Source organism: Vulpes lagopus, chromosome 8 (genome assembly GCF_018345385.1).
Source record: "Vulpes lagopus strain Blue_001 chromosome 8, ASM1834538v1, whole genome shotgun sequence".
Classification (NCBI taxonomy): Eukaryota; Metazoa; Chordata; class Mammalia; order Carnivora; family Canidae; genus Vulpes; species Vulpes lagopus.
Window position 1 is genome coordinate 64,768,035 of NC_054831.1, and position 72,089 is coordinate 64,840,123.

Here is a 72,089-nt window from a genome sequence, read left to right on the forward strand (position 1 = left end):
GAAAAATAGCATGGAGGGTGCATTTGGGCTGCTTGGAAACTAAGAAGGTAAAGATATTTGGGGGAGAGGATTGGAGGTGGAAAAAGCTGCTAGTCCAAAAGCCTTCAGCAGGAGCATGCATGGTGTATATGAGGACTGACAAGATTACAGAGGTGGGCACCTGGGTGGCTCAATCGGTTAAGTGTCTGCCTTCAGCTCAGGTCATGATCCTGGGGTCCTGGGATAGAGCCCCAAATCAGTCTCTCTGCTTGGCGGGAAGTCTGCTTTTCCCTCTTGCTTTGCCCCTCCCCCTGCTCATGCTCAATCTCTCAAATAAATAAATAAAATGTTAAAAAAAAAAAAAGAATGCCAAGTTGACTTAAGTTGAATGAATGAGGAGCCTAGTAGCAAAACTGATGTCACGAAGGCACCAGAGACCAATCACACAGGGCTCCTTGGATTTGACTTTTGTCTTCATGAGATGGGCATGTAGCAGAGATTTGACAACAGAAGTGTGACATGATTTTACCTTTTATTTTCTTTTTTATCAGGATTACTCTGGCTTCTGGATTGGACACTGACTGCAAAGGTCAGAAGACCAGCTGAGAGACTGCTACTGTGGCCCAGGTAGGAATGCTGGTGACTTGGGCCAGGTGGCAGTGGTGAAGTGCCAGGTCTAGTTCAATTTTTTGTATATTTTGAAGCAGAGCTAACATGGTTGGCTGAAGCTTTGAATGTCAGGTGAGAAGAGTGAAGAATTAAGGATAAGTTCAAGGCTATTTGCCTGAGAAGTGAAATGGAGTTGCCACCTCTGAGCAGAAGATACAGAGAGAAGATCAGATCTGGGAAGATAAGCGCTTCTTGTTTTATATGTAATAGGTTTGAGATGCCTCTTGAATATGTTAGTGGAGCTGACATGTAGGAAATTAGACACCCCAGTGTGAAGTTCAGGGGAGAGGTCAGTCTAGAGAAATGACTTGAGAGTTATCTGTGGATGACTTGTCTCTAAAACTCTGATTCTGGATGACTCCAAAGGGAGAACTGTAGATAAGTATGCTGGCATTTTCACCTGTTTAATTCACTTTTGAGTTTGCCTTTTTGATCTTTACTTCTTTCTGCCATTGTCCTAGAGGATTGGCTTTAGGACTTCTCCTGCATTTGTGAGCATGTTGGATTGCTTTGTTTCATTCATTTTGTGAACATAGAAGGTCCATCTGGGTCTGTGTGGGAGCAGATACAGAGTGGGAGGTTTGTGCTCACCTCATCTCTACTGAGTGCAAAATTTTTCTTCTAGACCTAAAGGTTGTGTGCAGGTTGATATAGAAAACCTTGGTCTTACCTGGGATAAAAGAGACATTTATTGCATCCTGTTTTGTTTTACTAGAGATGAGTTTCCCACTCCTTCAGTTCGGTTGCCTAGCACATTGTCCAGCCCAGCTCTGTTGCTCTTCAGCTAACAGACCATGGGGGTGAGCACTGCACTCAGACCTAGGTAGTACTTGTATTCCTGAACAAGGTATGTGGTGGACATATAGGCCCCTTGAGTCATTCCTGGGATTGATGCAAGGCTGTTGGAAGAAAGAAATCCTCTTTCCACTGGAATTACTTAATGAATACAGTCCTGGAATTGACAGCTATTACTCCCCTGCTGCATAAAGGGAACATATTTACAGCAGGAGAGAATACAGCTTTTGCAAAGAGGAAAAGCCAGGCAAAAGATGGGAGAGAAAATGTGCCCTAATAACATTGTTTAAAGATCCTTCCCTGAGCAATATCTGAAAACACTGTTGGATGACTGCTCACTTGCTTGCTTCTTTGCTTTCTCTTCCCTCTCCTTCCTTCCTTTCCTCTCTCCTTCCCTCTCTTCCTTCCTTTCTTCTTCCTGGAATATGCTTCTTGACTTTCTGTGTATTTGCAATTGGAATAGTTCTAATTTCATGCCTGCTCGATCCTTCAGGCAATCCTCAGGCACAGGTGTGGGAAATAAAGGTCCTTACAAATGGTTCATTGCATGAAAGAAAGCACGTTCAGATGCTTAGCTAAACTCTTTTTTCTGTGTCTCAGGGATGCCATCACTAAGTAGTTTCAGGATAGGTTTTTCTGTAGGCACACAGGCCGAGCACACAGAGCCAGCTCTGGGCAGCTTGAGCTGCCAGCCAAGACTGGAATGTGGGTCAGTGGTGAATGAGTTTGCCAAAGTCCTTTCTCCCTTGTTTTTATTTTAGTGGAGGAGGCAGATATCAAACAAATTAATGTAATTTAAATAATAAAACAGAAAAGGGATAGAGAGCTCAGGCTCAATTATGGATAGGATGGGCCACTCTCAGGCAATGTCTTCGAATATCATAGAAGCAAAGTAAATGTGTGATCATTTGGTTATCTGGAAGGATGGAATCCAGGTAAAGAAATAGTAAGGGCCTTAAGGGGGAATGAGCTTGTGTAAGCAATTGCCAAAGTCTGGTATGGGGAGAACAGAATGAAGGATGGTAGGAATGGCAGTCAGAGTTGTAAAGGGACCTAGTTCTGTCCAACATTGGGGTGTGATATAGTAAGAATTTGGGATATTTTGAAGAGATGAACTCCATGTGGGTGAAATTAGGATGTTGGGCTGCTGGGAGGAGGTGGTAGGGCAGAAATGCTAGCTTGAGCTCTTCCCTTCTCATCTAGGCTCCTTTCTCCGTCACTGCAATCTTGGGGTGGGGGGAGGAGGGGAGTGGATCAGGGTCTGCAGGCCACAGCAGGATCTTGGTATTTGTCCAAGAGCAACAGGGAGCCATGGAAGGATTTTAAGCTGCAACAGGATATGGTTGGATTTTCATGTCAATATAGTACTTGGAACCAGAGGAAGGGAGCATTATATAGTAGGAATCCCTGTTATTCGTTCCCCTGAAAATATGTTTAAGACTGTCAACAACAGAAATAAAATTCCCTCTAATCTACACCTTCCCCCACCCCCTCAAGAAAAAAAAAGAAAAAGAAACCAAACCACTTCTGAGTGTAATGAGGAGCTTTAGGTTGGCACCTTTTTATTTTAAAGATTTGTTTATTTATTTACTTACTTATTTGAGGGGAGGAGGGACAGAGGGAGAGTCCCAAGTGGACTCTGTGCTGAGCATGCAGCCCCAAGGCAGGGTTCAGTCTCACGACCCCGAGCCAAGCAAGAGTGGGCATCAGCCCACTGTGCTACCTAGGCACCCCTGAACTGGCTTTGGATAGAAAAGTGATGTGATACAGTTTAGCTATAAAACCATCACTAGCGTTAGGGGCTGACACCATGGTCCAGGGGAGAGGCACTGGTGACATGGATGGAGTGGTGGAGGCAGAGAGTCATCAGAAAGCCAAAACTAAAGCTAATGGGATTTGCTGATGGAGTAATCATGGGGTTTGAGCACATGACCTAAGTCTCATATTGCCTGAGTGAATAAGTCATGGTGCCCTTACTGATATGGGGAAGCCTAAGGGGCACATTTCCAGAGAGGATATAAAAGAGTTTTGAGTGCTGTTTGTGCTGACATTATAGGCTTGCACAGAGATGCTCTGTATGTCCAGCTTGTAGGAGATGTCTGCTGTGTGGATTTGTCTAGAGCTTTGGGAAGAGGCCACAGAAGGAGATACTTGGGGAAGTCAATGACATGCAGGTGGATAAGATGGTCAGACTGGATGAGAGGTCCTGGGCTGTGAGTGTGAGAAGTTGGAAGCCTGAGTTCCAAGAAGGTCTAAAAGAAGTAGCTCCTAGACTTGAGAAGGGCTGCCACAACAAGAGGACACCAGTTTAGTGTGACATCCTGGGGACCATGTGCACAGGTATTTTCGGGAGAAGACAGATCTGTATAAAATATTGCTGAGTGGCTGGGTGTAATTGGAGTGGGAAATGTTCATTGGATTTGCCTTTATCATCATGTAACACCAAGGCCAGGGTTTGAGAGAGGTGGAAGAGAGTCCAGCCAGGGTCGATTCTTGACCAAGCATGGAAGGGGCAGCCCCTCTTATGAGCCAACCACTAATGCAGAGCATGATGTGCAGAAGCTGCCTGAACCCAGTCCTGCCTCTGTATTAGATGTATTACAAGTAATTGTTGGCTTATGTGGTGTAAAAGCCAAAATGGCACCCCTAATGCTGTGGTGGAGAAAAACACAGATTGCTGGGAGTTTCAGTAAGATTAAGATTATTTTATCATCTTGATGTAATGTTGAGTGTGACATGCAGAGGAAACCTGAATGTTAAACCCAGGACAGAACTGAAGCTGCCTCCCAGGGGCTCTAGGCGACAAATGAACTTTGTAAAAATCAGTGAGTGTTTATGGCAGTTCTTAGCACAGTCTTTTGGTGATCCCATCCAATGTCTATTTCTACAATTAACTCAGATTTGTTGTTTCTCTTGCAAATCACATTTAAGTTGAACACATGATATGTGCTAAAATCAGTCCGAGGGAGAAAAACTCTGGCATTTACGTGGATTTGACATGTGTTAGTTTGGAAAATTGGGGGGACATTTTGTTAGGACTTTCCACTGGAATAGATTAATAGTTACTTGAACTATTTTGAAGACAGTACAATTCCATTCATTCTTAGGGATGAAGAATCTAAGAACAGAGGTAACGAGGGTGGTTATAATATAAATAATTGTAATTATGGCGCTTGCACTCAGCTAAGTGGAATGAAATGACCAAGGACCTACCTTATGAACACTGTACAATAAGTTTTGATATTATGGAGTTCTAATATTTGAGGGTTATGTATGATTTATGACCTACCTAATCTCTGGGAAGTAGCCTGTCACTGAGCTATCCAGTGCTGTGAGCCTGTGCTTACAAATTGCATTTTAAAGACTGTTACTGAGAGAACAAAATATAACTGGTAAAACTTGCACCTTCTCATACTTAGACCAATTTTCTCGAACAGATTTCTTTGGGCTGATGTTTGAATGTTTGGTTAATATGACCATGTTTTTAATGTGTCCTTTCTAATCTTCAGAAGAAATTTAAATGTCTCTGGGAATACAGTTAAAGGAGTAATTAACTTTTTCTGGTTAGGATAGACTTCAGAAAAAAATGTAACATTTGAGGCAAGGCTGGAAGAATGGATAGTTGTCTGGTAGAAAAATGAAGAAAATGTGCCAGGCAGAGGGAAAGCATGAACAAAGGCAAGACCATGTGGAAGTGCCTAAGGCCCTTGGACCCAGACCAATCCCAATGAGAAAATGACTACTTTGGGATTAAGAACTTTAAAGACAGGAGCAGACCTTTGTGATGTCCAAGGTTTCTAGTTAGCAAGTACATGAGCTCCTAGGTGGCCTACTGTCTCTGGGACAGGACTGATTGCCATTTCCTACTGTGGCACTTTCTTGCTGCTTTGACATTTGCATGAACCCAGTAGAGGATGAAAACTGGTGTGACTCAGAACTAAAGATTGATTTTCAGTACTGGGAAGGTTTGTAGGTGACATTTATAGCCAGCTGAACTGGGTGATTTCTCAGAGAACACACTAGAATGAGTGATGTTAAGGAGACACCAGTGGTAGGTGCCCAGGGGTCCGAATTCCAAAGGGCAGGCTTTCCTTGGTAGCTGTTAACCCAGGTGGGGTCATACCCAGAGTGTATCTTGAAGGCCTTCAGAGGAAAAGCAGGTAAAACCAGTTCCTCCAGCATCAGTGCTGGCAAGTATGTGAGGGATGCCGCCATGGAAATGAGTATGAGTATGGGTATGCTAATATTGGAGACTTGCCCATCAAAATCAGAATATCTCTATATTAGGGTTCTCCAGAGAGATAGAATTGGTAGAATGTGTGTGTGTGTGTGTGTGCATGTGTATACATATACATACATATAGATAGAGAGGGAGAGATTTTTAAGGATTTAGCTCATGTAATTTAAGGAATTAGCTCATGTGATTGCTGAGACTGACAAATCCAAAAATCTGTAGGTCAGGCTGGAGACTCAGGGCAGAATTTGTATTGCAGTTCAAGTTTGAAGGCCGGGACACCTGGGTGGCTCAGTGGTTGAGCGTCTGCCTTCAGCTCAGGGCCAGATCCTGGGATCTGGGATCGAGTCCCTCATCGGGCTCCTCACATTGGGCTTCTCCCTCTGACTGTGTCTCTGCCTCTCTCTCAGCATCTCTCATGAATAAATAAATAAAACCTTTTAAAAAAAAGTTTGAAGGCTGTCATCTACTGCAGTTTCATCTTGTTTGGGGGAGGTTGGTCTTTGATTTTTTAAGGCCTTAAGCTGGTTGGATGAGGCCCACCTACATTATGGAGGGTAATCTGCTTTACTCAATGTCCACTGATTTAAATATTACTATTTGAGTGCTTGGGTGGTGCAGTCAGTTGAGCATCTGACTCTTGATTTTGGCTCAGGTCATGATTTCAGGGTTGTGGGATTAAGCTCTAAGTCAGCAAGGAGGAGTCTGCTTGCCCTTCCCTCTCTGCCTATTTAAATAAATAAATAAATAAATAAATAAATAAATAAATAAAATCTTTAGAAGTAAAATTTTTAAAATGTTAATTTTATCCCAAAAACACCCTCCAAGGAACATTCGGAATAGTGTTTGGTGAAATATCTGGGCACCATTAACCATCCCAACCTCTAAAGACTGATGTAGAGTGAGCATTGTCTATAAACAGTATCTGTTTATCATCTTTTTGCCAACAAAACAGCAGGGATTTTTTATTATTCTTTGCCATGTTGCTGTATCCAGTACCAATAATGTTCCTTGGCACATGGTGAATGCATAAGAAGTGTTTTATAAATGAATGAATAATAGAATAAACATTTGATTTCAATTATTTGGAGACACAGTACCTGATAGTTTTTTCCATCCTGGCCAAAATGTTTGTGCTAAAGTAATATGATTGCACAGAGCTGCTCTGTATGTCTGACTTGAGTCTCTTTGTCTTCCCAGATGTAAATTAGGCATCTATGGAAATTGATTATAACTTTTTTCATGTTGCTGATTACCATGGTGACACTGGGAATAGACTTCCCTGCATCTTGGTTTGGCAGATCTCTTTGAGCAGTAGCTCTCCACCCAGTGAACAATCCCAATGATCAGTCTGAGGAATCTCAGTTAGTTTAGCTGTATGTATATTATAGCACTTTGAAAACACGAAGAGATGATCTCTTTTCCTTCACCAGCACAGCTTGTGAAGGCTATTTGTAACTGTACATGGCCCACAGATCATTGGTAGCCTTTGAACACAAGATGGACAAGATGGACGTGGGGAAGCTCTCACAGAACCCACAGTAAAGTGATAAGTGGCAGCCAGTGCGTGGATGGTGAAGCAGAGGGAGAATGCGAAGAGGAAGTCCATCAGGCAGTGGGTACAAATGCAAAGGGCAATGAATAAAAACATCTGCTTCTGATTTTGTCCACAAGTGAGTGAAGACTGATTCACGCTTCTGTTTCGCCTGTGGTTCAGATTTTCCTGTTATTTTGCACCCTTCATCAACACTGACATTATTCTAAGGACTGCACTGAATATTCACACGCCAAGTTCCCTGCCCAAACATCCCAGATAGGTGTTTGGGACAGAGGTGCATATTAATCTTTTCTATAAGTTTTTTATTAAGATTTTGTTTATTTATTCATAGACACACAGAGAGAGAGAGAGAGAGAGGCAGAGACACAGACAGAGGGAGAAGCAGGCTCCATGCAGGGAGCCCAGCGTGGGACTCGATCCCAGGTCTCCAGGATCACACCCGAGGCTGCAGGCGGCGCTAAACTGCTGCACCACGGGGGCTGCCCCATATTCACCTTTTCTACCTGGTGTGACAACATTTTTTTTTGTATGAGTTAGAATTTGAGTGAGAACTCCTTCTTTTTTAAGATTTTATTTATTTGAGACAGAGAAAGAGAGAGAGAGAGAAAGAGAGAGAGAGAGAGAGAGAGAGAGAAAGAGATTACAAGCAAGGAAAAGGGGCAGAGGGAGAAGGAGAAGCAGACTCCCCGCTGAGCAGGGAGCCGGATGCCAGGACTCCATCCCAGGACCATGAGATCCTGACTTGAGCTGAAGGCAGATGCTTAACTGACCAAGCCACCAGATGGTCCTGAGTGAGAACCTCTGTGGGAAAACATAGAGGCCAGGGTGATGGATTAGGGGGTCATTCTCTGCCAGCTGCAGTGAGGAAGGGGGTCTGGAGATGGGGTTGGAGGGATTAAACAAAGTACCAAACAGTATTTGCTTGGTTGAGGTGAAGGAAGGTAAAAGACAATAGAAGATGAAGAAGACAGCCAGAAAACTGGCATAATGCCTTTAAGCCACCTGAGGTAGCACTAGACTAAGACTACAGGGCCAGAGAACCATTCTGACTTATTAAAAATATTTCTTTTGAAAATCACTGTATAGAATGTAGCACTCGGCTCATAGGGATGTGATATCAAAATATTTGGCAAGAAACAAGACCTCTTTGTGTCTCCGCAAATGAAACTAGCAAGAAACAAGGGGGTAGCTGAGGAGATGGCAGTAGCTAGAGTTCTGTCTTGAGGAATAAAAGAGAAAAGAGGGCAATGAAGGTGTTGGAGAAAGTATTGACACTTTATTTCTTCTAGAATTTGGATGAGGATGGTGATGCATTCTTTTATTTTCTGGTCTTCTGACCCTGGGTGACTGGGGTGGCCCTCAGAAGTTTTATGAGGTGATGAACAATGTGGTGGGCTAAAGACTCTGGTCTTTAGGCAACAAAGAGTTCAAGAAAATATACTACCAACACAACTGCAGATCAACATCTTGGGTCAGACTAGAACATGTCAGGATGGGGTGACTATCAAGACCATGGCAGTGGAGATAATTATGGGAGCACATTTGTTATAGGAAAGAATCAGAACTGGATCTTGGAGGAAGAGTCACATATGGTGAGGAAAATGATGAAGATGAGCATCAAGAAGATACAAAGGTTCGAAAGATAACCAAGGTCAAAAACTGGATTCCTTCAGAACCACCATCTAGAACTGGCTGGCTTCTTTACAAAAGGTCCGGCTTCCTCCCGAGCACTAAGGCTGTTTCTGTCACAGACACTGGAGATAAAGATCCTCATGCCTCCCACTGTCCTGTACTCAGAAATCCTGGGCACCCAGTCTAAACAGGTCTAGGCTGGTTTTGTAATGAGAACCAAGTCCCGGAAACTACCGTCGTGTTCCACATTTGAATTCCTTGAGAAGCCCTATTAATCAGGATCTGCCCATTTGAGATGAATTACACTGGAAACCCCAAGGCCTATTAGCCAGTTCCTCTAGGCTTCTTCTGTGCAGTCCAGCCTGCTCTGCCCTTCCTCCCCCGACCCTACCTCCTCTGCTGCCTTTCTCCAAAACCTAAGCACTGGGCCTTATGAAGGACCAGTTTCCTAGTGAACAAAAGTCCCTTCTTTTGCCCTCCTTTTTGCTGGAAGCTATTATCTTTGGATTTTATTTTAAGATTTATTTATTTATTTGAGAGAGAGTGAGCTAGAGGGAGCATGAGCTGGGGGAGGGATCAGAGGGAGAGGGAGAGGAAGAAGCAGATTCCCTGCTAAGCAGAGAGCCCAACTCGGGGCTCAATCCCAGAATCTTGGGACCATGACCTGAGCCAAAGGCAGATTCTTAATTGACTGAGCCACCTAGGAGCCCCTACTTTTGGGTCTTAACTGACATTTTCCTCTATCATAAGACTTCTACGTTTACAGCAGCCTCCCTACTGTAGCTTCTGGGAAAGCAGGAAGCACATGTGATTTGTTTATTAAGAATCTTCACAGCATCTAGCACAGCCCCCAAAGTAGCAGCTATTCAAGAAATACGTCTTGAATGAATGAATGAATGAATGTAGAATTTGCTCATTTGCTACCACATATGTTCTGAAAGCCAGGAATGGGGGTTGTGACTCCTTTGTTTCCCCATTATTGTCAATAGCTATCCTCACTTCTATCCCCTGTGTTATAAAAGTCTTTGCTCTCTGGCTCCTGCCTTGCCGCTGCTACACCAAGCCTGGAGTAATCTCAGTGCCATGCCACCACTCAGAATTATGCCACATCTGACATGTTTGTTTTCTTTGGTGGAAATTTCTAGAAGTAGGCATTCACAGTTCATGAAAATGTTCTTTGCACTCTTACCTCCAATCCCTCACCTCTGAGTGAATCCTAATTCAGTCCACCGAACATTTGTACAACCAAGATTCCCAGCTCATCCATCATCCTTCTCCTTTCCTATTATATCCACTTCACTCTTCAAGTTCAATTGACAACTTGACAGCACTTGCCAGTTTTGACCACGACTGCCTTCTTGAGATCATTTGTCCTTGGCTTTCTCTATTACTCTTATAGTTTCCTTCTTCTTCCCCTTCTCTCTTGATTGTCCTCCCTCTGTGCCCATTTCTAAAATGTTGGTGCTTTCTTACTATTTAGTCTTCTGCTCTTTTATTTCTTAACCCTAAAGTTTCTACCTGTGCTGTCTCTGCCACCCCTTGAATAATTATTTACATTAGAGATGTCTTCCAAGTTTATGATCCCCCTCCCACTAGCTTGTGAGGTCCAGATAGGTATCTCACTGCTATGCGCTGACTAACTGTACATAAGGGACTAATATTGACCCCAGATGCAACCTGTTATAAATTTAACACATGATTTCCCTACCATCTTTCCAAATTTGCTTTGTTCCCATTTTTTTTTTTTTTGGTAACCCTCATTGTATGTCTTGATTCTGTTTCATTCTTTTGAACCTTGCTCCCACAGCCTTCTTCTAGCCATCAACATTTATTGCCTGGCCTAATACAGTCCTTCTTAAGCTGCTTTCTGGGTATCTACTCCTATCTGTATCTCATTTAATATCCCAACTGTCATCCTTCTAAAAGAAAAATCTGATCATGTCATTCTCTTGCTCAAAGCCCTTCACTTCCTCTGCATTGCCCTTAGTAAAAATCTACTTTTTGGCATTGCCTGCGACAATCCTTCAAAATCTAACACAGCATATACTTGTTGAATCAATGAATGACTAATATAAGAGTGTGAATGAGAAGCTGTGACAGAGTAATGGTGGCATAAATGCAGGAGAGCTCCAGGAGCAGCATCCTGGCAGAATGAACTTTGTCTTGTTTTATATTATCATTAATATATTCAAGTACTTCCTTAGCTGGGAAATATTTGAAGTTTAGTGCTTTATCAGCAAACATGCACGTTGTCCTTCCTACCTGTAAGAGGCTGGCCATTAGAGTGCCTCTTACAACGCTGTGTGCAGTGTCCCATGCCCAGGAACAGATGTGTTGTTGGGGAGGTTTATTCATTCACAGATTTTAATAATTTAAACCAATGAGAGTTTTATGTGCTGAAGCATTTTGAAATGTAAGCAGAAACTGTGTCTTCTAGTTTCCACCTCCCCACGTCATGAGTCATGAGGTCCTTACAGGAGCTAAAATGTCTTTTGGAGAATAGGATACCATTTCTCCATCTCTTCCCTAGTGTCCTTAAATTTACTTTCAAGATGAAAAAAATATATATTCAATTTCATCCCATTTTACTGTGATTGATGAAATTAATTTGTCAGTGTGGCTAATGGTCTTGCAAATCAAATAATTTCCTTGGTTTAGTAACTCTGGTTGAAGAAAAATATGAAGAAGGAGTTTTAACCTCCTGGCTTTGTTTACTATATTTGGAGACATCTCTAGGGGCTTCCTGTCAGATTATGTGTCTTGAAAGTATTTGTGACTAATTATGGGCAATGGAAGCTCAGGTTCAGGTTTTGAAAAATGTTGAGAGGAGGGAACGTCAGCAGACATATTTTATTGTGTCTCCTTTTAAAATAAATTTTCTGGAAAATTGTCTTTATAGGCAAAAAGTGGGTCTGGTGTGTTATTATTTGTTTTGCTTTTGACAGCAGATTCTGTGTTTCACATCCCTCAGGTTAGAGGGAAGACAGAGAGGCAGTTTGTGGGCATTTGTGAGCCTTTGCTAGAGCCAGCTGGATCCTGGCTATCCATGTTCAATTATCCTATGGTATATGTTCAGCCCAAAATAGTTTTCATAAAGAAGCAGATTGAATTTCACTCTGAACATTTTCATCAATTCCTGGAATCTCAGAATGTCATTAATTAGCAGTTGGAAGTGCTGTGCTATGTGTCAGGAGCAATTTAATGAATTGAAATAGTATTAACTTTGACTTTTTTTTTTTTGATTCCTAAGACATTTACATTTTATTTACTCTTTAAGTGGGCTTAAGCAAGCCTTTTTTTTTTTTTTAGAGTGGAAATCATTGAACAAAATATTTGTTTGCTTCAAAGGTATGTTTATTTTATTGCTTTGAATTGCATAGGGAAAAATTGTACTTTGATCCAAATGTTAATTGAATGCTGAAGAATTGTTTCTGAAAATTTGACTATTTTTAACCACCTTGATATAAGCTCTAATTAAAATAACCACATATGACATTTACCTTTATTTTCATTAACTCAAAATTAAGAAGCATGTTATAGATATAATTTTCCACTATTCATGCAATATTGCACTTTCTCTATTTCCATGAGGTATTTTGTTTGATTATGTTTATGTTGAAATGATTTTTCTTCCTCTTGTATCAAAAGCATTAGTTATGACATGTTACTAATGAATGTAAGCATAGAGGAGAGACATTTTTATTAAATTCTACGCATTAGATTTTATTCAGTACCTTTGGGTTGTTAGCTTTTTAAAAAACATCATCATGAACCAAAGTAATTAGGTATTTGCTGAGTGCCTTCAGTGGGTCAGCCCTGTGTTAAGCTATGTATGCTGCATATGTTATTGCATTAAACCATATAAGAGCCCTATAAAGTACTATCTCTCCACTTTCCATAGAACACAGCTAAGGCACAAAGAGATGGAGTACTTAACCCAGGTTTGCATATTGATGTATTTGGGATCATAGACCTTTGACATAAGTGATAAATGCTCCGCAAACCTATTCACCAGCTTAATGCTTCTTATTTTTAATGGGTCTTTAAATCTTATATAGAGGCTATTTTTGCCTAGTTGAAAAAGATTCCATATTTGATAAACAGTGGTACCAATGAAGTAGATGTCAAACAATAATAGAGGACAAACTGGCTAAGACCAGTGTCTTTGGTTATAATCAGAGTAACAGAAAAGATAAAATCCTCAGTACAAGGAAAAGGAGATCATTGTACCCAAAGAGGCATGACCACTAAACTCACAATTAATAGAAATAATTTGGGAGCTTTGGATTGCAACATGCTCTATCTGTTATGCCTGTTTCATCTGTATATTTGCTTGTGAACATAATCAAAAATCAAATAGCTATTCACCTGTTTCTTGGTTGAAGAAACTATCATAATTGTAGAAAATTTAGGATGCAAGCTGGGAATTAAGTTTGGAGCTTTGCACTTTGCATGCATTTGAGTTGACCCAACTCTCTATAATATACTCTCAAAACATTCGAGAACAGGAATCTCATTGATTGAAGCAAGAGTTATCCACACTTCCAGTTTTTAGAAGAATGTTGGAGAATGGAATTGTGGTCTATTCTGTAGTAAGAAAATTAATCTTTTTTAATTATTGAAAGCACCATATGTCCAAACTCTGAACTGATCTCAGCAGTTAATGAAAAATAATAAAGATGTTTTGATGTATCAACCTAACAAGAGTTTTAAGATATCTGTGCTTTAGAACGTAAAGGAAATCATAGATGATAAAACTTTGAGGCAGCTTACTTTGGCAGCTTAATTATTCTATTCCCTCCTTGTCTTCCTGGCAAACTCCTACTTACCTGCAAGACACAGCTTAAAAATGTCCTCATTTATGAATTCTCCCTCAACTACTTGCTCACTGTTCCCTCCTCTGAGCTCCCATCAGAATTAAACCCTCCCAGAAGTCCCCTACACTATTTAATGACCAGCCTCCCTGGGCATCTGCTCTGCTGAGCTGGGAGTGCCTGGGGAGGAGTGGGATTTGTTTCAGAATCTGCAGGGTATGGTACAGTGCCTGGAACATAAGAGACACTCAGTGTTTGTTGAACAAATGCATCAGTGACACAAGGTAACCAATGTGTCTGTGTACTGGAGACAATCATATAAAAAAAAGAGAAGAGGAAGGGGAAGTTGGTTTCCCAGAAGAATTCAAAGACAGAAGAATCCCATTACTGATTAATCTCTATTTTAAAGGAAACAGGGTGATTCCTCGTGGCAGAGTGCTCCTGGAACCATGTGACCCTCAGAAGGAGTTTCTTTGATTGAAGCTTCACTAAAGGAGTTTTGATGTTTGCTCAGGGACTTTCCCAGCACTTTTCCAGATAGCCTAACAGACCGACTCTCCCTCCTTTCTTGTTATGATCTTTGATTAATCCTTTTGGATATTCTAATCCTGACAGCCTTTAATGGAGCACAGTTGAGGCTTCCAGGTGGGAGTGCTGGAATTCACGGCTGCTGCCTCCATATCATCCCCCACCTCTCTCGATGCCTCCCTAAATCCCTATAACCATCTATCCCCTTTATTTTTTATTATTTTTATTTTTATTTATTTATTTTTATTTATTTATGATAGTCACAGAGAGAGAGAGAGAGAGAGAGAGGCAGAGACACAGGCGGAGGAAGAAGCAGGCTCCATGCACCGGGAGCCCGATGTGGGATTCGATCCTGGGTCTCCAGGATCGCGCCCTGGGCCAAAGGCAGGCGCCAAACCGCTGCGCCACCCAGGGATCCCACATCTATCCCCTTTAGATTCTACTTTCTGTCTTCTCTTTAGGACCCTTGAATTCTGACATTCGGCTTCCAAATGCTCCTTTTTTGTTATGTTCTCATGTTTCTTTAATCTCTGGGCATCCTCTGAGGGAAGGAGCTGTGGGGTCCATTGTAACATTTCCTACAAGTTTTTTTTAAATGAGGACTGCTATTTCTTTTCACTTGTGAGCCATAATTGGTGGTATTTAATTGCTACATTAAGAGGAAGGATAGAATCAAAGGAAAAGGAATTTTAAAATACCATTGGCAAATGATTTAGAATCACCAAATTATCAAAACAATAATTAAATACAAACTGAATTTCATCCTCATTATACAAATACTCAGCAAATCACAGACTGTGTAGCCACCAGGGTTGATGCTTCCGATCCAGAGGTCTGCAGCTGTACTGCCCCCATGCAGACTCTTGTAGGCCCAGCTGCCTCAGGCTGTGGCCCACATTCTTTCCTGAGCTGCAGAGCAAGTGGAACAAAAACGTTTGGGAAAGAAAATAACTTGGATCCTTAGAACTGGCCAAGAGAAATTAAAATCCTGAGGAAGTCCTCTGAACCCAAATCTATAGATAAAGGAATTTTTAAGAATATATATATGGCAGTTCCTAAACATGGATCTTTTGCCATGATCCAGTGAATGAAGACTCCTGGTTTAGTCCCAATACAGTTGAGTAACTCAATTTTATTATTCAGCTGACCATATAATTTTATCCGAGGCACTCCATCTCTGTCATCTTCAGTGATCATAATAGTTCCTAAGAGTGATGAAGTTCAATACCTCTGTGATCCTATTGGTGAGAGCATTCAGGATGTGCAGCATAGAGATGAATGGAGATTATCTTTTCTCTCCAGGGGCCTCGAGTGAGGAGTGAAATACTTACAACTACATAAATGCAAAGCAAAAACAAATGAAGAATGAAAAGAGAGGAGAAACAGAAAACAATAAGGCTGGAGGGAGAAGATTATATTGTGTGGGAGTACCAATACCAGCAGGGAAAAAATAGAAAAGTCAATAGTCAACACAAGAAACTTGGTTGTGCTGTGTGTCACTGAGAGCCTGATGGACCGAATGTGAGCTAATGATTACAAAAAGAATTTCCGTTTGCCTCAAGTAGCCATCTACACCTCTTGTTGTTTCTGATTATGAAGTGGTACATTATCGCATTGATATTTCCTTTTGCTTTCTATTGGTTCACATGGATTTGTATTACCAGGTTATTATGTGAGGTTGTTATGTGATTCTGAGGCCTGCTTTAAAGAAGTTTAAGGTTAAAAAAAAAAAAAAAAAAGGAAACCTTTTGAATTAGTGTTTTCATTTTCTTTGGCTAAATACCCAGAAGTGGAATTACTAAATTGTATGGTACTTCTATTTCAGTTTTATTGCAGCATTATTTACAATGGAATGATGAAGGAATGAACAAGATGTGGCATATATATACAAGGGAATATTAATGGAATATTTCTCAGCTACACAAAAAAAGACTGAGATCATGCCATTCACAACAACATGGATGGACCTGGAGTGTTTTATGCTAGATGAAATAAGTCAGACAGAAAGACAAGTACCAGAGGTTTCACTTATATGTGGAATCAAAACAGCAAAACAAATGAATGAACTAATAAACAAAGACATAGACTCCTAACTATAGAGAACAAACTGGTGGTTTCCAGGGGGTAGAAGAGCTGAGTTGCAGATGAAAGAGGTGATAGGCCTGAAGAGGTAGAAATTTACAGTTATAAAATAAATATGTCATGGTGATGAAAATACAGCATTAGAAATGTAGTCAATAATACTGTAATAACTTTGTATGGTGATACAGATAGTAATTAAACTTATGGGTGAGCATTTTGTTATGTATATACTTGTTGAATCACCATATTATACACCTGAAACTAATATAATATTCTGAGTCAACTATGCTTCAATTAAAAATTTTAGAAAGGAACAAAAAAGTAGAAACTTATAGATAAATATATAAGAATTAATGTGGATTAATATTTTGAAAAATAATATTGGGAATGCTAAAGATAAGTTTGATGGTTAAATAGATGGTGTTTTTAGTGTTTGTTTTTTAAAGAATTGCTATCGATTTTCAGATTATAAGTTAAAATATTTTTACATTTTCCATTTTTTACTGGAAAACACACATAACGTATAATTTATCTTAATCATTTTTAAGTGTCTAGTTCAGCATTAATACATTCATATTGTTGTGCAACCATCTCCACTATCCAACTCCAGAATGTTTTTTATCTTGCAAAACTGAAACCCTATACTTATTAAGCAATAACTCCTCATTCCCTCCTTCCCCCAGCTGGTGGCACCCACCATTCTACATTTTGTCTGTGTGATTGTGACTGCTCCAAGTCCCTCATATCAGTGGAATCATATGGTATTTGTCTTTTCTTGACTGACCTAGTTCACTTAGCATAATGTCCTCAAGCTTCAACCATGTTGTGGCACAGAGCAGAATTTCCTTCTTTTATTAAGGTTGAATAGTATGCCATTTTATGTATATACCACATTTTGTTTATCCATTTGTCCATCCAGTGATGGACACGAATTGTCTCCACATTTTAGCTATTGTGAATAATGCAGCTTGAACATGAAAACAGATATATCTCGTCCAGATCCTGCTTTCAGTTTTCTTTTGGTTATAAATCTGGAATAGGAATTGCTGGATCATGTGGTCATTCTATTTTAAAATATTTGAGGAGCCACCGTACTGTTTTCCACAATGGCTATACCATTTTGCATTCATATTAACAATGCACAAGGATTCCTTTCTTCATAACCTTGCCAAAATTTTTTTTCTGTTTTTTTTTTCTTAATAGTCATTCTAATGAGTCTGAGGTGGTCTCACATTATAGTTTTGATTTGCATTTCCCCAGTGATTAGTGATGTCTAGCATCTTTCCAGGTGCTTATTGGTCACTTATATATTTTCTTTAGAGAAATGTCTATTCAAATTCTTTGGCCATTTTTGAATCAGGTTGTTTGATTTTAAAATTTTCATGGAGTCCAATTTGTTTACCTTTTCTTTTGTTGTCTATGCCTTTGGCATCATATACAAGAAATGTAATACTCTGAAGCTTTTGTTTTCTATTGTCTTTTAAGAGTTTTTTATATTTTCAGGTCTTACATTTAGGTCATGGATCCATTTTAGGTTGATTTTTGTATACAGTGTTAGGTAAGAGTCCAACTTCATTCATTTGCATCTCTGGATATCCAGTTTTCCTATAACTATTTGCTGAAAATACTATCTTTTCCCTGTTGAATGATCTTGGCATCCTTTATCAAAACTCATATGACCGCATATGCAAGGGTATATTTTTGGAGTCTATTCTATATCCTTGGCATATATGTCTCTTTTTATGCCAGTACTACACTGTTTTGATTAGTGTAGTTTTGTAGGAAGTTGAAATCAGGAAGTGTGAGAATTCCAGTTTTGTTCTTCTTTCAGGATTATTTTGGCTATTTGGGGTCCCTTACAATTCCATGTGAAGCTTAGAATGATTTGTCCTATTATTGTAAGAAATGTCTTTGGGATTTTGATAGGGATTGCATTGAATCTTAAGATTGCTTTGGCTAGTATTGACATCTTAACACTGTTAGGTCCTCCAACCCATATATAAATGCATTTCATTTGTTTTTGTCTTGTTTAATTTCTTTCAAAAATGTTTTCTAATTTTCATTGAACAAGTCTTTCACCTCCTTCAGTTATTAGGTAGGAAATTATTTTTGGTGGTATTACAAATGGAAATAGTTTTTTTCAGTTGTCAAATTCTTTTTTTTAATTTAAATTTGCCAACATATAGTATAACACCCAGTGCTCATCTTACCATGTGCCCTCCTTAATGCCTATCCCCCAATTGCCTTGCCCTCCCACCCCCACCTCTCCTTCTGCAACCCTTTGTTTGTTTCCCAGAGTTAGGAGTCTCTCATGGTTTGTCTTCCTCTTTAAGTTTTCTCCACTCAGTTTTCCCCCCTTCCTTATGGTCCCGTTCACTGTTTCTAATATTCCACATATGAGTGAAACCATATGATAATTATCTTTCTCTGATTGACTTATTTCACTCAGCGTAATACCCTCCAGTTCCAACCACATTGATGTAAATGGTAGGTATTCATCGGAAATTGTTTTTTAATCTCCCTTTCAGGTTCATTGTTAGTGTTTAGAAATGCAGTTGATTTTTGTGTGTTGACTTTTTATCCTGCTACTTTGCTGGATTTTTTTGTTAATTCTAACTTTTTTGCATGGAATCTTTAGAGTTTTCTGTGCATAAGATAATGACATGTGAACAGAGATATTTTTACTACTTCCTTTCTAATTCAGATGCCTTTTATTTCTTTTTCTTGCCTAATTTCTCTGACTAGTAGTTCCTGTACTATATTTTTAAATCCTCCCCATTTTATTGAGAAATAATTGACTTACATTACTGTGGAGTTTAAGGTGTACAGCATGATGGTTTAATTCACAAATATTGTGAAATTATTACCTAATAGGTTTAGTTAACACTCATCGTCTCATATAGATACAGAGAAAAGAAAAGAAAAAATACTTTTTGTGTTGAGAACTCTAAGGATCTACTCTCTAACAATTTTCTTATATACCATAGAGCAATGGTGGCTATAGACACCATTATATCTGTAGTACTTATATATCTTACAACTGGAAGTTTGTACCTTTTGACCACCTTTTTCCAATTCTCTCTCTTCCCACACTCCACCTCTAATAACCACAAATCTGCAAATCTGACCTCTTTTTCTTTGAGTTTGGTGTCTTTTTATTTTCATATTCCACCTCTAAGTGAGATCATGTAGTATTTGTCTTTCTCTGTCTAACTTATTTCATTCAGCATAATGCCTTCAAAGTCCATCTATGTTATCACCAGTGGTAGGATTTCTTCATTTTTTATGGTTGAACAATTAATTGTCCCTTGTACATGTGTACCACAACTTGTTTATCCATTCATCTGGTGATGGACATTTAGGTCGTTTTCATGTCTTTCCTATTGTATATAATGTTACTGTAAACATCAAGGTGTAGATATTCTTTTCAAGTTAGTGCTTTTATTTCCTTTGGATATATTTCTAGAAGTGGAATTGCTGAATCATATGGCAGTTCTATTTTAATTTTTAAAGGAGCCTCCATACTGTTTTCCATAATGGCTCTACCATTTATAATCCCACCACCAGTACACAAGGATTACCTTTCCTCCATATCCAAGCCAGAATTACCTCTTATCTTTTTGTTGATGGCTAGTCTAACAAGCATAAGGTGATATCTCATTGTGGTTTTAATTTGCATTTCCCTAATGACTAGTGATGTTGGGCATATCTTTATATACCTGTAGCCATTCATGCATTTTCTTTGGAAAAATGTCTATTCAGATTCTTTGTCTATTTTCCACTCACAAAAACTAGCTCAAAATAGATTAGACTTAAAAGTAAGACATAGAACTTCTAGAAGAAAAGAGGAAAAATACTCCTTGAGATGGCTCTTGGTTGTGATGTTTTTGGAAATCCCACCTAAGGTACAAGCAACAAAATAAAAAATAAACGGGTAGGACTATGTCACATTAAAAAGGTTGCACAGCAAAAGAAACCATTAGCAAAGTGAAAAGCCAACCCACAGAATGGGGAAAAATATTTGTAAATACATTTATGATAGAGGATTAATATCTAGAATATATAAAGAACTCATACAATTCAACAGCAAAAAAACAATACTTTGTTGAATAGAAGTGGCAACAGTGGGTATCTTTGCATTGTTTCTGATCTTAGAGAAAAACTTTCTGATTTTCACCATTAGTATGACGTTTGCTGTAGGTTTTTCATATATGGCTTTTATTATGTTGAAGTATATGAATGCTTAATTTTGAATGTTACAATGTCTCTGAAGGCCTGATTTCAGAATAGGTAGCTTTATTGAGTAGAAGGCAATAACAGAAGCAACAGTAATATTAGTAATCATGATTGCTCATGATTATGTTTTTGGGTCTTAGTATGGTCTCAGGCACATACTTAATGCTCAGTAATGATAATGATGTAGAGAGTGAGGATAATTATGTCTGATAGACCATGGGCTGATTCATAACTCTTCTGTTTTCTGGATATCTGATTGGAACAAGGTGCCATCGATTTCCTGTCTGGAATTTCCCTCAAAAAGTTGTATGTGCACTTTCAGAGTTTCAGGTTGTTTCTCCATCCACACCTGCAATGCTTATATGAAGAGTGCATTACTTTCCTTTGCTTCTTAAGTAGAGGGAAGAGGAAATTATTTCCTTGGATTTGATACCACATTCCCATTTAGCTCCCTTTTCCCATTGCCCCATGAACACCTTTTTAGGGGACTAGCCAATTTTATTTTATTCTGAGCTCTTTCTCTCTTCTCAAGTTTAGTGAAGTTTTAACTCACTTGTCCAGGCTGTCACATATATTTTCAGGCAATGTCACACACAAGTTAGTAGATATACATGAATACCAACAAGAGGATGAGAAGCTGAAGATACATTCTACCATATACTTGTTCCTCCACAGGTCAGGCTCCTTTTCATCTGAGGCACGGAGGGTATGAGGACATGGGCACTGGCCATGACAGGGCTACAATCATGCGTGGGGGAGATGGAAGTAATTCTTTTCATCTTAGTGCTGGTTGATTTAGACTAGTCTTCAGTGTTCCCATACCATCTGAATAGGACTGGAGGTCAAGTTAATAAAGAACTTGTGATATCCTAAAGTTGCATCAACATACACTGAGATGGAAATGTTCAGTAATGATCAAAAAGTGATTGGAATGGACAGTAGTGCAAAAGTTGAATTCTAGCAGCTGCAGTTGAATGTTTACACTATTGTCCAAAGATTTTTTAAAAAACCTTTTGCCAACAATAAGGAGAAGCCTTATTGCAATAAGCAATAAGAACCAAAATAAGTAGCAAATTGGAATGAAAAAAATGAGTCAAAGGTTAATAGTAAGACCAAGGCTCTGCATATGCTTATGTTGAGGCTGTTTACCAGTTGGTAAAGAAACAAAAGCTACAGAGTTGAATAAGTATCCACTTCCAAAGCTGATCTAGTCCCAAATTCAGTCACTAAAACTTTAATGTGATTTTTAAAAATTTAATTGGGCAAGCCATGTACTTTGAACTTCCTTATTAACACATTGCAGTGTTAGTAATGATAAACACTGTAGAACAGCTGGATAGAAAACTCTTTCCCTTCTTTTCTCTTTTCCTTCTTTTATCGCTTCTTTCCAACCCCAGAAATATGCATTAAACATTAGAATAAAAAGCATTCACTTACTATCCTTCCTAACATTTGCAACTTTCAAATTCCCATGCCTTATCAGGGTTACTCAGTAATTTAATTTTTTGAATATTTCCAGTAAGGGAGAATTTGAAGGTGACTTGCAGAAAAAAAATGTGGCTAATGAGAAGTAGACGGCAGTTAAATTTCTTTAATTAACAATGATTTCACTATTATTCTACTCTGTAGGAGATTGGAGTCAGATGACAAGTTGGAAATCATGTATTGTAAGAGAAAACTGGGTCCTTCCCCAAAAGACTTTCACAGCTTCTTGTAATATTTAAAGAATAGCTTTTATTTATGGCAGTGATCTTGACATTCAGACAAACAGATGATAGTTTAATCAAGTTTATCATGATGTGATTTTCTCCAGGCACCACTTAACAGCAAAGAACAATAATCTGTTTTTCAACCCCAATGTTAACTGGAAGTTCATTCAACAAATATTTAGGTTCACGGAAGCCATTTGACAGCAGAGGCAGGGTTATCACTCTGTGCTCATGTGGCCTCTCTGGCAACATGCCATCCTTAACTCTCATCTCTGTTAGTCATTCCTTCAGCAAACATTCATCCAGAGCCAATCCTGTGATAAGCAGAAGAGATACAGAGGTAGTCATGCAGAATCCTACTCCTTAGGACCTTATGGATTAGCTGGTAGATGCAGGAATATTCAGAGTACTGTGGGAACACAGAGAATCAGGGAATAGTTAGATATTGGGGAGAAAGGGTGGTCAGAAATGGTTTCTAAAAAGAGATGGATAAATAGATTGGTAAGTGAGTGGGAATAGGCTGAACATGTTTGTAATGCCCCCTGAAAATTACAGGGGGGGTTGAGAGAAGATTGGATAAGACAGGCATGTCACATGAAGAAGCTTTGGGGAGACAGAAGGGTTCCAAGCAAGAGAGTAATATGATCAAGTTTGCACATGCCTGGTGAGAGGTGCTAACGCCCCAACTAAGGACATATTTACACTCTACCAGGAAAGAATTGGAAGGGTGAGTAACTGACTGTAAGTAAAGGAGAAGAAGGACACTAGGACCGCTTGAGAAAAGAAAAGGCTGGTGATGAATAGGGGTGGGGATGGCATTTTAATGCCCTTCTCCCTTCTGTAGTTCCCTGACATAAAAGTGTATACATAAGAAAAAGTTTGAATGAGACATAAAGCACTGCTTTGGTAATAATCAGGTAAGTAAGTACCTTACACAAAATAAGCCCAGACACAAGTCCGGCCTAAGTCAGAGACTCCAAGAAAGGCTTTCTCCTTCCTCCTTGAACAGGGATGGCTGAATCTAGGAGGCAGATGCTGGGTTGTCTTCTTCTTCTTCTCCTTTTCTTCTTCTTCTTCTTCTTCTTCTTCTTCTTCTTCTTCTTCTTCTTCTTCTTTCTTCTTCTTTTTAAGATTTTATTTATTCATTTAAGAAAAAGAGAGAAGAGATAGAAAGAGAGAGAGAGAACATGAGCAGGGGGGAGAGGCAGAGGGAGAAGCAGACTCCCCATTGAGCAGGGAGCCTGACATGGGCCTCGATCCCAAGACTCAGAGAACATGACCTGAACCGAAGGCAGATGCTTAACCATCTGAGCCACCCAGGTGCACCAAAACTGGATCTTCCAGTAGAGGAGACGAGAATAAGTGGGATGGCTGGTTACCCTCAGGGAGTACTAACCTTGGAAGAGCAAGATATGGGAGAAAAGTTTTCTCTGAAGTAAAAAGTGATAATGATCTGAGTGAAGCCTCATTTTGTCTCCAAAAACAGTAGCCCACCACTTTCTCAAAATGGGTCTCAATTAGTATTTCAAGAGCTTACCAATAAGATTTGTAAATTTTCTGTCAAGGAATAAGCAGTAAGGAGGTGGAACAATGCAGCAGGGACAGTATGTCTTCTTTGGTCAGAGGTACTAGCATAAGGACGGTGACAGAAGCATGTTCCTTTTCACATAGCCACCCCCAGCACTGGACACAGTGACTCTGGAGGCTCTCACACAACCAGGAAGAAACATGGCAGGGGTTTTTGCTCTGAAGAGAAAGAGTTGCATAGGAAGTCATCAGAATGTTGGTTGTAGTGAAGCTTGGGAATGGGGGAGGTCACTGAAGAAGAATATTTCATGAGTAAGAAAGGAAGTTTGTTGAGGATGGAACATGGAAGCACCAGTGTTTAAGGGATAGATCAAAGAAATAGTGTCTCAAAAAGTAATTAAAAGCAGGAAAAAGAAAAACATCATCACTGAATCCAAGAGATGAGAAAGTATCAAAAAATGTCAAGAAGAAGGGGATAATCCAGAAGGCAAAGTGCTGTGGACAGATCAAAAGTGCCCATTGAAGTTTTCAAATGGGGACCATAAGTAACTGTTATAGTGTTGATGGGTAGTTGGAAAGAGAAGACAGATTCTGTGTACATCTAAGGAAAGAAGAGAGGAAAAGTCTGGAAATGCTGGGGGCAGTAGGGATAAAAGAAGTAGCAAAGTTCTCTGATGGCTGGGAAAAGTGGATGGGAGCTGGAGTCTCACCTGTACCATCCGCCTTCCTGTCTCAGGGACTTGACATCTGTGATCGAACTTCTGATTCTTTAACCTGCCAACTCCTGCTCATCTTACATGTCACTTCCTCAAAGAACATTCCCCAGAAACCTCAATCTAAATTAAGAACTTCTATTTTATTCTTTCATCAACACCATACATCTATTCGAATTTCAGAGCACTTGCTGCTGTTGGCATTTACATAACTTTCTTTATACTTATTTGTTCAATGCTTGCCTCTCTTACTAGACTAAAAGCTACAGGGATCACACCTGGTTTTGCTCATGATTATGTTTTTGTGTCTTAGTATGGCCTCAGGCACATACTTAATGCTCAATAAATATTGGTTGAATCCATCAATAAAATTTCTCGGACTACTCCTATCTACTAAAATATACTTTTATTTTAATGTTCAGGAACAAAGGTACATTTGTGATATTTGTGAACTCTTTAAGGAAGTATAAGTTGCCATTTTAAGAATATAGGGAAAATTAGTCCTGATTTTTTTAACATAGCATTTGACCTTCACTGTGTTCAGTATTATAAGAGATGCGGGGTTGAAAAAAAATACCTGAATATGTCTCTTTACTATTTAGCCCAGAAATGGGTTAATTCAAGGATCATTGACTTGCCCATGGACAGTCTGGGGCTGAATTTGCCTGGAGCAGAAGGTGATGCAGGTTTGCCTGGAATTTCTGGAGCTACACAGAACTATAGCAAACAACCTTCCAGAACCATCCCAGAGAGGTCAGTGAGTATTGATCCCTGCCGTGAGCTGTTCCCACTGCTAGGGGCTGGGTGTCCTCAGCTGAACAATGAGTAACCCCTCATTCCCACAGAATTTCAAGTCTGGTGAGGACTTAGGGTAATGGAGAAGGAGGTGAGCCAGCAAATGTGTTTTATCAAAGGAGTGGGATTGATTGCTACTACATTATTCTTTCATTCCAGCTCTCTCACTGGTTTTGCTTTAATGACTTTGGAGTCTAAGAAGCTCTATTCAGAACACCAGAGCACATTTGGTTCTGACATATGCAATCAGTGCATGCCATGGGAACTCGGCTCCCTTTAAACTCAAAATTAATTATAGGCATTTATATTTTCAGAAACCAAAATGGGTAATCAGACTTAATTAACTGGTAATCAATCAATGCTTCTCTTCCTCACCTTGTACAATGGCAAATGAGTGAAGATAATTTTGATTCTGAGATTAAAAACCCTTTGAAGACTGGGGAGAACCATTCTAACATTATGCATATGGAACCTGATGTGTGGTTTCCACTATTGTTAATGACATATGGTAGATGCGTGGCCATCTTTCGCATGCTCCAAACCCACTCCTGCTAGTGGTTTTCATGTCCTCAGGGCCAGAGGCTGTACTAAAATTTACAAATCCCATTTTTCAAGTAGTTACACCCTGGAAGAGTCTTGATACTTGCTATCTTTCTTGTTCAGGCTGCAGTTGAATTAAATTGAGTTACACATTGTTTATGATTGTTTCAAAGATCCTTTCCTTCTAGCTTAATTTTCACCAACTACTTACTAATAGGTAAAATTCAGTGAGTTCAGATATATGGTGCTGGAAGGGAAAAAGACAGGAGCTGGTGACACATCACAAGAACAGTAGCAAAACATTGCTACGTTAGCTTCCAAGGATGGAGAAGACCCTTTGAAGAAAGTTATTATATTTTATTTTATTTTAATTTTTTTTGTTTATTTATTATTTATTTATGATAGTCATACAGAGAGAGAGAGAGAGGCAGAGACATAGGCAGAGGGAGAAGCAGGCTCCATGCACTGGGAGCCTGATGTGGGATTCGATCCCGGGTCTCCAGGATCGCGCCCTGGGCCAAAGGCAGGCGCCAAACCGCTGCGCCACCCAGGGATCCCCGAAAGTTATTATATTTTAGCAGCAATCTAAAGTGTTATTTTCTAAAAGAAAGTTATGATATAGTAGCACCAATCTAAAATGTTTCTAAGAGATCATAAAAGTTCTCATTTCAAGAAAAAAAAATTGTAACTATGTTAAAAAAAGAAGTCGATATTCCGTGATCTTTTTGAGTAAATGGTAGTAGCTTCCCTCTTATTCACCACTGTGTCAATCTAGATCCTCTAGAGTCTCCATGATGCACAGGTCTTCCCAATTTCCCCAAATAAATTGCAAGACAGGACTAGCTTCTGTGCGCAGATTGCCCTTGTGTGTCTCCAGAGTCCCCCAAGAGCCCATCTCTTTTTCCAATGTCATGAAACTCAATGGACTGGGAAGCCTGATAGAATTAAGAAATACACTGGTTACAGAACACAAGTCAACTTTTTATGACTGACAATATTAGTGCTGCACATTCAAGGTACTTCTAGTCAAGTTTGAGGCACATCCTTACTTAATATGACAACATAAGTTAGCATATTATCAACCCAACATTCTTTTGATGATCAGTCTTTCTCTCTTTCAAGCCCTTCATTACTTTGATAGAAATCTTTGAGTTTTTCAAAGTTTGAAGGAAGTGTACTCTGTAAGAGCTGACATATTATTGTAGTGATGGCACCCGGTACAGTATGTAATGTAATGATGCCACCCGGTCTTTCTTATGCCACTGTTAGATCTCCTCCAGAGATGGTTTCCTTTTTTTTTTTTAATTTTTTAATTGGAGTTCAATTTGCCAACCTTTAGCATAACACTAGTGTTCATCCCGCCAAGTGCCCCACTCAGTGCCCATCACCCAGTCACCCCAAGCCCCTGCCCACCTCCCTTTCCACTGCCCCTTATTCGTTTCCCAGAGTTAGGTGTCCAGAGATGGTTTCCAAAGACATAGCCTTGCCTCCTATGTAGTGTAAGTTGAATAAGCTTTCTCCTCCTTCAAATTACCTAATTTGTAGTTTCTGCAGTGAATTGTAGAACCTAGTTGTTTCTCCACTTTATATGGTGTGTTTTTGAACCACTTCCTTGTGCTAGAGGTTTTGATTTAGGAAATGCAGGCAAACTTTTAATATTAGTGTGAGTAAGATACAATTGGAAAAATACATGTCTTACTACCAAATCCCCTAAATTGTATTACTCTAATTCAGGCTGTTAATTTGTGGAGGGTAATGGTGCTTCTTGATGATACTTTGTAATGTTTATGATGTTATATATGGCAACCCTGGCCACTGTACCAAAGATAAAATTGAAAAAAATTTTTTAAATTGAAAATTTTAAGGGCTAAACACAATAGACTTTATTTCCTAGTCACATGGTGTGTTCGTGATTAGTGGATAATACCCTTCCAAGTAGTAATTTAGAGGCTCTGCTTTTTCTCTTCTTGTGGCCATGTTACCATGAAAGAGGAAAAGGCTCAAGGGATCCCATGTATTCAAGGACCAGACTTGCAAGCAGCACACATAATTTCTGACTCAATTTCCTTGGCCAGAATTAAGTCACATGAATAGAAACTGAGACTGGAGTCCAGCCGTGGAAGACAAAGCTGTAGTCCATGGCCAGCCTGTCTCTGTCACGATTGTTTCCTTTTCCTTTTCCTTTATATCCTCTCTATTCGTTTGCAATTTGTCTTTTTTACTTCTAAAATCTAAAACTTGGCAGAGTAGCCCAAGTGTTGAAAATTTAAGAAAGCTTTTAGAAATATACAATCTGTCAAATTTTATGAATTTTAAACTATGCGAATTTAAAAAGTGTGATTTAAATGTTAGTAAATATTAGCAGAATCTCATTTTATGTGTAAAATTTGAAAAAACCAAAATATACCAAATTTAAAACGAATCTAAAATGTATAATTTCAAAGTTGGCTGGCAAAAGGAATCGTGAAGTATTTCTGCCATTGACACAGTGGATGCTCTCTACCTTATGCAGTAGCAGAAATAGCCACCATCTTCGGTTGGTATAACATCAGTCATAAAGTTCTTTATGTGCCTTTGAGCTTCTGATGATTATTTTAATGACTGATGTCCTTTCATCTTAATGTCCATGGTAATTCTAATTTAAAATCCTTTTTATATTCTAAAACAATCTTAAAGACTCATCAAATGGTGGTATTAGGGACAGTGTTGGAAATGTGCGTAAAAGTCAATACCATTGAAATGGAAAGTGAACAATAGTAATCAGAAGGTGAAGAGAATAAAAAGATACAGAGGAAGAACAGAAGGAAAAGATTAGCTAACATTTGTGAGTACTGTTCTAAGCCCTTGTGTTGTATTGATTCTTTTAATCCTCACACTAACCCTCTGAGGTAGGTAGGAAGTTACTATTATCACTCTCGTTTTATAATACTCTGGGTTGAAGGCCACACGCTGCCATATTGTGCCATGCTATGGTGTTAATTTAGAATGAACAGTCTATCAACTATTAGGGATATTGCAGAAAAGAATTCTGTAAGAATTCATAACAGAATGATAGCAATCTTTTCACCCTAGCTCATTCTAGAATTAATCCTTTAGGATAATTAACAGTTGTTTGTTGTGATAATATAATTCCTCAGAAACTCATCTCTGGTATACAAGCAGCTGCCTTCTAACTTTCTTTGTATACAACCAAGAAGACACACCCTTGTGAATTATTTATATTTACCGTTTCTAGCTTCCCTTCCTTCTGTGTCCTCCTGTCAACAGCCTGTTTCACTCCCATCAGTGGAGTAGTCTTATTTTTAATTCCTGGAACACCAGATGGATTTAGAAATCCAAACATGAGAATGGAAATTAAGGAGGAGAACAGCAGGGATGTGCCAAGATAGAGACATAATTGATCGATTCATTCAGTAATTTCCTCATTCATTCATTCAACTGTTGTCAAGGGTGCTATGTACCAGGCATTTTTGTAGACTTGGGAGATTCCAAAATGAGGGAATAGGCAAGGTCTTGGGGTCTACTAGGAAAGAAGATTGTTAGAATATAAAAAGAGAACTACAGGATGTTTCTAGCTTCCTTGGGAAAAGATTTCACGTGCTTCTTAACCAGACAGGAAGAGGTGAAAGGACACGACATATTCCAGAAACCAAGAGGCATTCCATGTTGTTGGTCTGTGGAGTATGCTGGAGAACCACACTGCCCTGTCACCCTTCCTTGATTTGGCTCTTGTACTTCAGAGGGTGTCACTTGGGTAAGAAGTTCGTGGAGCTGGGGTAACCTACCAACCTGGAGCTCATGCTCCCTATCCCCAGGTACCAGGTACCCCAGAATACCCTGCTCAGATAGCCCCCAAGCTCACCTTCAAGGTCTGTGCTGACCGCTTCCACTGGCAGTTCTCCCGAAGGTGGGAGTTCATGGTGGACATAAGCATTTCTAAGCCTAGGTGGGTATTTTCAGTGGTGTGTGATTAAGCTCTGATATCAGCCAGGGGTGTCCACAGACTGCCCAAAAGATTGTTCAAGGAGGAATCTAGGAATAGAAGCAATGGGGGATGGGGTGATGGAGTACAGGCTGGAGGCCCAGAGTATTCCTATGCTCCTCTTTTCCATGTGAAACTCTTCCATGTGAGGACTTCAAGCATTCTAAATTCCTCCCTGGTCTCCAAGTCCTTTAAGTGGTTATATTTGTGAAGATAGAAGACTTGAGTGTATTTAACAGTTTATTAACTTGATTTATAAGTTTTGATCCTCATACACATGGTATGTGGGCCTCCATTTCTGCTCTTGCCTAGGCCCTCAAGTGGAAAGGGTGGGCTTCTTGCAGAACATGAACCTGATGAGATAGATTGCCATAAAATGATAAAGATCTTATATGCCAAGTAGCAACAGGGAGTCAACAGACATTTTTAAGAGGAATTTAAAAAATTCTCAATTTCTGTAAAAGACAACCCTGGGGGAAAGATGAGTGAACTAGGGCAGGCCTTCTGGCAATAAGCCAGTTAGAAGCTGTTGCAGTTGATTAGCTCATATATGAGGAGGAACTGAGTAAAGTCTATGGGAAAGGCAGAGAATGAGAAAGTAGGATTGTGTGGAGTTTCTGGGTTTGAGAGACATTTACGAGGTGGCATCAGTGAGGTTTGCTGATGGATTAATAGGTGTATGGGTGGAGTGACAGAATGGGAAAGAGGGTATTAGAGAAACAGCACTCAGGGGAGGGGAGATTGAGAGGGCTTATTTTGTTGTTGTCTGAGAAACTGTAAAGGTGGTGGTGCCATTGGTGGAGACTGAAAAGCAGAGGAGGTTGGTGGGGAGACATACACGAGTTTAGTTTCAGGAACCCTGAGTTGACAGTGTCGGTAAGACATGCAGGAGCAGGCTTGATGCAGTCAGTGGGCAGTATGGCACACACACTGGGGAGAGGTCAGAGCTGCAACACGACCTTCACCCTTCCACATCCTTTAAACCACACACATGTTGTCATGTGTGAGGATTGACCAACATTTCATATACAATGAATGACCAACATTAATGATCACTTTGACTAAATGGAATAAATGCTTGAGTTAATTCAAGATTGTTACCTTACTTTTTGGTTGACTTAATGTTTTAGGTCATGCTAGTATTTCATATTATATGAAGCTTTGGTGCGATTAAATTACCTGTCTCTAAGTATTGGATGAAAATGGGATAAATCTGCATTTTTTTCCTTTGATGTAACTGATGTAATTGATGCAAGGCATTTCCATCATAGACTTTTTCCCACTGATCAGTGGCTTCTCTCTGTGTTTTATATAGTCTTAATTTACACCATTTTATGTTGTAGCCCTGTTAGCTTCTATAACTATAAAACACAGTTATCCCTCAGACATATCAGAAAATGTTATGAAAGTAACATTGAATCAAAATGACTTTCACTGAGTCAGGTAAAGATCTCTAATGATTTCTTTAAAATTATAGGGCAGGCTATGTTCAGAAAAGAATCAAATATTAAGTAGAGGAATTACATTGGATCAGTGCCCAGATTCTTGAGAGACCACTGAAGATGGTAATCTGGTTTCCTTTGGAGCCTGAATCCAAATCATCTCTTCTTGATATAGCAGTCCCTGACAGCAAGCTTGAAGATGAGCCTTATTCTTCAGATTATTTTCTTTTTTAAAAAAATATTTTATTTATTTATTCATGAGAGACACAGAAAGAGAGAGGCAGAGACATTGGCAGAGAGAGAAGCAGGATCCATGCAGGGAGCCCAATGTGAGACTCAATCCCAGTACTCCAGGATCACACCCTGAGCCAAAGGCAGACACACTTAACTGCTGAGCCACCCAGGCATCCTTTCAATAGTGGTAATAGTCTGGTTTATTACTTGATTCTTTAGGGAATTTAGTCAATGCTGAAGATATGAACTTTGGGGAACTATTGGGTTCCCCCCAATATATATATATATATATATACACATACACACATATATACACACACAATTTATATATATGTATACACACAATATGTGTATATATACCCACAATATATATACACACACACATATACATATGTAAATGTATATAAATACATGTACATATATACACAATATATATACATATACACACATCTATATACATATCTATATACACAATATATATACATATATACACAAATACACACACATAAATAAATGTATATACTTTTCACCTATAAAGATGTAGATGGTAATATTCCTATGCTTAACTCATTATTGCTTTATTCACAAATTTATTTCATAAATTTATTCATAATATTATCTTATGTCAGGCTCTTCTTCCAGGTGACAATTATATACACTGTAAGGAGCACGTGTGGCTATAAATATTACCTGGGGCTAGTACTTCAATAAAATATTAATATTCATAACATCTAAAGACACATTAGTATTTTAAGACATATAAATAAAATTCCTAGAAAAAATACATTGGAATTACTAGTATGTATACTGAATGGAATCACAGTGGGTACTTTTTTTTTCCTTTATACAAAATCCTATATTTTCCAAAACTTCTCCAATGAATGTACTATTCTTACATTTGGGAAAAGGAAATCTATCATTTAAAAAAGAAGAAACAAGATGCATAAGGGACACATATTGTTAAGGAACAAAGTGATGAGATCACAAGAAGTCATATGAAGGCTCATGTGCATGTATGTTCATGCATTCACTCAAAGGAAATAAAAACAAGAAAAAGAAAAAAAGAGAACAACTGTAAATATCTCACCATCCTTGTAGGATGGATAGGAGGTTGAATTACAGAAAATACTTGCTTTCTGTCTTTAAAGTCACCGACTACCAATATTAACAAAAGATGTATTTGTGGCAGATAGAAGCATGAGTTCCTGCATAAGAAATATTTTCACTTCACAGCTGGAAGAGTTACCATTACAATTGCTTTTTTAGTATTGTTAAAGATGTAAGTACATGGAAAAGTATAGAGAAAAATGTAACAACCATCAGCCCACAATCCAGCTTTGTCAAAATGTGGCATTTTGCTAGATTTGCTTCAGATATTGTATTTGTGTTAAATAAAATATGACATCTGTGGAGTGGGAAAAGTGAGTTCAGGTATGCCCTGACTGGAGGCTCTTGGTGTGGGGGGGGAACTGTGGATGGGCTGAGTAGAAGTGGGGCACCCTCTGTGATTGGCTAGGGGTATATAGTTGGCTTTTTCTGGTTGGTCCTAAGTAGGGAGCAAGACAGAAATTAGAGAAGTTATTAATCAAGTCCTGGCCATCATAGACCACCTGTTATAGAAATTATTGTGCAGCCTTCTGAATGGTCACTATTTTAGCTGTCTGGCTTCCTGAGAATCTGACTTAAAGTAGGCTGGCTTCCTGGACTGTTTATTGGAGATAAGGGGTTGCTTTCCTGGGTTGTTGGTCAGAGTTCTGTTCTTATATGTGGTTTGGCCATTGTCTGTTGATATGTTCTGTCTCTCATGATACACAAGCCTCAAATTCATTTCTGTTTACCTGTTGAATATTTCAGTATATGAATATACAATGTTTATCCATCTTGCAGTTGACAAATTTGTACTCCAGCTTTTTACTATTATGAACACAGCTGCAATTAATATTCATGTCTTATTTGTAGAAGAGGTAATGTTTCTTTTTTCTTTTTTTTCTTTTTTTTTAGAGGTAATGTTTCATACCATGACTTTCCTGCTATATATCTTCTTTTTGGTTATGAGCAAGACAAAGACAAGAAGCCATTCTTTTTGTCAGATCTAATGTCTAAGATCACTAGAATTAGTAAATACTATTCAGGACTTTTGGAACCTACAGAGGTAGGCCAGCAAATCACATCTGCCTGGTGTTTACATTCTTCTGATTAAAAAAAAGCCCTATTTCTTCTCCTGTAAAAATACGAATTTCATCTTCTCTTCCTCCTTCTCTTCTCTTCATCTGGAATTAATAAGAATGGCAACTTCAGCACTTCATCAGCATAGGTATCTCTTTAAGCTAGCCATTATAAATAGCCTGCAGTGTTGCGTATTCAGGACATTCTCACATAAAGCTTACTGAGTGTGAATGTTTTCAGTCAAGGCCATGTGACTAATAGATACTTAACTAGGAGTTAAATTGACCGCAAGTTCTAAGACGAACCCTTGGTATTGAATAATTGTCAACACACTTATTTTATGTCTACCCTCTCCTTGAAAAGCTCTACTATGTATTGAATATTAATATTGTAATACAGCCTTTTTATCTGTATACGCTTTCGAGGATTTTCATAGTTTTTCTCTTCACTCCAGGTAATCACTTAATGCACAACTCATGTAAACAGTGAATATTTATTTCAAAGAAATAGTAAAAAAAAAATAAAAACATGCCTGATAGGAAAAAACATGAACTATGATCCTTATTTATGTAACCAGGTTTTAAAAATCAGATCTCTTTAACTCACAAACCCTGTTCTCTTTGGTATATTCCATTGCCTCTGTTATTTCTTGCCTGAAGAACAAAAAAGGCACTTTTTTTTTGTTTTAGGATCCCATGTTTAATATAATTTCTAAATAAAATCGTACATACACACAATTATTTTTGTTCTGATTTAACATTTTTGCATGGAAATTAAAAAAATTAGTCCTAGTGAATAAGTATTTAGCCAGTATTTCTACCTCTCTTTCAACAGTTGATTTTTTTTAGGGATTATTGGATTTACAATGATATCATGTAGTTTTAATTGTTTCTTTCTTTCTTTCTTTCTTTCTTTCTTTCTTTCTTTCTTTCTTTCTTTCTTTCTTTCTTTTTCTTCTTTCTTCTTTCTTTTTTCTGGTAAATATATTTTTTATTGGTGTTCAGTTTCCCAACATATAGAATAACACCCAGTGCTCATCCTGTCAAGTGCCCACCTCAGTGCCCGTCACCCAGTCACTCCCACTCCCTGCCCACCTTCCCTTCCACCACCCCTAGTTCATTTCCCAGAATTAGGAGTCTTTCATGTCCTTTCTTTTTATTGGAGTTCAATTTGTCAACATATAGCATATCACCCAGTGCTCATCCCGTCAAGTGGCCCCCCCAGTACCTGTCACCCCAACCCGCCGCCCACCTCCCCTTCCACTATACCTTGTTCAGTTCCCAGAGTTAGGAGTCTCTCATGGTCTATCACCCTCACTGATATATTCACTCATTTTCTCTCCTTTCCCCTTTATTCCCTTTCACTATTTTTTATATTCCCCAAATGAATGAGACCATATGATGTTTGTCCTTCTCCAAATGACTTACTTCACTCAGCATAATACTCTCCAGTTCCATCCATGTTGAAGCAAATGGTGGGTATTCCTTGTTTCTAGTGGCTGAGTAATATTCCATTGTATACATAGACCACATCTTCTTTATCCATTCATCTTTTGATGGACACCGAGGCTCCTTCCACTGGTTATTCTGGTTATTCTGGAAAATGCTGTTATAAACATTGGGGTGCAGGTGTCCTGGTGTTTCACTGCATCTGTATCTTGGAGTAAATCCCCAGCAGTGCAATTGCTGGGTCGTAGGGCAGGTCTATTTTTAACTCTTTGAGGAACCTCCACACAGTTTTCCAGAGTGGCTGCACCAGTTCCCATTCCCACCAACAGTGCTAGAGGGTTCCCCTTTCTCCACATCCTCTCCAACATTTGTTGTTTCCTGTCTTGTTAATTTTCCCCATTCTCACTGGGGTGAGGTGGTATCTCATTGTGGTTTTGATTTGTATTTCCCTGATGGCCAGTGATGCGGAGCATTTTCTCATGTGCTTGTTGGCCATGTTTATGTCTTCCTCTGCAGTTTCTGTTCATGTCTTTTGCCCACTTCATGATTGGATTGTTTCTTTGCTGTTTAATAAGTTCTTTATAGATCTTGGAAACTAGCCCTTTATCTGAGACGTCATTTGCAAATATCTTCTCCCATTCTGTAGGTTGTCTTTGAGTTTTGTTGACTGTATCCTCTGCTGTGCAAAAGCTTCTTATCTTGATGAAGTCCCAATAGTTCATTATTGCTTTTGTTTCCCTTGCTTTCATAGATGTATCTTGTAAGATGTTGCTGCGGCCAAGTTCAAAAAGGGTGTTGCCTGTCTTCTCCTCTAGGATTTTGATGGATTCTTGTCTCACATTTAGATCTTTCATCCATTTTAAGTTTATCTTTGTGTATGATGTAGTGAATGGTCTAGTTTCATTCTTCTGCATGTGGCTGTCCAATATTCCCAGCACCATTTGTTGAAGAGACTGTCTTTCTTCCAATGGATAGTCTTTCCTCCTTTATCAAATATTAGTTGGCCATAAAGTTCAGGTCCACTTCTGGGTTCTCTATTCTGTTCCATTGATCTATGTGTCTGTTTTTGTGCCAGGACCACACTGTCTTGATGACCACAGCTTTGTAGTACAACCTGGAATCTGGCATTGTGATGCCCCCAGCTATGGTTTTCTTTTTTTCCCCAGTTATGGTTTTCTTTTTTAAAATTCCCCTGGCTATTCGGGGTCTTTTCTGATTCCACACAAATCTTAAAATGATTTGTTCCAACTCTCTGAAGAAAGTCCATAGCATTTTGATAGGGATTGCATTAAACGTGTAAATTGCCCTGGGTAACATTGACATTCTCCCAATATTAATTTTTCCATTCCATTAGCATGAAATATTTTTCCATATCTTTGTGTCTTCCTCAATGTCTTTCAGAAGTGTTCTGTAGTTTTTAGGGTATAGTTCCTTTACCTTTTTGGTTAGATTTATTCCTAGGTATCTTATGCTTTTGGGTGCAATTGTAAATGGGATTGACTCCTTAATTTCTCATTCTTCAGTCTCATTGTTAGTGTATAGAAATGCCACTGATTTCTGGGCATTGATTTTGTATCCTGCCACACTGCTGAATTGCTGTATGAGTTCTAGCAATCTTGGGATGGAGGCCTTTGGGTTTTCTATGTAGAGTATCATGTCATTGGCGAAGAGGGAGAGTTTGACTTCTTCTTTGCCAATTCAAATGCCTTTAATGTCTTTTTGTTGTCTGATTGCTGAGGCTAGGACTTCCAGTACTATGTTGAATAGCAGTGGTGAGAGTGGACATCCCTGTCTTGTTCCTGATCTTAGGGGAAAGGCTCCCAGTGTTTCCCCATTGAGAATAATATTTGTTGGGCAATCCGTGTGGCCTCAGTGGTTTAGCGCCGCCTTCAGCCCAGGGCGTGATCCTGGAGACCCGGGATCCAGTCCCATGTGGTGCTCCCTGCATGGAGCCTGCTTCTCCCTCTGCTTGTGTCTCTGCCTCTCTCCCTGACTCTGTGTCTCTCATGAATAAATAAATAAAATCTTTTTTTTTAAAGAGAGAATGATATTTGCTGTGGGCTTTTCATAGATGGCTTTTAAGATGCTGAGGAATGTTCCCTCTAACCCTACACTCTGAAGAGTTTTGATCAGGAATGGATGCTGTATTTTATCAAATGCTTTCTCTGCATCTATTGAGTGGATCATACGGTTCTTGTTTTTTCTCTTGTTGATATGATCTATCACGTTGATTGCTTTACAAGTGTTGAACCAGCTTTGCATCCTGGGGATAAATCCCACTTGGTCGGTGAATAATATTCTTAATGTACTGTTGGATCCTGTTGGCTAGTATCTTGTTGAGAATTTTTGCATCTGTGTTCATCAGGGATATTGGTCTATAATTCTCCTTTTTGATGGTCTTTTCTAGTTTTGGAATTAAGGTGATGCTGGCCTCATAGAACGAGTTTGGAAGTATTCCATCCCTTTCTTTCAGAACAGCTTTAGTAGAATAGGTATTGTTTCTTCTAAACGTTTGATAGAATTCCCCTGGGAAGCCATCTGGCCCTGGACTTTTATGTCTTGGGAGGTTTTTAATGACTGCTTCAATTTCCTCCCTGGTTATCAGCCTGTTCAGGTTTTCTGTTTCTTCCTGTTCCAGTTTTGGTAGTTTGTGGTTTTCCAGAAATGTGTCTATTTCTTCTAGATTGCCTAATTTATTAGCATATAGCTGCTCATAATATGTTTTTAAAATTGTTTGTATTTTCTTGGTATTGGTGGTGATCTCTCTTTTTTCATTTGTGATTTTGTTAATTTGAATCCTTTCTCTTTTGTTTTTAATAAGGCTGGCTAATGGTTTATCGATCTTATTAATTCTTTCAAAGAACCAACTCCTGGTTTTGTTGATCTGTTCCATAGCTCTTCTGGTCTCTATTTCATGAGTTCTGATCGAATCTTTATTAACTCTCTTCTTCTGCTGGGTGTAGGTTTTATTTGCTGTTCTTTATCCAGTTCATTTAGGTGCAAGGTTAGCTTTTGTATTTGAGATTTTTTTCCAGTTTTTGAGGGATGCTTTTATTGAGATGTATTTCCCTCTCAGGACTGCTCAAAAAGGCACTTTGTAAAGACTCTCACTGTCTCTGGACATGTGTCCTTCATTGTCCTCTTCCAACTGCTATCAGACTGAACTTTCTAAAATGAACATATAATTCTTCTCCCACTTAACATCCATGAAGTCTCTTTATCACATGTAGGATAAATGAACAACTACTTAGTCTGATATGAAAGGCCCTTTGTGACCAGAATACTTTTTCTGGAAACTTCCCTTCTGGCATGCCCCAGCATAGCTGTACAGCAGGCAGCTCTATCCCCAGCTACATCCAGGGTTCCCTGGATTCCAGAGAGCCCTAGACCCCTTTCCTGGAGTATTCCTCCTTTCCCTATTCATCTAACTAATCCACCCTTCAGGACTCACCTCCAGAGTGACTTGTTCCATGAAGCTGTTCCAGAGCTACTCTCTTGCCCACTGAGTCAGGAGCGCCCTCCCCCTCTGTGCCCTGGCCCTACCTATGCCAAATAGGTTTGTAATTGAAAACGTGTTTGCCTCCCCCAGTTTGGCTGTGGGCTCTTTGATAGCAGAAACTGTCTTGAAATGTTAATCTATTTTTGTTTTTCATAGTTTGGAATTTAAAATTTAAAAATATAAACACATATATACATGTATACAAACACACACACACACACGTATACTTAACCTCAAGGCTTCAGTTTTCTTTTTTTTTTTCTTTTTTTTTTTAATTAATTTTTATTGGTGTTCAATTTACCAACATACAGAAAAACACCCAGTGCTCATCCCGTCAAGTGTCCACCTCAGTGCCCGTCACCCATTCCCCTCCAACACCCGCCCTCCTCCCCTTCCACCACCCCTAGTTCGTTTCCCCGAGTTAGGAGTCTTTATGTTCTGTCTCCCTTCCTGATATTTCCCAACATTTCTTTTCCCTTCCTTTATATTCCCTTTCACTATTATTCATATTCCCCAAATGAATGAGAACATACACTGTTTGTCCTTCTCCGATTGACTTATTTCACTCAGCATAATACCCTCCAGTTCCATCCACATTGAAGCAAATGGTGGGTATTTGTCGTTTCTAATGGCTGAGGAATATTCCATTGTATACATAAACCACATCTTCTTTATCCATTCATCTTTCGATGGACACCGAGGCTCCTTCCACAGTTTGGCTATTGTGGCCATTGCTGCTAGAAACATCGGGGTGCAGGTGTCCCGACGTTTCATTGCATCTGAATCTTTGGGGTAAATCCCCAACAGTGCAATTGCTGGGTCGTAGGGCAGGTCTATTTTTAACTCTTTGAGGAACCTCCACAGTTTTCTTATGAGGAAATTGAGCCTGGTAAGATTTGGGGACCTTGGAGAAGTCATTGAAAATCTGAACCAAAGATCTACCAATAATCCAAGGCCATTTCTCTGGATTCCTTTTTCTATCCATTGCACCTAGGGAATACCTAGCTCAGCTCCTATTCACGAACCTAAAGGAAAAAAGAATGAAAGAAGAAGGAGGGTGGGGAAGGAAGGAGGAAAGAAGAGAGGGTAGGGGGAAGGCGAAGGGGGCAGAAGGGGTGGGGGGGGGAAGGAAAGGAACATGTAACAGTATGAAGTACTTCTTGAGATCTGTGTCAGTGAGGGAGATACCTAACCAATATTGGAATTTCATTGGAACGAAGAAACTGAGTGAGTAAGCAACAAACAGTGCCCATACCAAAAATGTTTCTGGGATATAAAACTAAATCAGACCTGAAACTTGCCCCCAAGGAACTTTCTCTCTAGTAAAGGAAGATTAAAATATGTGTCAACACGGAACTGAAAAGCAACTGATGAGAATTATCTGGGGCAGTAGGCCTTCTGTAAAAGTCTATTGAATGAATAAATAAGTGTGCAAACAGAAGAACAGATAAAGTTCTTCTGGGACTTCAGAGGAAGAATAAATTTTATCTAGCTGAAAGACTCTGGGAAGATGAGAAACAAACTTAATTGGGCCTTGAGGACAGGGAGGATTCAGAGAAAGTGAGTAAGAGGCAAGGTTTTGGGGTGAGTGAGGATGAGAAGGGTAACATTCCAGGTAAAGTGAAGAGTGGAGAGGAGTATATGGGGATTGGAATGAATTCTGTTTGGCCAAACAATTCATTTTCATGGCTCACAATGAGGATGAACATGCCGCTATCGCCACAAATCCTATAAATTAAACATGCATTATTCTCTTGTCTTGGCTTTTCTACTGCTATGGTGCTATCAGGCACCACTTCTACCCCTCCAAAATCTTGAAAATATAATCAGAAGTAACCAAAGGAATAATAGTCAAAAGGTGCTAGGTGACTCTTGTACCTCTGGTCCTGTTCCATGCACCAAACCTGGGGACTAGGAGGCATGCTCCCAAGTGTTGGAAGTGTCAGTTTTCATAGCCTTGTTGCTTAATGGGCGATTAAAGAAAGATCCTTTAGCCAGAATCAATGAAAGGTTAAATGGGGTGCTGAGATCAGTGTGTGCTGCAAACCCGGATAGAGACTGAGATGTGCCCAAATCTGATCACATGGCATTGTACTTTCTGCTCGTGCTGCTCAGAAGCCGGAGTTAAAAAAAAAAAAAAAAAAAAAAAGAGTACTTTGCTGTCATCAAACCTTAACCTTTAATGGTCATGACAGCTATGTTTGTGTGCCACTTACAGGTCCATATGACAATGAGAAAGGAAAAAATGTTTTGTTTTATAGACAGTTAAAAAGTGTTAACATTTAATATCATGATCTTTTTCTTTCTAGTAACATTTAAACTTTGAAATAGATCCATGAATCACTTTGTACTTTAAGCAATTGTATAAGAGATAGCAAAAGGGGAAGTTCAGTATATTTTTTAAATGTTAGGAAAAAAACTAATTTCCTGATTATCAACGGTTATCTCATGTTTCTAAATGTTCACCAATTACATTGATTCTCTGGGGTAGTTTTTTTTTTTTTAAGATTTTATTTATTTATTAATGAGAGACAGAGAGGTAGAGAGATTACCTCTCTCAATTAATGAGAGAGGTAGAGACATAGGCAGAGGGAGAAGCAGGCTCCTCTCAGGGAGCCCGATGTGGGACTCGATCCAGGACCCCGGGATCATACCCTGAGCCGAAGGCAGACGCTCAACTGCTGAGCCATCCAAGAATCCCTGGGGTAATTTAAATATAAGACTTGATAAATGGGAAATCCTTTTACCCGACAATAGAATGAGAGTATATGAGATCCTAAGAGATTTATTTATCTTACTCAGCTTTCAAAAGCTGCTGGCTACCTGCTACTGTGTCTGCTCCTAGGCTGGGTATTAGGGGTATAATAGTACAGACACTTCCCTGGCAGTGTCACAGGGGTGTCAGGAGGAGTAATCAGAGCCACACAGTTCTGGGCCATGCAGACAGAGACAGTGGTAAACACAAGTCTTCAGGAGCTTGCTGGAGGGCAGGTAACCCAATCTTGAGGACAGAGGAAGGATCCTGGAATGACATCTCATTGAGAAGAAATGTTCTGAAACAGAAGTTAGCATATTTGGAGGCTCAGAGGTGAGAAAAAGCAGTATTGCAAGCTGCTGTGAGAAAACCAAACCAACCAAACCAAAATCCATTATGTGGCCCATATATCCCATGCTGCTACACACTGTATTTTCTGAAACAAAAATAGCCTTCCTTGACTGATATTTTGCTACTAAACTGGTTGGTGAAGCAATGACTTTTAAAATATTTATCTATTATAATTTATTCCTCCTGGAGTATATTCTTTAGGACAAATATTTGTGAAAAGTCAGTTGTCTCATGTTTAGATCTTGTCACTGGCAATTACTCTTTTAAACATCCTTGGCTATTTGAGAAAAATTAAGATCCCTTTTCTTACTATTTGTAGATAGCCTGATGGGAGAAACACCAAATTCCAGATGGAGTAAGCACCTTGACCAAGGTCACTCCATTTCTGCAGCTAGAGATCTATCCATATCCAGCTCAGGTTTTTAAAGTCTCCATCAAGTGCTCCTCCCCAATACCCGATGTTTTGTCCTAAATTTTCCTACAGTGGCTTTGTAGGGATCTGCTTGTTCTTTTGTTAGGTGTCTACTGTGACGTTATCCTTTGCTCCCACTTCCGTCCTCCCCCATGTGGAGCTCTCAAGTAATTAATGAAAGGTCAGGTGACAAATGATTTGCTTCCTGATGGGATTTTGATAAGAATTGTTGAACATGATTATGTGTGCATATTTTGGGGACAGTGGTTTCCTTACAGCCCTCATTTGCATGGCTAATTAACTGCGTGCAACACTTTCGAGCCAACTCTGTCGGGTAGGGCAGGACAGTGACAGGGAGACACCACCAAGGGCATTAACACAAAACACCCAAATTATGCTCTTTTATAACTGGACAATCAAAGGCACATTTTAGATAAAGCTGAGTGAATTGTTATTACCATTCTCTAAGTCCTTTTACTTGAGGTTGTAGATGACCATAGAACGCAATGACATGAAAGAGATGAGCTGCAGGGCACAGGGGGCTGCTTTTGATAAATTTCTTTACAGCAGGAGGGGGTAAGTGAGCTCTCGATTACCAATAAAATGCAAAGCGCTTTTTACAGCTCTTTAATTCTTAATAAAACTCTTATGGAGACCAAATGAGAAAGCCTTGTTTTTTTTTTTCTATTTCCCTCCAACTGCCAAATAAATGTGTAAGAGAAAAGGGGAATGATTTAACTTACATTTTATTCTTTTGTTTTTTTTTGTTTGTTTGTTTTGTTTTGGTTTTTTTCGTATTTTTATTCACTGGACCTAGTTAAGTCATCAAAGTTAGAGCCTTGTGATTCTTACCAGTGTTGGTGATTTTTGTTTTTAATCTTTGGCGACTAAACTTTTGTATTTTGATTTCTGAAACAGACCACTGTGTGAGTCATCTGGGATCACACAGTACGCTGGTCATGTCCAACAGAAAACTGCCATTTCTTAGCTTCTCCTTTTTCTGTAGACATGTGGTTCAGTGCCTCTTTTGAAATCTGACATTTTTTTCATTCCTTTCCCACCTGAACTTCAGAACCTCTGAAAAACACTAGATAAGTTTACTTAAACTTTCTAAGGCTCAGTTTTCCTACCAGTACAAGTGGCATTACAATAGTGTCTGTATTAGATGCTAGATTCTCTAGCATCTTTGCTAGGCTGTCATATGAATGCTTGCATGTTGTTATATATAAACACGTATTTTAAGTGAATCTTATTACCTTTTTATGTAGAATGCATATTTTTAAAAATCTGGGATTTTGTTTTTAGTTTGGAAGAACTACATTGTGCATATAATTTAAATTACAGTAGCACAATATTGACTACAAAATTTGATTTTGCTTTGCAATTGACTACCAGTCAAGAAGTGATATGGAACTTTGTTTTCCCCTTTGGTTAAAAAAAATAGTGTCCATATCACAGGCTCTAAGGATTCAAAGAGATAAAGTGGATAAAGCCCCTTAGCAAAGTACCTAGACAGACCATCATAAGAACTCAGTAAATGCTATCAAAGTATAATGTGACTGCAAGACATAATTTTTTAAACATTCTAGATTGTACTTGATATTTTAAACTTTCATAATGCAGTGACCCTGAATTCTGTTACTGATAAATGGCTAACTTTATAAATCACAAAGTTATTAGTGCTGAAACATCTATTTCTCTGACATTTACTAAGTTTTCAGTAAGTGATCATGTTGTTGATATTTGTAGGAAATGCTGTGCAGAAATTTTGGGGTTGAATATAGATCATTTTTATTTTTATTTATTTATGTTTTAAGTAGGCTCCACACTCAGCGTGGAGCCCAACATGGAGCTTGAAGTCATGACTCTGAGATCAAGACTTGAGCTGAGATCAAGAGTCAGATGTTTATCCGACTGAGCCACCCAGGCACCTGAGGGTGAAAATAGCTCATTTTTAAAGAATAAGTGATGTTTTCTCATTGTACTACCAAGTAAAATGAGAGAGAAAGGACTGCTTGGTAGATCTGTAAATCTCTTGATGCACAGTCCTGTTGTTTGTTTTATTGATGTAAATATCCATAAGCTAATAATATTATGACTTCTGCTCATAATAATAACCAAATATTTGAATGCTTCTTTTGAAAACTTTGTCTCATGAAAAGTTTCAAACATATACAAAAATGGATAGAATGTTATAATAAATCTCTATGTATATATCATCCGGCCTCTATAATTCATATATGGACAGTTTTTAAAAGTGTTTTGTTCTTTTTTTTCTAGCTTTATGGAGATAGAATTGACATATAATATGTGTAAGTTTAAGGTGTGCACTGTGATGATTTGATACATGTATATATTGTGAAATGACTACCCCAATAAGGTTAATTAACACCTCCATCAGGTCACATAATTACCATTTTTGTGTATGTGGGGTGGGCAAGAACAGTTAAGAGTTAAAATTCAAGCACATAATACAGTTTTGTTAACTATAGTCACCATGCTGAGCATTATATTTCCAGAACATATTCATGTTATAGGCATAAGTTTGATCAATATCTTCCTGTTTCCTCTACCCATCCCTTGGCAGCCATCACTCTACTCTCTCTTGCTATGTGTTTGGCTTTTTAAAATTGCACATATAAGTGAGATCATAACAGTATTTGTCTTTCTCTAACTGTCTTATTTCACTTAACACGATGCCTTCAAGGTCCATCTATGTTGGTGCAAAAGGCAGAATTTCCTTCTTTTTATGGCTGAATAATATTCCTGTGTGTATGTGTGTGTGTGTGTGTATTCTTTATCCACTCATCTGTGCATGGACACCTTGATTGCTTCTGTCTTGGCTCTAATAAATAATGCTGCAGTAAACATAGGGGTGCATATATCTTTTTGAGTTAGTGTTTTTGTTTCCTGTGGTTTTAGGTCTTGCATGTAAGTCTTAAATCCATTTCAAGACAGTTTTTGTGTGTAGTGTAAGATGGGATTCCAATTTCATTCTCTTGCATGTGAAAATCCAATTTTCTCATCACTGTTTATCAAAGAGCTTATCTTTTCCTGGCTCCCTTGTCAAATATTAGTTGATTGTATATGCATGGGCTTATTTCTGTTGTATTGGTCTGTGTGTCTGTTTTTATGCCAATACCATTCTGTTTTGATTACTACAGCTTTGTAATATAATTCAAAATCAGGAAGTGTGATGCCTCCTGCTTTGTTCTTTCTCAGAATTGCTTTGGCTGTTCAGGGTGTTTTGTGATTGCATACAAACGTGAGTATCGTTTGCTCTATTTCTGAAACAAATGCCATTGGAATTTTGACTCAGAGATTGCTCTGAATCTATAGTTTTGGATAGAATGGACATTTTAACAACATTTGTTTTTTTGACCCATGAACAAAAGATATCTTTCAATTTATTTATCTTTTTTAATTTCTTTCACCAATGTCTTACAATTTTCAGTATGCAGATCTTTCACCACCATGGTCAAATTTATTTATAGGTATTTATTATTTATATATGCATATGAGTATTTTTGATGATTCTCTAAAGGAGATTGTTTTCTTTATTTTTCAGATAGTTTGTCATTAGTATAGAGAAATATAAACTGATTTTTGTATGTTGATTTTGTATCCTGCAATTTTACTGAATTTGTTTATTAGTTCCAGCAGGTTTTTGGTGGAGCTTTTTAGGATTTTCTACATAGAAAATCATATCATCTGTGAACAGACAATTTTACTTCTTCCTTTCCAATTTAGATGCCCTTTCTTTTTCTTTCTTTTTTCTTTCTTTCTTTCTTTCTTTCTTTCTTTCTTTCTTTCTTTCTTTCCTTTCTCTTTCTTTCTTTTTCTTTCTTTTCTTTTCTTTCTCTTTCTTTCTCTTTCTTTCTTTCTTTCTTCTTTCTTTCTCTCTTTCTTTTTCTTTCTTTCCTTCCTTTCTTCCTTCCTTCCTTCCTTCCTTCCTTCCTTCCTTCCTTCCTTCCTTCCTTCTTCTTTTTTCCTTTCCTTTCCTTTCCTTTCCTTTCCTTTCCTTTCCTTTCCTTTCCTTTCCTTTCCTTTTTTTCTTTTCTTTTTTCTTTCTTCTTTTTTTGACTCATTGTTCTGGCTAAGACTTCCAGTGCTATGTTGAATAGGAAAGGTGAGAGTCAGTACTTTTGTTTCTTATTGCAGAGGGAAAGCTTTTAACATCATAGAGTATGATGCTAGATGGGGGGTTGTCATATATGGCCTTTAAAATGTTGAAGAACCTTTCTTCTATACCTAATTTGTTGAGAGTTTTTATTATGTAAGCATGTTGAATTTTGTCAAATGCTTTTTTTTTGCATCTGTTGATGTATCACATGATTTTGACCTTTCATTCTATTAATATTGTGTATCACATTGTTTTATTTCCATATGTTGAACCATCTTTGTGTTCAAGGGATAAATCCTGCTTGAATGTGGTGTATGATCATTTTGATGTGCTGTTAAATTCATTTCACATTTTTTTCAGGATTTTCACATCTATATTCATTAGGGATATTGGCCTATATTTTCTTTTCTTGTAGTGTTCTTATTTTGTTTTGGTTATCAGGGTAATTCTGGCCTTGTAAAATGAATTTGGAAATGATCTCTCTTCAACTTTTTGGAAGAATTGGAGAATAATTGGCATTAATTATTCTTTGTAAAATGAAGTATAACTAGCATACAGTGTTATATTCATATCAGTATACAGTATAATGATTCAATAATTCTAAATTACTCAGTGCTCATCATGGTAAGTGTACGTTTAATCCCCTTTTTCTATTTCACATACTCCTATCCACCTCTCTGGTAACTACCAGTTTGCTCTCTGTATTTTTTGTTTGTTCGTTCTTGTTTTTGTTTTTTTCAGTTTGCTCTCTGTAAGAGTGGTTTTTGTTTATTTCATTTTTTCTTTCTTCATTAGTTTTATTTTTAAATTCCACATATTAGTGAAGTCATATGGTATTTGTTTTTCTCTGACTGACTTATTTAATTTGGCATCATACCTTCTAGGTCCATCCATGTTGTTGCAAGCGGCAAGGTCTCATTTTTTATGGCTGAGTAATATTCCATTGAATATATACAAACCACATTTTCTTTATCTATTCATCTATGGATAGATACTTGGGTTGCTTTCATACCTTAGTTATTGGAAGTAATGCTACAATAAACATAAAATCCTGCATATATTTTCAAGTTAGTGTTTTTGTTTTCTTTGGGTAAATACCCAGTAGTGAAATTGCTGGATCATATGGTAATTCTATTTTTAATTTTTTGTGGAACCCCTACACTGTTTTCCACAGTGGCTGCTCCAATTTTCATTCCCACCAATGTTTCTTTTTCTCCATACCTTTGCCGACACTTGTTATTTCTTATCTTTTTGATCTAGCCCTTCTGACAGGTATAAGGTGATATCTCATTGTGATTTGGATTTGCATTTTCCTTATGATGAGTGATGTTGAGCGTCTTATCATGTGTCTTTTGGCCATCTTTATGTCTTCTTTAGGAAAATGTCTATCCAGGTCCTCTGCCTATTTTTAAATCAGATTTTTTTCTTAATGTTCAGTTGTATAAGTTCTTTATATATTTTGGATATTAACCACTTATCAGTTACTTCATTTACAAGTATCTTTTCCCATTCAGTAGGTCACCCTGTCATTTTGTTGATGGTTTGCTGTGCAAAAGCTTCTTATTTTGGTGTAGGTATAATAGTTTACTTTTGCTTTTGTTTCACTTGGTTAAGGAGATATATCTAGAAAAATATTTCTATAGCCAATGTCAAGGGAATTACTGCCTATGTTTTCTTCTAGGAGTTTTATGGTTTTGGTCTCATATGTAAGTTTTTAAACCATTTGGAGATCTAAAAAAGTGGTTCAGCTTTATTCTTATGCATGTAGCTGTCTAGTTTTTCAAGTGCCATTTGTTAAAGAGGCCGTCTTTCCTCCATTGTGTATTCTTGACTTCTTTGTTATAGATTAATTGGCCATTTAGTATAGGTTTATGTCTGGGCTCTCTGTTTTGTTTTATTGACCTATGTGTCTGTTTTTGTGCCTGTACCATCCTGTTTTGATTATTAAAGCTTTGCATATATCTTCAAATCTGGGATTGTGATACCTCTAGGCTTTGTTATTTTTCTCAAGATTGCTTTGATTCTTGAGGTCTTTTGTGTATCAGTATGAATTAGTATTATTTAGAAAGCTACGGTCAATATCTCTGATCAATATAGATGTGAAAATCCTCAGCAAAATATTGGCAAGCCAAATTCAACAATACATTAAAAAATTAAATTACCACAGTCAAATAGGATTTATTTCAGGGATGCATGGGTGGGTTAATATTTGCAAATCAACCAACATGACACATCACATTGATAAGAAAAAGGATAAAAATTCTATGATCATCTCAATATATGCATAAAAAACATTTGACAAAGTATAACATCCATTCATGATGAAAACTCTTAACAAAGAAGGTTTAGAGGGAATATACTTCAACATAATAAAGGCCATATAGGAAAAACTCATAGCTAACATCATGCTCAATGGTGAAAACCTGGGATTTTTTTCCGTCTATGATCAGAAACAAGGCAAGGATGTCTACTCTCACTACTTCTATGCAAAATAGTATTGGAAGTCCTAGCCACAGCAACCAGACAAGAAAAAGAAAGAAAAAAGCATCTAAATTGGTAAGTAAATAAATTGGTAAGTGAAGTAAACTCATTATTTGCAGATGACAGGATACAATGTATAGAAAACTCCAAAGACTCTACTAAAAAAAACTACTAGAACTGGTAAATTAATTCAGCAAAGTCACAGGATGCAAAATTAAAACACAGAAATCTGTTGCATTCTTTACACTGATAATGAAGTAGGAGAAAGAGAAATTAAGAAAACAATCCCATTTCCAATTGCACCAAAAACAATAAAATACCTAGGAATAAATTTAAGCAGGGCAGGGAAAACTATATTTTGTTAAAAATGTCCATACTACCCAGAATCTACAATTTAATCCAATCTTTATCAAAATATCAATAAGATTTCTCATAGAACTAGAACAAACAGTACTAAAATTGGCATTCATTCTTTAAATATTTGGTAGAATTCACCTGTGAAGCCATTTGGACCTGGGCTTTTCTTTGTAGGTAGTTTTTGATTACTGATTCAATCTCCTTGACATTATTGGTCTATTCAGATTTTCTATTTCTTTGTGATTAATCTCAATAGCTTGTATGTTTTTAGGAATTTATCCATTTCTTTTAGGTCTTCAAATATGTTGGTGTATAATTATTCCTGGTGGTCTCTTATGATCCTTTGCATTTCTGTGGTATCATTTGTAATATCTCCTCTTTCATTTCTGAATATTTACTTGAGTTTTCCCCTAGTCTATCAGAGGGTTTGTTTATTTTTTTCATCTTTGCAATAAACCAGCTCTTAGTTTTGTTGATCTTTTCTATTGTTTTTCTGGTTTCTATTGATTTATTTATGCTCTGATCATTGCTATTTTTTTCATTTTGCTAATTTTGGGTTTAGTTTGTTCTTTTTCTAGTTTTAGGTTTAGAGTTAGGTTGCCCATTTGAAATCGTTTTTTTATTCTTAATATAGGTATTTATCACTAACAACTTCCTTTTTACAGTTGCTTTTGCTGCATACCATACATTTGAGTGTGATGTATTTCCATTTTAATTTATTTCAAGATATTTTAGATTCCTCTTTTGATTACTCCTTTGACTCACTGGTTGCTCAGGAATGTTTGTTTAATTCCATATGTTTGTGAATTTTCCAATTTTCATCCTGTTCTTGATAATGATATTGACTTCAGGCCATTGTAACTGGAAAAGATACTTCATCTGATTTCAATCTTCTTAAATTTGCTAATACTTGTTTTGTGATCTAACATGTGATCTATCCTGGGGAATTTTCTCTATGTGTTGAGAAGAATGTGTATTCTGCTAGTGTTGGATGAAATGCTCTGTATATGTCTTTTAGGATCATGTTGGTCTAAAATTTAGTTTAAGTCCAATGTTTCCATATTGATTTTCTGTCTTGATAATTTATCCATTGTTGAAAGTGGGGTGCGGCAGTTCTACTATTATCATATCTATATATCTATATCTCCTTTAAGATCTGTATTTTTGTCTCTTCTTACCATTTTTTTTCTTAAAGTCAACTTTATTTGATATAAGTATAGCTACTTTGTTCTCTTTTGGTTTCCATTTGGATGGAATGTCTTTTTATCCCTTCATTTTGAGCCTATGTGTGTCCTTAAAGCTGAAGTGATTCTCTTGTAGGCAGCATATAGTTTGGTCTTGTACATTTGGGTTGGAGAATTTAATCCATTTACATTTAAAGTAATTGATAAATTAGGACTTACTTATGACATTTTAATTGTTTTCTGGCTGTTTTGTATTTCCCTTGTTTCTTTCTTACTTATTTGCTGTTTTCCTTTGTGAATTGATGATTTTCCTGTCTCTGCTTCCCACATTTTTGTTTTTCATATCACAGCTTACCTATTTTCATATTGTATATCCTTTAACAAATTATCATTATAGTTTGCTTTAATACTTTCATCCTTTAATCTTTACACTATAGTTAAGTAATTAGCACACTGCCATCTTATGATATTAGAGAATTCTCAATTTGACTCTTACTTACCTTTACCAACAAGTTTTACATTTTTACAATAGTAAAGAGTTTGCATTGTTTTATTTCAGCTTGAAGAACTCCTTTTGACTTTTCCTTTAAGGTATGGTGCTGAACTCTTTCAACCTTTGCTTTTCTGGAAAGCTTTTTACCTCTCCTTTAGTTCTGAAGGACAACTTTGCAAAGTATTATTGGTTGGCAGATATTTTGTTTTCTTTTGTTTTGTTTTCAACATTTTGAATATATCATTCCATTCTTTTCTGGACTACAAGGACTGCTGAGAAATTGGCTGATAGTCTTATTGTGCTTCCTGTATGTGTGAGGAATTTTTTCTCTTGCTGCTTTAAAATTTTGCACTTTGTCTTTGATTTCAGTTTGAGAAGATTGTTTTAGGCTGGAATTTTGGGGTGACCAATTATCTTTGTGAATTTGGATGTTCAAATACCTTCCCAGATTTGGGAGGTTCTTCTCTATTATTTCTTCAAATGAGTTTTCTGCCCCTTTCTCCCTCTTTTTCTCTTTGGGATTCCAATGAGTATAGATTGTTCTGCCTAATAATATCCTGTGATTTATATAGGCTTTCCTAATAAATTTTTCTTTTTTCTTTTTGCCCCTCTGACTAGATGATTTCAAATGACTTATTTTCTAGTTCACTAATTTTTTCTGCTTCGTTTAGTCCACTACTGAAGCTTTCTATGGAGTTTTTTTCAGTTCTATCCTTAAACTCTAGGATTTCCATTCAAGTTTTTTTTTTTTTAACGTTTTCTGTTTCTTTGTTGAAATTCTCATTTTGTTAATGCATTGTTTTCCTAATTTCTTTTAGTGGTCTACCTGTGTTTTCTTGTAGTTAATTCAATTGCTTTAAGAAAATTATTCTTAATTCTTTGTCAGTTCATAGATTTCCATTTCTTTAGAGTTAGTCATTGGAACTTTATTAAGTTTGCTTTGGTGTTTTCTTGATCATTCATGATCCTTGTGGTTTTGTGTTGGTTTCTATTTGTTTGAGGAAGTAAACACCTCTTCCAGTTGTTACAGACTAGACTCAGTAGGGAAAGCCCTTCATGAATCAGTGGGTTGTCTGGTGGTGTCTGTGGACAGCCTGCTGCTGGAGTTCTGATGCCTGGGTAGGCTTTGCGCCTGGATCCTTGGAGGCAGGCCTACAATCTACAATTACTGGAGTGAACTAAGTGCTCAAATCTATGATGATTGGACCTGGACCTGTGTGAGTAGACCTGGACCCTGGGTCCATGGGGCTGATCCAGTCTTAGGATAGCCTGCACCTGCATGCTAAGGTTATAGAGGCTGGTCTGAAGCCTGGGTATGCAGAAGCAAGTCTAGAGGCTAGGTCTGTGGGGGCTGGCCTGGCCCTGGGACGGACTGGGAGCCTGGGCCCATGGGAACTGCATGCAGCCTGGAGCTGTAGGAACTGGTTTGGAGCCTGGATCTTCTGGGACCTGCCTGTAACTATAGTAGGCTGGGAGCCTGGATTCACAGGAGCTAGTCTGAAGGTTAGATCTATGGAATGGCAGCCTGGTACTAGAGTGGGCTATGATCCTGGGTTGTAGGAGCCTTCCTAGACCCTAGGGCCTGAGTCCATGGGGATTGGCCTGTGCTGGGGTGTGCTGGGAGACTGGGACTGTAGGAGTTTGCCTGGAGCTTGTGTGGGCCTGGTACTGAGATCTGCTGTGAAGTCAGTTGCTTACTTCAATCTCCTTTCTCCATGGGGACAGGATCTTTCTTCACCTTGAGCTGCCAGGGCTTGGAGGAGAGGTGATGGGAGAAATGCAAACTCTTTCCTACCCTCTTCAATGTATCTTTTCTTATTTCTGTGCTTTATCCAGGTGCTGTGATCCCTCATCTGGAATACTTAGCTCTTATGAAGGTATTTTTGTGCATGGATAGTTCTTGAAATTGATGTTTCTGAGAGAAGATGAACTAGAAATTTTTGTACTATCATCACTGAGACTCCACTACACTGAGGCCTGTCTTATTTCATCTAAATCCCCACTATGTCCCTCCTGCCCCATCAACACTGGGTTCTTTTGAAATAAATGTCAAATATCATTTCATTCCTAGGAATTTATAACTAGAGGATAAAGACTCTTTGATGGTCGTATAACTACAATACCATTATCACCCCTTAAAGCCATTAAGTTTTCAAGTCCTTACCATTGTCAAATATTCAGTCAGTTCTCAAATTTCCCCAAATTGTTTTATGCATATTGTTAGACAGTTTGAGAACTACTTTTGAATAAAGGAAAAATTTAAAATATATTAAATAAAAAATAATTTTACTGTGAATTTATGTTCATGTGATACACCCTAATTTCTGGCAATTGCCTCTTAGAGAGTAAAATTACGCCACCTGAAATATGGAAAATACATCTTATTACATGAATTTTACCATTCTATGGAAGGTTTCATGACCTTCCTCTGTAAAAGTGCTGAGTATCCTAGGGATGAATTAAACACCAACTCTTATCTTTTGGGTGATTATTTTATGTTTTATCTTCGCAAACTATGACACTAGAAGGCAAAATAAATATTTAACCCATCCAGCGGGGTTAGGAAAAGCACCAACCTCTTCCCTTTATATCATATATATTCTAGAATGGTTGCAGGTAAATAATACTTTCAGAGTGAAGCCATGGTTTCAATGTCTACAGAAGTTGGCTTTTTATGGAGAAGTACAGATAAATCTTTCTCAAAGTGAGGAATAGATTGTTCTGAACCTTGAACAAATATTATTAATTTAATTCTATTATAGTAAGTTTTCATATATTAGCCCTTTTCAAATGGATTCTATTTGAATGTTACTATTAAAATATTATTCTTACCCTTTTTGTCTTAAAGTGAAAATGGATATAGGTATAAATTCTAAACTTCTATGGCATTGTAATTGCTCTATTTTGCAGAATTGCATTTCCCTGGGAACAGTTTGCTTTCTTTCTCTGAGCCAGTGTTAGGCCACACCAAAGCCAGTGCACATTCTTTATTTCTGGATGCCTCACAGATCATTAGGCCCTTGAGTTGAGTGATTGTCCAGAAACCATTACTTTCCATGTGGGAGAAGCGAGGACAGGAGGGATACACGATCATTTAGGCTCTAGACCAAGTCATGGAAGAAATGAGTGAAGTCTTGTGCACAGTTCTCTTTCAATGATTAATAATTTGTGTATTATATCCTTATCACTCTATATACCATACCATTGGAGCAAGACCTCTAACTCTATTCAGTTGTCCCACTGTGGTCCCAGAGGGAACCCCACAAATGAGCATGGCCAGCTCAAAGAACCCACTTGCGCATGGAAAAGCAGCTCACAGGGTGTGCTAATTAGGCATTGGCATCACCTTGTGCCATCCCCAGATAGTGTGTGTCCAATATCCGTTTGGTACTTTTTGCTTGTTCTATATTCCATGGACTTGGAGCTGATGACTCCCTCACTGATGGTTAGATGTCTGTGTGGGCCAGTAGCCACATTCCCTTTCATACCTTCTGTCCTCTTTTCCTTCTTTTCTTCCAGTCATGATGGTGTTTTCTTCCTTGACAGTATGCACTGCTTCCAGGGGAAAATTCGGTCATTCAGTGAAGGTTTAGCACTGTTAAATGTACTTCTACTGAGAACATTCTTGGCAAGAGAAACAGTGCCTTGGCCGGCAATCCACTGCCTGAAACACTCTGATAGTTCCTAACCATGCACAGTTTTGTGTATAAAGTGTCTAGTTTGAAAGCACCTGCTTCTGGGCCTGGATTATTTGCTTTCTCTGGTGCTGGAGCTGCTGCCACCACCTTCTGACTAGCAGCACAGGCTAGCCATGGACAAATATGATGCATATGTCTGTGTGAGCTGTGGGCTCAAAGCCGGCAGAGGTAATTTAGGCTTCTGTCAGTAAAAGCACTTAAAAGCAAAGGAGATGATGTCAATTTGACCTTTTCTCCCCACAGTTCAAATCAGGTGAAATTAATTTTTATAGTCATTCATCAAAAGCGGTTTGGCTATTATAATAAAATCATGGCTTTTAAAAGTAAGCAAATGCCTGTTAAGAGGAAATTATTGGGCTTTCAAATAGTCTTCAATTAAAAAAATCCTTTAACAACATAAAATCATATAACTTCTAGAGCTTCTTCAACTTTGCTCCACAACTTGCTTTTAAGCCATTTATTTATAGACCAAAGTGCAGAAAGAATATATCATTTCTTCCCACCTGCTTGGGAGGTTGCTTTTTTAAGTGGATGCTTATGCATTATCCGTTTCTTCTGAGGTGACGGTTTCTGGTTGATGGTCATGATCACTAATCAGAAAGTACTTAAATATTTGTGGGAATATCTAACACATTTGAAATGAGTTTTGGAGGGGGGAGATAAAAATCTTTTATACAATAGCTTGACTTGTGGGTAAGTTGAGTCATAAGACATCTGTTTGGCTGGTTCTGCTTTCTTCCTCCTCCTGATTATAAGGGACCAGGCAAAGCTTTAGTTTTCACTAAAGGGGAACACATTTTTTTCCTCAAGCTTTTGCTTACAAAAGCAGAAAAAGCTGTTGTTCGTGTTTTCATGTAGCTGACAAAATTGCAGTTATCTATTTTAGGGAGTATTTGATTTTTGTTAACAACTGTGAGTCATTTCATATATAATACATGCTTTGGTTTTCATTCTGTCAAATTTCAGAACAAAATTCTAGATTTCCTGAAATAAACATGGAGTGTGTGATTTAGTCAATGTAGTATAAACCAGACATACAAAGGTGATGAACTAAAATAAATGTGTGATGACTTCCCTTCACCTAGGAACTAGGGATCCCTGGATGATCTGAAAATGTCCTGGAAAATTTATGCTGATTTTAATGGATATGTGCATGTCTCTTTTGCTGATGAGAATATAAAGATACATTTTTTTTTCTGCTTGTCAGAGGATAGTTGACTATCACTTGATGTTACCCCTTGCAACATGATGTCACGGTGGCCTCCTACACTGAAGAGCTACTTACACTGACCTGTAGCAGCTTGTGACACCTCAAAGTCTGTGGGAGAACCAGGAGGCTTTGGGGCTTCCTTCCCCATGGAAGGAAGTTGGAGTTGTTAGAGCTAAAGATGTAGTTGTTGGAGCTAAAGATACAGGCTACAGGGGAGACCTCAGCCTTAGAGCTCCCAGGTTTGTGCAGTAGTTCTTGCCTCCCCTGGCCCAGGCTGGCCATATAACATAGCCTCTTTCCCAGTCAGGTTACAAGAAGAACTCCCATTGATAACATTCCCTTATTTGAATAGCCATTTCTGGTGATTTGGGGGACATGGGGAGGGATCATTCGAGAAGACCTCTCTCTGTGTCTCCCTGGTTCCACCTCACCTTCTCCTGATCCCTTTCCTGTGCATTTGAACTAAAGAATCAGATTCCTCCACTTTAGGCCTCACTGGTCCTCTTGAAGTTCTCAGCCTCTAGATATTTTATCTGGTGTTTATCTAGATATTTTCCAAAGGAAACATGGAATATAAAATGATCTCCATCTTTTTTTTTTTTATGATAGTGACACAGAGAAAGAGGCAGAGACATAGGCAGAGGGAGAAGCAGGCTCCAAGCACCGGGAGCCCGATGTGGGATTCGATCCCGGGTCTCCAGGATAGCGCCCTGAGCCAAAGGCAGGTGCCAAACCGCTGTGCCACCCAGGGATCCCAAATGATCTCCATCTTGTTACATGCTACACAAGGATATTGTCGTAGGTTCCCAAGGGGCACAGTGGCGGGTTAGGGGAGAGCATTTATCTCTCTAAACCTCAGTTTCCCCACTGTACAATGGAGGTAACATCACTGGCTTTGCCTTCCTCAGCAGCTGCTTGCCATGTTTGTATCTTTTGCCCTCCCCTCCCCCTGCTCCTGTCCCACATCCTGTAGGGTAATGCTGCTCTAGTCTTCTCCTTCAGCCCACTGCCTATGTGATTACAGGACAGCTATACCCTCAAAGGCCATAGGGTAGGAGCCTTCTTTGGAGGAGCAGAGTACTTTGGGTAGTGACTTAAGCATTTTGTAAAAAGTACATTTTAATACAATATTGGCCATGCTATCATCTATGTCTGAAATATTTCAGCCATATAACCCCTTTTGTGAGACATAAGGATATTATCAGGCTTGATGGAGTGACAGTGAAGAACCTTGTCCCCCTTGTGATAGGGATGTCTTCACTGAACACTCCTGGTGCCATGGGCACTTTATGTTCATTTTGTATTTACTACTCAACCACTTTAAAGATAAAATATTTTTATCTCTAGTTCAGGAAGAAAGAAACCTGGATTTCTGAGAGATTAAGCAACTTGCTCAAGGTCACACAATTAAGAAGTATGTCTGATTCCAAGCGTGTGTATGCCTGACTCTAAAACTCATGGTCCTCTTATTCCAAGTTAGGGTGGAGATTGTCATTCATCTTTGTGGACAAATAGCATCTGTACTTCCTACAGTCATTGGTTCTCTCAAACCATAGAAGATTTAAACTCAGAGGAGCAATATATTAAGAAGACTTTTCAGGTCACTGCCACTTATAACATTCTGAAGGGTTACAAATCCAATTCTTCAGCCACACGTTAAACTGGATGTTCATGAAAGGGATTTCTTTATTCCTTGCTTTGTCTTTTCCTTTATAACAATGCTCTCTGGAATGTTATATGAAAGACATTAGGGTGTGGGAACAAGATACCAGGCCAGAAGAGGAAGTTGCCAGGCTCTTAAGACATGGCCTGGAAACCAGCATTCTGTATTCTGTTGGTCAGATGTTCACAGCACTTTTCCTGACTCAAGAAGAGGAGGGAGGCCCCCACCTCTAGATGGAAACAGCATCACAGAATACCTTGCAAACAGCTTTTTGTTGGCTATATGCTATGCTTCTGTTTTCCACCACCCCCACCCATGGGCTGGAGCAACTGACCATCTGACTACTCCAGGGTGTTATTAAAAGATGTATCCCAAGTTGTTGGAACTAAAGATGTAGGCTACCATTTGAGTTTAGCAATCTTCAGCTATGAACTAAACAGAAAACTTAATGGTGTAGTGAATATTGGTTCCCTAGAGTTAGTGGTCTATTTCATGATACTGGAAAGCAAAGGTACAGAATATGTCTCCCCAAGTCTTCTGGAATTTGTAGTGATCCCTATTGTGTGAGGCATTCTGCTTCTATGGATTAACATCATAGTAGCAGGTAGCAGATATTCTTTGCAGAGTCTTGACTAGGATGTTCAGTTTGGCTAGAATGTAGAGTCCACTAGAAGGAAGGATAGGGATGATGCCAGAGAGGAAAGAGGGGCAGATCACAAAGAACCTTTGTATTGGTTTGCTAGGGCTGCTGTACGGAAGTACCACAAACAACAGCTTACACAACAGAAAATTACTGTCTTACAGTTTTGGATGTTCCAAGGCCAAGATCAAGGTATTGGCAGGGTAGGCTCCTTGTGAGGGCCGTGAAGGAGAATCTGTTCCTTGCCTCCTGCCTAGTTCTTGTGTTGGCAATCTTTGGCATTACTTGCCTTGTGGAAATGTCACCCTGATCTCTGTCTTCATCATCACATGGCATCTCCCCTTGTGTGTCTGTCCTCAGATTTCTCCTTTAAGTGAGGACACCAGTCATTTGGAATTAGAACTTACCCTACTGACCTCATTGTAACTTGATTACCTCCCTAAACCCCTACCTTCCAATGAGGTCACATTCTGAGGTACTGGGGGTTAGAGACTTCAACATATGGATTATGGTGGAGGGTAGGGGAATTCAACCCATAGCAGCCTTGTACACCAGAAGAGTTTAAACTTTGTCATCAGAGCTTTTATTAAGATTATGTAAGATAATGTTTATGAAAGCACTTCACAAAGTGTGAAGCACAACACAGATGTGGGCTATTGCTATTGTAATTGCTATGTATTTAAGTTTCTCAGCCTGTTTCTTCCAAGTTTCCTCTGATTTTGGACATTGCAGAGCATTCTCTAGAAAATGTGAAGAAGGCAAAATGCTTCTGCTAGTAGAGGATTATTAAAAGAGTGAGAGAGAAAGCTGCCCTTAGCATATTTTTCTAAAGAATTAAGATCTACTAATTAATTTCTGATTTTCTGAGGGAATTTGAGAGACTTCCTCCAGAATTTTTATTGGACTTTTTAAGACTCACTCTTGTATTCAAGGCCACTGGGCTTATGTATGAAATTGAAATGTTCTGTTAAGGGAAACTTAGCAGCTTCCATTCTCTGCTTAAATGAAAAAGCCTGAGGACCACCTTCTTTGTAATGTCAGATTGAAAATATAGGAAAGGGTTTATATTAAAAGAAGCAGCAAAGAGAATAGGGTTCTAGTAGACTAAGAATTAAGAATATATTAGCCCTACAAGAAATGCCTTTCCAAGATATAAACAAGATTAATTTTAAAGTGATTTCTTTTTCTTTGCCTGTATAATATTTTTCCAGGAGCAATTTTGTTTGCTTTGAAAACTATCACCACCGGGTGTCTTAGAAATCTCTTGATTGCTTTTTCATTTGTTTATGGCCCACCAGTCCTCCGCCCTAGCCTCTTACATTTTCACAATAGAAGATCAAAATTCATTTAAACAGGATGAAGAACACCCATAAAACAGAGCAAATAGCAAAATAGGAAACAAGACACTCATCTATTCTATATAGATTTGTTGTTCTGTTTAGGTGTACAATACCTTTATTACTCAATGGATTTGTTGTGGTTCACAAAACCACATAAATTACAACAGGATTAAATAACAACTGAGGTAACAAGGGCCAAGGAGGGAACATGGGTGGTGAAATTATAAACTAGGGGTAGGTTTAATATAGTGAAATGCATAGTACATGGCGATGTGTCCTTACTGGAGCTGGCCTCAGATGGTCCCTGGTTTCTCAGAGGCCATGGCATTCATCAGGAATAATAAAGCTAATGAGCTCTTCACCTGACAGCTTCCTTGTTTCTTTGCCTACAGAGAGATTTCTTCTGAAGACAGGCAGGGCCTGTAGATAAGCAGTGGGTGCCATGTGGTTGGCTTCTTGTGTCATCCTTCAGTGAAAGCCAGTGGTATAGTACTAAGGCCTAATTCAAAAAGAGCAAGGACCGGAAGGACCTAGTCCAAATAAAAACTTTCTGATGGCCTGACTCCATTGAAGTTTTAACTGAGAATATCCAAAGCAGTGTTTCTGATCTTTTTTGGAGTTACAGACACCTTCAATAAGAGGAATAGTGGCAAATCTAAACTGAGCACGTGGTCAGGCATTGTTTGAAGTGGCTCAGCCAGATACCTGAGATTTTCTTGTTAATTCTGCACAGCAACCCTGAGCATAGGTACTATTATCTTCCTGATACAGATTAAGTATTTGAGTCCCTGGAAGATAAGTAACTTACCCAAAGACACACAGTAGTAGAAGTACATATAGTTCAGGCAGTCTGAGTTCGCCATACAGAACTGCCAAGTCCTTTGAGGGACCCTGGGTGTCTCAGTGGTTCAGTGTCTGCCTTTGACTCAGGGCGTGATCCTGGGGTCCAGGATCGAGTCCCACATCAGGCTCCTGCAGAGAGCCTGCTTCTCCCTCTGCCTTTCTCTCTCTCTCTCTCTCTCTCTGTCTCACATGAATAAATAAAATCTTTAAAAAAAAAAAACAACCAAAAAAAAAAAAAAAAACCAGGCCCTTTGATAACCTGATGAATATCATCATGCTGTCTCTCTAGAACAATACATACATGGACATAAACATAAAAATGCACATCTCATCTTTACGGTGTTCATATATTCCCTGAATTTTCTCCCAAATACATGAAGAGCCCCCACCTGTGAAGACTGAATGATGAATGTCATTCAGATATCCTCAGGAATATTCATCTCATCAGGACCCCAGGGAATAGACCTGCTAGGTTGCCAATTAAGGACAGGTTCCTGAGCTTTTAGTCAGGTAAATTGTTGGAAAGGCAAAAAGTTCTCTCAGTAAAGCTGAGGATGGTCGCTGAGTGGGTAGCCCCTCTTGCCACACAAAGCAGAGAAGTTAGTCTGGGAATACCTGCAAAAATATGTTCCATGTCTGCCTCCATGAATGGATGAATGAGTGATTATGGCCTGGCATGTTTTTTGCCAACATAATCATTTTAGCCAGGAAATATTGCCCCAGTAACACAAGATGGCCATATGAAAATTTCAGTAAAGCAGCCACAGTGTATCTTCCTTTTAAATGGTGCCATTTCCTGGCAACCTCCTTAGATAACTGTCTCCAAATAGGGCCTCCAGGTATCTGAGTGACTTTACTTGTTGTATAAAATTAATGCGTATGAGCATTAAAAGTTAGGGAACATATGACAGTGATAATAGATTTTGGCTTTAAAATATTTGACCTGATGTTTTTGTTTCTGCTTATTCTCAATTGTCTAAGCTGTGTCTCCTGACAACAAAACCAAGAACAGAGGAGACACTTAGCTTTTTTTTCTTATCAGTGCCATGGAAGTCAACCAAAGGTGGTGTGCAATCATTGGGCTACCACCAGAAAAGAGGTGAGTGGGAAACATATCACAGGAACCTAAAATGCTAGGAGACTGAGCAGGCTTCTGCCTCTGACCCTTGAAGTAACTTGTGAAGCAGATTCTGATAAGGATTAGTAACCATGAAGTGATACTGAGTTCAGAGTTTTCCAAAAATAATAATGCTGGTTATAGCTAAATGTGTGACAGGTGCTCTTCAAGACCTCTGCATGGATAATTTAGTTTATTCTGCACATCCATGAAGTAAGTACTATTATTACCTTCCCTATTTTACAGATAAAGGAACGGAAGCCTCTTCCACAAGTGGGCAAGCATTTTATGCCAGTCAGATTTCCCTTCAAGGTGATTGAGGGCACTTTTCCATGTGGAAAACCTGGAGTAAAATTGACTCACTAGCCCTAAGAAACAAGATTATCAAGAAGAAAAATCATAAAGTTTAATTGGAATATTTCATAGAAGAGTGGACTTATAATTTGGAGTAGGAAGTAATGGCCCTCATTAAAAATGAGTCGGGGGCACCTGGGTGGCTCAGACAGTAAAGGTCTGCCTTCTGCTTGGGTCATGATCCTGAGGTCCTGGGATCGAACCCCGTGCCAGACTCTCTGCTGTGGGGGGGGAGGTAGTCTGCTTCTCCCTCTCTCCATTCATCCTGCTCCCTGCTTACATGCACACATTCTCTCTCTCAAATAAATTTTAAAAAATTGAAAAGTGAGATGAACCATGAATGTCTTGTAGTGATGCTGTGGTACACCACCCAGCCCCCCCAACTTTTCAGGTCCAAAGCTTGCATTTTCCCAGCTTCTTGGTGTGTCACTTTTAATGGCTCAGAGCTGAGTCAACCTCCAGGCATTACCAAGGTTGTGCCCCTTCACGAGGGGCAGCCAACACCCTAAGACTGGCCAAGACAGGAGTGCAAGGACCCAACCCCCTTTTGAAACTGAAAGCCACTCACTTCCAACCTCTGCCCTAGCCTGCTGTCATCACTCCCTATAAAGGTGCTGCTTCCAAGGGTACTCTCCAGTAAACATCACACAGACACATGTAATCTCAGAATCTGCTTCTTGGGGAACCTAACCTATGACATCTATGTTTGTTTACAATATTCCCTTCTCCAATTTTAAATCAATGAGAGATTGCTTTCTCATTTCAGATAGGATATCTATTAAATCAGTTTTTTATGTATAAATTTATTTTTCTTGCATCCCACTGCTTTGTGGAAGAAATACATCTTCAATCGCAGCTTAATATGATTGCCATGAGAATACTGTGAATTTACTTGGTGGACTTATACACACACAATACACCTCTGAGGACCAAGAAAGTGATGCAGATTCATACACATATATGTGTGTTTATATAAAATTAAAATTACTAATATAACTTCATGAAATAGTGTTATAAACATGGACAAAAATATAAACATGAAAATAAAAATATTTTTCAAACACAAAATCATTGTGCATGGTTCTATAGACATACAGATTTAAATATAAACAAAAATGTAGACTTACAGACAAGAGAATAGCCAGGGATATAAATACAACTTTTGTTGTTGGCCCATCCTCTTTTTCTCTTCACTGCTGGTACTTCACCTTTATTAGGAGAACAGGTGAAGTGAAACTGTTCAATTGTGGCTTAAATCAACTTCTGGGATACTTCAGGGAAAGGTATAATTATATGTTGCAGATATGCTGCAAAATCCTGCAGGGCAGTGAGTATATCTTCCTGAACCCCTTGTCAAGTGACTTTCTTTCTGTAGAGGTGAGGGTGTTAGGGAGTTGGTGAGAGGTGCCTTTAAACATTCTGAATTTCTTCTCCTTGTGTGAGTGCAAGCTAGAGGAACCACTCACTCAGATGCTTTGCCTTTGTTAACGTGACACACAACCAGATTTCTTGCCTATGTGAATAAATATTGGCTTTTTTCACGTGGGCAAACTTTAAATAATTTTTTAAAAACAGAGACTATATGCTTGGGCAGCAAGAGCATGAGTCTTGCCCTTGATGTCAGTCAGCTTTGTGCTCTGAATTACTTTTCTAGGGCAGTGCTGGAGGTATCCACCCTTGCCAGGGTTTCCTGCACTGATGGTATGTGTTGAGAGGTAGCTGGTTGGATGAAAGTATGTAGTCTCAGATGGAGCACCAGATGATGTCATTCCCATTAGTCCTCTAGTCAGTTAACCAATTTTCATGTATTGAATGAAACCTTGATTTGAACTCAAGATCAAGGGCCTGGAAGAAGACACTGTAAAGCAAATAATTTTAGTTAAATCTTTTATCATCTGGGGGTGCCTTGATGGCATAGTCAGTTGAGTGTCTGACTCTTGCTTGCTTCTGGAGTGGTGATCCCAGGTCGTGAGATCAAGCCCCCTGTCCAGCTCTGAGTTCAGTGTGGCATCTGCTTGAGATTCCCTTTCTCCCTCGCTCTCAGTCCTTCCCACTTATGTGCGAGCTCTCTCTCTCTCTCTCTCTCTCTCTCCAAAATAAATAAATGCATGTTTAAAAAAATGAAAATAAATAAATCTCTGATCAGATGAAATTCCCCATCTTGGGAATTCCTAAAACATTCAACCCAGAGATGCCTGAGAGGTGATTAAGGTATGTGTGTGAGAAGGAATGGAATGGGAAATGTATGTTGAAAAGAATCTTGTCATTTGATGAGTTATAAGACAATATTCCCCCAGGTAAAAAGCATGCATATCTAAGTGCAAATTAAAAGTAATGGAGAAACAAGCCCAAATATAAAAATAAATAAGAAATGAATGATAAATGGGAATAATTTTTTTACACTAAATTGACTCTACTTTTAGGTAATAGCATAAAACTGGAGAGGCAGTTATTTTTCATTTCTTCAGATTCTGTTCTAATTACTAAAACTCTGTTTACCTTGGTGATGACCTTCTATTTTAACATTCATCAGCCTTCCTAAGAATACCATTCTGCATTCTTATGAATCATGCTATGAAAAAAATTCTCAAAACAAACATCTTTTTTTTTTTTTAGTATTCACATTTCATATTCTATTACTTTCCTCTGTCATCTCTTCTAGGAATAATGATTTTTTGCTGGCCTAGTTGAATCTTCTTAGGTTTGAACCAACTGTCTTTACTCTTTTGAATGAGTTTAATTTGCATTGCTACTTTTTTTTTTCTGCAAACTCTTTGAAGATTGCAATCAACTCCTTTTTGGCCTTCACTGTACATTTTCAAGTTATTGATTCACTTGCTATGTGGTATATAAATGAAGCTTACAAATGCAATTTCTTTGGTTCCTAAGGTGTTTTTTTTTTCCTCTTCAGTTCTCTGATGTCCTAGCACTTCTAACTCCACATTCACAATACTTTGGCCCATTAGTGTCCAGGATTTGTTTGGGCACAGTGAACTATATTTCCTTGCTCTAATGAAGCTCACAAAATATAACTGCTATCTCCTCAGCAGGCTGCTCTTCCTAAGGAGGGAAGAATGAATGTTCCCTGAGAGCCAGGAGCTCAGCCCTGAGAACTTAATGAACTCCAAGGTACTGTTTACATGGGACAATTGCATCTGAATGAAACTCAGCAACTCATTTCAGCTAGATCAGCTGCTCCTGTCCTCATAGCCTTCCTGGCCTTTTGATTGGACACTCTCACTGTTCTGTTTGGGTTTTGTTTAGTTTAGCTTTGTTTTCTTTTTCAAGATTTTATATATTTATTTGAGAGAGTGAGAGAGAGAGCACAAGCAGGGGGGCAGAGGGAAGGGGAGAAGTGGGCTCCGCCCTGAGCAGGGAGCCCAATGCAGGGCTCGATTCCAGGACCCTGGAATCATGACCTGAGCTGAAGGCAGACACTGAACTGACTGAGCCGCCCAGGCACCCTTGGGTTTTGTTTAGCTTTAAGGCATTAGTGACCTCAATGACAAAAACACAGCCCAGCTGTGCTTTTAAACCCCAATTTATATTTTTCTGGAATGGAAGATTCACAGAGTTTGAAATTTGAAAGTTCACGCCTTGATGAAGGTAACAAAACATCATTATGAGAAATAGAAATTGGACCTAGAAGCCACCCTTCAATGACATTCTGAAAGATGTGATGTTACATGGAATATTGGGGAATGAGCTCTGGGTTGCTGTTGCTGAAGTAGGGGGTGTGGGAGTTAGGGATATGATTGCAGGTGATATTTGGGAGCCAGAATCCCACCTGGATGTGGAGTTTTAAAAATAGCCAGAGAAAGAGGTTGACTTCATTCTTCAAGCAAATAGGTACCCATTAAAAGCAATATGATCACATTGTGTTTAGAAATTTAGGATGAGTTTGACGGAGTTGATGTGAAACAGCTTCCTGGCCTTTCATTTCATCACACAGGAATGTCAGCAAGATGTGAAAATGTAAATACTGAGCCCAGGTTCAATAATCAAGAAATGGAAATCCCAAGCTGTCAGAAATGAAGAACTCAAAGCCAGATCAGTGAGCAGGAACTGAAGCTTAAATGGGCCATGAGAGAAAGCAATTAAAATGTAGGCCTTAACTGTTGGCAACTGAAGTTTTAAGACTCTCCCTCCCGAGAGGGAGGTCAGGCCACAGTCTCAGATCTGAGCTACATTCACCAAACCAGGAATTACAAAGGGCTGCCTTGCCCACAAAAAAAGGACTAAGAAGAAAACTGTGCATAGGCTCAGAGAATTGGTGACAAAGCTTACTGTACATCTGGGGCCACAGAGAAAAATATCACCCAGGAGAAATGAGAACTCCAGGCTATTGTTACTACAGATTCACATTATTCATGAGGTATGGACCCCAATATTGAGAAAGTAACATGAAAACATCTGGAGCAGGAGGAATTAGTAGACCTCTGGCAGAGGCACCTGCAACCATCACACTGGTATTCTTCCCAACAGAACTCTGATGGAAAACAACTCCCATTGAAAATGAGCTCACAAAAAGTACAAACCGTTTGAGTAACAAAGTGCCACAGGACTAGAAGACCCAACAAATGGAACAACATAAGCTCTAAAAACTAGAAATGATAAAATAACCAGGAACATCAGTAAAATATATTTACAATGTTCAAAGAAATAAGGTAAGTCCAGAACCCGTACAAGTACATGTATTTGAAAATAACCAGTAGCCTTTCTAAAATTGGAACTGCAGCCATTTTAATTAAAAAGTGGGTTGCATAATCAAGAAAAATACAAAAAACGGTGAACTAGAATATTAATTGATGGAAATTATGGAGAATTAAGTGCCGAAAAATGGAGGTGGAAGATATATAATAGAAGTTAAGAGAAATGGAGGCCACATTGAGAAAAGTCAACACACATTAAATACAGGTACTGAGAGGAGGGAAAATAAAGAATGAGAAAGAAGCAATAGTCAAAATGGTAGTGGTGAGAATATTCCAGGTTTAAAGTGAAGGAGCATTGAATAGAGTGAACAGATAATAAAATAAAAATAAAAACTGACACAAGTCACATGACTGTGAAAATATAGAACATCAATATAAAAGAAAATTTTATAAAGTTTTAGAGAGAAAAGTAAACATCTAAGAAAGAAGGATAGTTAGAATAGCAGGACTCTTTGCATCTATAAGACTTGTCATAAAACAATGAAATGATTTCTTCAAAGTGCAGAGGAAAAATAATTGTCAGCTTAGAATAATATGCCCAGATAAATTATTTAATAGTGATAAAATAAAGATCATATCTGACTTACAAAGAAAAAAGCATTTACTACTCTCATTCCACAGTTGAATGATGTTGTTCAGAAAGAAGAAAATTTAATCCAAAAAATAATGGTCAATGAGAAAGTTTATAAATAGACATGCAAGTAAAGTAATATTTAAAACATCTCATTATGGAGATTTAACAAAAATGTAGACATTAAACAGTAATAACATAAGATGTTGGGGATGGACAGAGAATCAAGTCCTTTGTTATTCAGAAGGAGATTTAAAGACACAGGTTATATATAGACATACAAAGATTAAGGTTGATTGTGAAAACTTTAAAGGTAAATATTCTGAGAAGTGGAATGTATATATTTGAAAAAGAGAAGATTTAGCAGAAAAAATTAAAGAAAAAAGTTAATTCACCAAAAGTGAGTTAAGGAGGGGAAAAGAAAGAAAAAGCAAGGGATGTTCAAAATAGAAAATAAATTGGTGCAGTAAGGCTAAATGTGTAAGCTATCACAGTAATTATAAATACTTTAAGCAGACTTTGTGAATGATAAACTCTCTCACAAAGAATTATAAATTATTAGGAATTTAAAAGGCCACTAAATTGAATTTAAGTATATAAAAGTTGCATTTCTATAATATATAATGGTGACAAAATACATTTTTAAAGATAATACAGACAATGGCTGCTGGGAAGAGGACAGAGTAGGGAGCATGGAAAATGTGTTTCCCCAGGTAAACAGCAAACTGCCCTGGCAGGGTCTGTCTAATGTAACTATTTGGAGACTCTGGAATCTGTGGAAGGCTTGCAACTTCCAGGGAAAGGGTTGAGTGGTAAATTATAGTGAATTTCAGCTTTTAGCAAGGTAGCAGCTACCTACCCCCCCACATTGTACCCCTGTCCCATGGCAGGCAGCTGTGCATGTGTTCCAGGAGCAGCTTGCTTCCAGCTTGGGGCAGCCAAGGTGGATGGAAAAGAACCCTCTCCTTCGAATATCAGGGATATAGACAAAGAGTCAGTAAGTCATCAGTTGTTGTATCTCCTCTCATTTTTGCAAGCCCCTCCTCTCTGGCCCAGGTGATTTCCAGGGGGCTTAAAGGGGCAGATCCCTTATATTCTCCTTCTTTTTGTTTTTCTTATTTTCCTCTTTTGGGAGCCAGACATTGAAGACTAAGAAACTCAAAAGTAACTATGTATAGAGGGGAAATTAGAAAGTCACTGTACTTGTCCATGGAAAGGCACAGGGTCAGAAAAGACCTGAGAAGACCTTAAATTTCATCTCTGGCTAATCCTCAGCATAGAGACAACCTACAGCAAACAAACACAATAACCAAAGGACAGCAAACCCTGCAGAAGTTTACCCTTGATTGATAGATGGTTTCTAGATTTATCATATTATTAGATGCAAATGTCTGTTTTTTAACAAAAAAAAAATCACAAAACATACAAAGAAACAGTGAAGTATGGTCCATTCAAAGGAAAACAAATAAAATTAATGGACACTATCCCTAAAAAAAGACCAGATTATGGGTCTACTAGGCAAAGACTTTAGAACAATTGTCTTAAGGAGGCTCGACGATCTAATAGAAGATGTGGATAAAGCCAAGAAAATGATGTGTGAACAAAATGGAAATATCAATAAAAAGAAAAGTTGGAAAGAAACCAAAAATAATTCTGAAGCTAAAAAGTACAATAACTGAAATGAAAATTTCACTAGAGGGAATGAAAAGCAGCTATGAGCAGGAATAAGAAGGAATCAACAACTTGAAGATGAGAATGGAAATGATCAAACCTGAGGAACAGAGAGAAAAAAATATCAAAGAAAATTGAACAGAACTGAAGGAACACATAGAACACCATCAAGTGGGCTAACATACATATTTTAGGATTCCCAGAGAGAAAAGGCAGAGAAAGTTGCAGAGAGAATATTTGAAAAAATAATGACTGAAAACATCCCAAATTTGATGAAATACGTGAATATAAACATCCAAGAAGCTCAATGAACTCCAAATAAGAGGACTATAAAGAGACTCACCCTGAGACACATTTTAATCAAACTTTTAAAAGCCAAAGACTGAAAGGGACACCCGAGTGACTCAGTTGATTAAGCATCTAACTCTTGGTTTCAGCTTAGGTCATGATCTCAGGATCTTGTGATTGGGTCCTACATCAGGCTCTGGGCTCAGCAGGGAGTCTGCTTGGGATTCTCTCTCTCTCTCTCTCCCTCCCCCCTCTGGCCCTCCACCTGCTCTCTCACTCTGTCTTTCTTCCTCTCTAATAATTAATCAATCAATCTTTTTTAAAAAAGCCAATGACAGAGAGAATCTTGAAAGCAGCAAGAAAGAAGTGACTCATCACTTATAAGGGATCCTCGATAAGATCATCAACAGATTTCTTCTCCTCGGAAGTCTGGAGGCCAGAGGCAGTCAGCCAATATATTTGAAGTGTTAAAAGAGAAAACTATCAACCAAGAATCCCTTATCTGGCAAAATTGTCCTTCAGAAATGAAAAAAAAAAAAAAAAAAAAAAAGAAAGAAAGCATCCCCAGATAAGCGAAAACAAAGGGATTTCATTACCATTAGACTACCCTGCAAGAAATGCTCAAATAGTTTTGCTAGTTGGAATGAAAGGACTCTAGACAAAGCCTCAAAACCATATGAAGGAATAAAGATCTCATAAAGGTCAACACATGGGCAATTAGAAAATCTAGTATTGTAATAGTGGTTTGCAACTCTACTTTTTGTTTTCTACATGATTTAAGAAACTAATACATTTTTTAAAAGAAATGTTTCTAAAGCAGTTTCTTCTTTCTTTGGGTCCCTACAAATTATACAGATATTTCTGCTTTCTCAGGTTCTTCTGAATCTGTTTATTCCTTCTGCTTAGCTCTCAAATTCCACTGAATTCTACCCCCCACCAAACTCAAATCTCTGCCTTAAACTCATAGCAATGTCCCAGTTTCTTCTTTCTGACCTCACTGTATTATAAAACTCTACTTCTCAGCCACCCCTTACATGTACTATTGTCTTTTTCATCCCCTCTCACCTAGACAAAACTCATTCTTTGTCAACAAAATTTTTCTGAACTTTTACCCTTTCTTCAGAAATTATCTATTAACATTTTCATCAATACTTTCTCCAACCTTTCCTATTAATGATATGGGCCTCCTCTTCTTCTATGTATGAAGCTCTGAAAGGTAATTCTAGTCATAGTCACTAATGATGAATTCACATTTCAAATTCATCTTCCCCTGTGTCTCAGTTTACAGTTTCTGCTGGAAAATACAGACCCATTTAATAATATCATTGTTTATATTTTACATGTCTAATCTGAAGAACCAAAAGTTCTTTACATGGAGATATTTGCACAACATTGTGAATATAATCAATACCACAGAGCCTTACACTTAAAATGGCTAAAATGGTAAATTTTGTATCATGTACATTTTATAATGATAAAAAATACAAGGAAAAAATTTAACAATAGTGTCAAAAAATAAAATAGCAAAGATTAAGTCCAATAAAGATATGCTCGACATTCACTTAGTAAACTATTAAACATTGTTCAGAAAAGTTAAAGAAAAGCTAAATAAATTAAAAGCCATTTCAAGTTCATAGATTGGAAAACTCAGTATTATACAGAAATGAGATTATCCTAAATTGATCTAAAGATTCAATGACATACTAAATAATAATCCTAGAAGTATTTTTATCAAAATGGAATTAACTCTTCAAAAATTATATAAAAATACAAATGGAAAAGGATATTTAGGATCGTTTTGAAGAACAAATTAGGAAAACAAATGATGTAAGATAATCAAGACTTTTTTTATAGTAAATAAATGAGCTTGATATTGGTACAAAGACAGGCAAATGGACTAATGTACAGAATAGAGAGTCAGAAACAGATCCAATATATTAGTAACCTGACTTACAATGAACGTGCCACTTCACCGTAGTACAGTAAAGATGGACCTGTCTTTATGGAAAAATAGGCGTTGATCTCTACTCATACCATATACCCAAATTGAATTTTAAATCAATCATATATCATCATAGTACAACAATAAAAACTCTTGAAGAAAACGGCTTGATGGTATAGAAAAAAAGTATAAGGAAAGATGGATAAGACTTCATTAAAATTAAGAATTTCTGTTTACTCTTATGATTAAGAGAATGAAAAGTATGAGAGAAGATATTTATAACTGGCATATTTCTTAAATGTCTAACATCTAGAATGTATAAAAACACCCTCAAATCAGTGGGAAAAGGAAAAAAACCCAATAAGAGATGAGCAAAGGACTAGAACAGACACTTTGCCAAGGAAGATCAGCATGGCCAGTAAGTATACAAAAAAGTGTTCGAAATAATTTATCAGGGAAATAAAATTAAAACTATGAATAGACCCATCATAATGGCTTTTTATTTTATTTTTTTAAAAGATTTTATTTATTCATGAGAGACACAGAGAGAGAGAGGCAGAGACATAGGCAGAGAGAGAGGCAGGCTCCATGCAGGGAGTCTGATGTGGGACTTGATCCCGGGACTCCAGGACCATACCCTGGGCCCAAGGCAGGCACTAAACTGATGAGCCATCCAGGGATCTCCATTATGGCTTTTTAAGGGGGGAGGGCCAATGCCACATACTTGTTATGATGAAGAGCAATTAGAACTTTCATTTACTACTTTTGGGATTGTAAAGGTGGAAACTGGAGGTACCTGCTAACACTGAACATGCACAGACTTAATGACACACTAGTTCCATTCTAGATACATGCTCAGCAGTAATATATACATATATGTTTCAAAAGATGCGTATAAGATTATTCATGGCAAAATTATTGCTTATAGTTCAAACTGGAAACATACCAAATGTCCACCATGGAGTATATACATAAAATGGAACCCTATACAGTAATGAAAAATAGTTACTATCTACTATACTTAGCAACATGGATAAACCTCATAGCCATGTTGAATGAAAGAAGTCAAATACAAGATAGAACACATACACTGTATTCATTTATTTCCAATCAGATGGCATTCAAAAACAGGCAAAATTAGTCTATGGAGATAGAGGTCAAAATAGTGGTGATGGAAAGTAATGACTAAGACCAGGGGCTGATGCAAAGGAAGATTCTAAGGTTCTTGATCTGAAAGATGGTGATACAAGTGTGTTCACTTGGTAAATCCATCAAGGCATACCCTTAAGATATGTACCATTT